The sequence below is a fragment of the Uloborus diversus genome, unplaced genomic scaffold, assembly GCF_026930045.1.
Source record: "Uloborus diversus isolate 005 unplaced genomic scaffold, Udiv.v.3.1 scaffold_705, whole genome shotgun sequence".
NCBI lineage: Eukaryota > Metazoa > Arthropoda > Arachnida > Araneae > Uloboridae > Uloborus > Uloborus diversus.
Genome location: NW_026558907.1, coordinates 52,501 through 105,094, shown reverse-complemented (window position 1 = coordinate 105,094; position 52,594 = coordinate 52,501). Strand labels below are relative to the sequence as shown.

Sequence of the window (52,594 nt, the reverse complement as noted above, 5' to 3'; positions counted from 1 at the left end):
ACAAATATTTGACAAACAGTTTAACGAATAAATGACCCGGAGTAAAAAACATCTTATTGGACAAATGATCGATGTCGAATGATTTTTCGTTGAAAATTTTAAACATGTACGTTTCGTGATCTGTTGCGTAGGGACAAAAATCGAAAAAATGTGCAACATCTTTAGATTCCAAACCATTATTTAAAATAACGACGAGATCGCCTCGTTTATATTTATTCGATTTTTCTCCCGAGAGATATAAAGTCAATTCTTTACCGCGATCGTCGGAATCATAGGTATAAACACGAGCGGTATGGTTCGTCGGCACGAGATGTACGCTAGTGGGATCATTGGAAAAAAATGTCGGTAATTGTTTCAGACACCCATTGATGACGAAAAATGTGAATCCGATATCGGCCGTATGAAAAGGAAATTCCGTGAAAGGGATAAGGGGAGGTTCGGAAAATTCTCTCATATTTTGTTTCCGTACCGCCATATCGAGTTTAGATCCCAACATGATGGGAAAAATATTTTTTAACAGTTTCGGTTTATGATTCGACTTTGGTGCGTATCGAATGGAACACGCGTAAACTAATTTATCGCGTATATTGACGTGAAAATCATCCGGACCATCATAGATGAGCGTACAGTGTATCAGGTTTAATAATCGAATTAAATTTTGAACGTGTTCATCGAAATTAGTCAGAATCGGTGTGATCATCGTTATTACGTCCAACTTTGCTTCCGTAGACATATTTTAATCTCAACTGCTTTACTCGATCGGCAAATGACGTGTCACAACTGGAAGAATTTGTTTTAACGGCAAAAGCAGAAGCTGCTATCACGATAGCTATCACGAAAAGACAATATAAATTAAGGCTGTGGATATATTGTCGATGAATCAAATAATGTGAACCAAACACAGAATGTAGAAACTTTTCGTAATACATTATTTTACACGTTTGAAATCTTGATCTTTATAAATTCTCCAACTAACACAAAAAAAAAAAAAAAAAAAAAAAAAAAAAAAAAAAAAAAAAAAAAAAAAAAAAAAAAATATTTTTTTTTTTTTTTTTTTTTTTTTTTTTTTTTTTTTTTTTTTTTTTTTTTTTTTACGGTGTGTGCAAACCTTGGTCAATGTCGCTGCTGAACGAGTAGTCTTCCGAATCTTCGTCGTCGCTGTTGAACGAATAGTCTTGTGAATATTCGTCGCTGCTCATCGAGTTGCGATAATCTTCGTCCTTGCTGTTTAAACAATCAAATAATCGTCAAAATAGTTTTTCATCCAACTTTTACATTGAGATTCATCGTACTTTCCTTTTAGGAAACATTCTTTTCCAATCTCTATCATTCTTTCAAGTACTTTTTCAAATCGATCCAAGTGCCAAAAATACCGAATTTCCCAGCACACTTTTTCTTTATCGATATATTTGTCGTCAAAATAATTTAGCGGGAAAACAACACGATAATCACGACGTATCGCCGGAACACATTTTGGGTAACGGTAATCTTTTTCTAATAGTTCGGAAACGTATCGAATCAGCTCTTCCCAGTGGATCAAAAACATTTTAAATAGATTCACGTTTTTATAAATGGCTAACGTTTGAAGAAAAACACCGTCCAAATAAATATCAGAGTGTAGACGTTTGACGTTCGACATCAGAGATTTCATCCGTTCTTTGCAATTCGAACATTTTTCGAAACTTAATTTAGACATTCGGATTCTTGAAATGATATCGCTACACGCTTCGGAAACACCTCTAAATATTTTTTTATCGTTGTCGGCGTAACTCGTTATAAAATATTTCGCTATCGTTTTTAATTTCGATAAAAAATTTAAATATTCCATTACATTATTGAAATAAAATTGTTCTTTCTCAAATTGTACGTTGCAGAAAGCACATTTTTCATTATAATTTTTTTCTTCTTTTGCGGGACACCATTCTTCGAGACTCGTTTTATATATAAGGCGTCGACAACACTCGATACGAGTATAATCGTCTTCTATCCATTGTCGTCGTTTTAAATCTCTACCTTCATCAATACCACAGAAATTAAAATAATCCAAAGGCACATTTTGAAAAAAATACTTACCGACCATGCAATCGTCATCACTTTCGTCGTCATTAAAATCATTTACGGTCGAGATTTCCGATCGACAATATTCTATAAACTTATCACAGGTTTCCAATACGCTATGTACCGATCGGTTAAAGTCGGATTTTTCACATCTTTCAGACAATTGGTAAATAATTTGAGAATGGAAACTGGTAATTTTTTTATCATCGCTACATTGATGTATGTTTGTAAAGCGACATGTCCCACATCTCGACTTCCAGTAATATTTTTTAATGGGACTGATAAACTTTTCCTCATTTTTTGATTGAATATCAACGACGGAAGACATATCAAATGATACCTTATACTTTAAAATTAAACACACACACAAACACGCTAAAAAATTCATTTTCCAATTTAATGATATTTAAAAAAAAAAAAAAAAAAAAAAAAAAAAAAAAAAAAAAAAAAAAAAAAAAAAAAAAAAAAAAAATAATATATATATATATATATATATATATTTTTTTTTTTTTTTTTTTTTTTTTTTTTTTTTTTTTTTTTTTTTTTTTTTTTTTTTTTTTTTTTTTTTTTTTTTAAATATCTACCGCTAAATTTTTAACCTGTCTCTAAATGTTTTTATCTTTAACCATAATTTGTTTAAAAAATTATTGCTTCCCCTTTCGTGAGTAAATATGGGATACATAAAAATCCAATCATTGAATCGGACTTGTTTTTTCATCTTTATCTATTAAACAAAGAACTTATCATGAACATACAGAGATACGTTTCAATTTATCAAAAATTTCATTCTTCGTCTAATATACATCTTATCGGGGATCAAATTATCGTTATTCCCTTAGACGAATTGGATTGGGACAATTCGATAATTTTGCGTTTAAGAGAATTTACAGATATCGGTTATGAGACGAAACCTCTTACCACCGCTCTTAAATTCTTATACAATACAGATGCTCCTTGTACGGCATTTCGACATGCAAAGTCATGGACCGTTTTAATTGGAAATAAAACGGTTGTATTTCCTTCGAGTGCCGCAAAACTTTTCTTATATTCGACTCCTTACTTTGTACGAAATCCGGATGTAATTCAATATTCACGACACGTCGTACGTTTGTCCGAAAACGTGTTTCGTTTTCAAAACGCCCTATTGTACTTGGACGAAACGGATATTCCTTATCCCGGAGGAAATTATTTCGACGATCATAATTCGAAACATTTTTCTTCGAACGAAGAACCTTTTTATCGACTCTGTTTTCTTTCTAAGGAACAAATGGCCGTAGATACCATCTTATCGTGGTCAAACCAAACGGGTGTACAGAAATTACAATACATTATGAAACCGTGTCTCGTCGATTTCAAAATATTACCTTCCACGATTCTACCCTACTCGTTTCGTTTCTTTGAATCGCACAAGAAAAGTATCGGTAAGGTACGAAAACGCTTGTGCTACGACAATCCTCAATTCATCTTACAAGATATTCTAATGTCGTACAATGGATCTTTAGACGATATAGGTCTCATAATCGATTATCCCATCAGAATCGACGATGAATTTTCTCTGACGTCTAGCAGCGATCGACACGCGAAACGTTATCTCGCTTTGGCGATCAATGGACACGAACCGAAACGCATATTACACGTGAGCGAACCTTATAATATGTTTACCGAATACGATTACGTACCGCCCGTTCAATGGAATTGGGTTTATTACGATTATCCGCAAGGAATCAAAAAGGTTATTTTGGACAATGCGATCATCGGTTTTTGTTATCGAGACACGTTTTTATGCCTCAGTTATCCGATGATCGTAACTACACCAATCTTTTCCGAACAAAACGCGGATTGTCTTCTCAAAAATAAAATGGCCTCTTTCGATTTGACGCGAGATTCTAATATAACCGTGATCGATACCTATTCCGTGAATCCGACGATTCGACTTCATCGCGTGAAACATAAAATCTTTCGGCACGATCTTTGGTGTATCAGTAATGCAGACGACAAGACCTATGTCAAACGTTCACCTCCTCTACCCTATTTGGTAAAAGAATGGCTGAGACTGATCGAAAATGATACGGGAAATAATTTCGGAGACTTGAATGTTTTAAAATTAGCTTTAGTATTAGCTAACCATAAAGTTTGTTTTTCGTCGCAAATGAGCGATACGCGAGACATTCTTTACGAACGGGGAAAACCAATCGTCTTTTTATTAGACGAACCCGTTATTAAATACATAAACAATCTGAAATTATACACAATTCAAGATAAAAAAGAAGAATCGTGTCGTATCATTTAATGAGTCGATCGGGTGCACTAATTAAATAATCGTGATATTTTGTGCATCGCGCGTGAAAATCGACACAAATCCACGTTAAATGCGGATTTACTAACAAAACAAAAAAATAGAGCAGTTCGATACATGTGATGCGAAACAACGGAGATGTTTTAGGACCGAAATCTAATGCTATTTTATTAATTTCAAAGACAATTTCGTGATAATCTCGCGAATCGACGACGAGTCTCGCATTAAATTCTAAATGAAGGGGAACGAAAAGCGATTTGGAATTTAAAAAATATAAGTAACCAAACTCTTTTTGATTTCGCAGTAAAATAAAAATGTAATCATGGGCTTCCGCAACAAACTGTTTCACGAGTTTCAACGTGACGACATTAACAAAAGGCGCAAAATCGTGTTTTTTAACAAACAAACGATTCGAATTTAATTTATTTCGAAATTGATTTTCGATCAAATCGTCTACGGCAATTTTTTGTTTCGTCAAGGGATCCATCTATCTTTTTTTTATCTTTCTCTGTTTTTTTTACATCATTTTTATAACAAAAATGACAAAAATAACAGCCAAAATACTAATGACGATGTGCTTCAAATATGGAATGGATGAAATGATATTTCCAATCACCGAACCCACTGTATTGGCACCCTTTTGAGCAAAATACGTTAACGCTTCACCGACTGTGGGTTGACGACATTTCAATTCCTGGTTGGGTCCACACGTATGATATTCGCAAGAACAAAATCGGCAACAATTTTTCTCGACATTTTCATCGTATCCGTCACACGACTCGAAAACGGCTGCAGGAAAAAGTTCGCTATCGCAAATAGGAATACCGGACGATTCTTTTTGACAACAACTGAGGTTTGGTATTTTGCATTTAATCGTACCATTTTCGTAAAGAAAACATCCCGAATTCGCTTCGATGTATTGATTAATATATTTAGAAGCGACTCCTATAGACGTAACGACACCAATAGCTAAAACACCCTTTTTACTAAAAATGGTCTTTACTGTTTTTTTCAGTAACGTATTACTCCCTATATAACTGGCCACATTCTTAGTCCCTTTGATAAATTTGTTATACTTTGAATATTTTTTGGCGACTTTTATGGACCTTGTAAAGAATTTCATCGTAATCTTTGTTTTGACGAAAAATAAAGAAGATGACAAAGTATCAATGTTTATTTCAAACGGACCGTTTAAAATGTAAAAATGATTTCTTTCCGACGTTTCGAAACGTTATTTGCACCGAGCATTTAAGGAAGATATTTGGTATCGCTCCGAAATATCATCTTTTTTTTGAAGAAAATAGAGTGGCTGCGGTTGGTCCCATATTTATGGTGGATAAATATTTGAGTTTTGAACCGAATACCGTCCTCATACCCGAAAAAGCGTTTCTCGATAAAAGATATCGCGGTGATATAGCAGATACGACTCCAGAAGACAGAAAATATAAACTAAATAAACGAATGGAACAATTTATCAACAACCTCAAAGATAATTTACGACAGGGGGAATCGGTGTCGGATAGAAGGTACCAATACGAAATTTTAAGAAATATGTGTGAAATCAATGAAGATAATATAAAACTAAATGTCAGTCAAGGAAAAGAAAACAGTTGGTCATCATTTCAAACTAAAATAAGAGAACGTTTATCCATTTTAGCGATCACGATTAAAAATTCTAATATTTATAAACATTTTGATCAAATGAACGTGTTGTTTTCTACCGAAACCAGTAACGTTAGTCTAAACTTACATCAAATGTCACCTCTTTTCGGATTATTTGCAGCAAATATGATAAGTGATGAACATATTTCCGTATACGCCGATGAAGTAAAAGTAGGACGAACGGAATCCAACATTACTTATAAAAAAGGAATTGGCTTTGTGACAACATCATTTATAGTAAATCCAATGGAACTAGTCATTACTGCATCAGAAAATGGAAGTAGTTTCTTTTACAACACGAAAGCAACTGTAAATCATATCAGTACAAAGAACGAATCACGTAAACAAAACATTCAATTACCCGACGATGAATTAATGTCAGATTTAATAAATCATTCAACAGATCATTGTGTACGATCAATTTAAAAAAAAAAAAAAAAAAAAAAAAAAAAAAAAAAAAAAAAAAAAAAAAAAAAAAAAAAAAAAAAAAAAAAAAATATATATATATATATATTTTTTTTTTTTTTTTTTTTTTTTTTTTTTTTTTTTTTTTTTTTTTTTTTTTTTTTTTTTTAAATACACTTTGATTACACACTCAATTTAATTTCGTTTTCTGATAACAATTTATAACCATCAGAATTTTCATCCTTAGGAAACTGCGATGGAATTGCAGGAATAAATTCTTGTCCTTCTGGAATAAAAAAATTATTTTCACCATACTTCATTTTTTTCGCTAAAGTGGTATCGTCGTCAGTATCTCTTTTTTGAAAAAACATTTCGTTTTCTTGATAAAGATCTTCCGATGTTCTTTTAATGGTTTCCATTTTCTGTTCGAGAGATTTATTTTCATTTCCTTCGCTCTCGTTTTCATTTATTTCACTTTCGCTTTTATTTCTTCTCTTTTCATATTCTCTTTCGTAAGGTTCAAATTCAAACTTCATTGAATTATCTTTAAAAAATGATTCGTTAAACAGCAACATGCTTTTACAAACACCTCCTATTTTAAAAAACTTTACATTGTTAGCTTCAAAAAACATGCGATTTTGAATGCGCAAGTGTAAAATTCCGTAAAAATCGTCATCGTTATTACCGAATGTATCGATTAGCCGTTTCTTTGAAACCTTTTTAATTTTTCCAGCTTCAAATAAAAAAGTTTTTTCGGGACACCATTGTGGTTCGGTAGTCGATAAATTAGCGGCGATACAAGATGGACAATTGCGACGACAATCCTGCATATAAAAACGGCTGACACCGTAATATTTGGGAGGAGGTTTCTGATCGGATATCAGGATGGAAGCAATAGCGGTCAATTCGGGACACTCTTTTTCGAGTATTGTTGTTTGAATAGTATTGGGTAATTTAATATCGTGAAATCGCCACGTTCCGAATACGAGTATATCAATATTATCGCAATAACGTAATTTTTGAATTTCGTATTTTTCCTTCACTTCGCGATCTAACCAATGAATTTTATGATTTTCAAAATCTTGTAGCACTCGATCGTTCTTGATAACATCTATCCAATTAGGTAAAACAAGATTTACAACTTTAGGATGATTTTCTTGAAAACAATTTATATATTCCGAAAACACGTCGTTCTCCAAAATATCGCAAAGTAAATTATAATTGTCCATGATTCCTTACTTCTTACAAGAACCATGGAAATTTATACTACTGTATAATAATTCAAAAAAAAAAAAAAAAAAAAAAAAAAAAAAAAAAAAAAAAAAATTTTTTTTTTTTTTTTTTTTTTTTTTTTTTTTTTTTTTTTTTTTTTTTTTTTTTTTTTTTTTTTTTTTTTTTTTTTTTTTTTTTGAAGTGTTACTCGAGCCCTTCAGTACCATAAAATGTACGGTTCACTATCGGTTTTATGGTTTTTCATAGTATAAACTATTGAAGCCCAAATTCATAGGGAAAAAAACAATTTAATAGAAAAAAAATTCACCATTTCAAAAACAAAGACGATAGTGGTAAATGGATAAACAAACGTTACAGTTGTTGAAACGAAAGCTTTATCACGACGAAAATTCTTCAGAATTAACCAAAAGCGTAAAAAAATGTTCTCCGTATGTTCAAAAGAAAATTGATTCAATATTTAATAGTTACAAAGTATTTCCCTTTCTTTCGATGATCGATATCGAAATATTTCGTGCAAAATTCAAAGACGAAGAATCGGCGAAACTGCGAATGGATCAAACAGTTATCACGTATCTCCTTTTCTTAGCAAACATGATCCCTTCTAATATGTTTAATAAAACGATTCTGAGTCCCGGTTTATTCGAAATAGAATACAATTGGATACAACTTTATAAAATGGTAACCTATTCTGTTCTTACGCTTTTATATAATATTCAATGGGAAAACGAATATTTCTTTCACCTAGATCTCGCAATCCACGATTTAATTTTAGGAAAAGGTGAAGCATTACGTTTATTCGGTAATAAAATCGGAATAGATTGGTCGGAAATTTACGACGCCGAAAAAACTTATCCCTATTTAGAATATCACAATTCATATCAATTTGGTCCATACGTATGGCGAACGTTACATTGGATGGCCGAATCGATTCATTTTCGAGAAAATAATGAACGAATGAAATTGGCAATAAGTTTTTGGAAAGATTTTGTTTTAAAATCGATGCATCGTACATTACAATGTGGTATATGTATGGCTCATTATCTTACCACGATAAAAGATTACGAAATTCAAAAGAGGTTACTTGAAGACAAAGATTATCCTCGAGTTTGGTTTGACATTCATAATAAAGTTAACGGTATTTGCAATAAATCTATTTATTCCGAATCAGAATTTGAAAAAGATCGCGAATACATGCGATCAGGTTTAATTTTGTAATAAGAAGATTGTATGGATTTTTGGCCCGTCCAAATTAACCGATCGATCATATCCACCGTTATCAAACATCTTCCATCGCGACAAAAACTCATATCACCTAAATATTTGTCCGAACCGTTCGACCACCAAATGATACAATATTCTTCAATATTTGGTATAAACCCTTCAACCATTGATTTATATCCGTTTTCTCGCAAACTACAAACTACATCTTTTCGAAATATTCCTCCATATTTTCCGTAAAACATTGATTCATCAACATACACGAAATTGGATTTTTCACTCTTGATTGAATTTGTGAAATCGGTTTCCTCAAAAAAATTAAACATTTCACCTATGGAAGAAAATACGGGGCATGTTATGTAGGATGCCATATCGATTGTTGTTTTTTCCAATACACGAAGACTAAAACATTCAATTTATTTAAAAAAAAAAAAAAAAAAAAAAAAAAAAAAAAAAAAAAAAAAAAAAAAAAAAAAAAAAAAAAAAAAAAAAAATATATATATATATATATATATATATTTTTTTTTTTTTTTTTTTTTTTTTTTTTTTTTTTTTTTTTTTTTTTTTTTTTTTTTTTTTTTTTTTTTTTTTTTTTTTTTTTTTTTTTTTTTTTTTTTGTGATCTATCAATTTTTAAATTATCACGCCGCGTTGTTTATCGCTTTGCGATTTTACGGTGGATTACAATCTTACTTGCTTCAATTCAATCATCTAAAACGGATCGACGCGTGACTACGAATGGAGAAAAAAATGAATTACGTGACGGGTCGAAAAGAGTGGATGGTACCGATACTGGATACGTTGTCGTCGTCGTCGATTCGATGCGTCGTTCCGTTACGAAAAACATTGGAACAGAGTTTATGTTTTGTATATTATAAAGATGAAAAAAGTACGCTTTGATAATTGTATTGTCATATTTCATATTCCACGTGAAAATCGTATAAACGAAAGAGAACTTGATAAAATGCGATTTAAGATGAGAATTTTAAACTTTGAAAAAATATGGGTTGTAAAAAAACAGTAACATGTTTTTTTTTTAAATTACGTTTTTTTTTCCTTAAATTTACAAACCTCCTCGTAAACGCAGAACGAGATGAAGAGTCGATTCCTTTTGAATATTATAATCGGATAATGTACGACTATCTTCTAGTTGTTTACCCGCAAAAATGAGTCTTTGTTGATCTGGAGGAATTCCTTCTTTATCTTGAATTTTATTTTTTAAAATTTCAATCGTATCAGTCGGTTCTACCTCCAAAGTAACTGTTTTACCAGTTAAGTTCTTCACAAACACTTGCATGATGATGTCTCTTATTTTTTTAAAACGAAAAGTAAGCTTTTAACTACATTATGTCCACTACTCCAAAAAAAAAAAAAAAAAAAAAAAAAAAAAAAAAAAAAAAAAAAAAAAAAAAAAAAAAAAAAAAAAAAATTATATATATATATATATATATATATATATATATATATATATATATATATATATATATTTTTTTTTTTTTTTTTTTTTTTTTTTTTTTTTTTTCCGCTTTTACATTTTACAGTATGGTGCCAAAGATTATACAACATATGTACAATACAATTACCATCCAAGTAATTGATTTTTCGTTTTTTACAAAATTTTTTGGTACCGATAAATTTGCAGGGAATGGTTTTCCATGTCGGTCTTTTGCAAGCACGTTTTCACCCTGGGCATTTTTTATATAGTATTCTACAAATTGCGTCATATCGCTTTGTTTAGAGTTGCATGGTATTTTCTTCCAACGGATAATACTCGTTCCCGTAACGATCTTTTGCATATACTCCATTTCCGTTTTCCCACATCAGGTAAGTTTCCTTGTTGTCTGCGAAAAGATAATACTCGTCACCCATATCAGTTTTCGGGTAGTATTTTTCTTTTTTGGATTTTTGCGCTTCGTTTTCATTTTCTGTGCTCGCTTTAACAAAACGTTCCGCGAAATAGGGCTCCCCTTTGGCATTCCTAGCCATAATGTCGTATCCGAGTCTATTTTTTGCGTAAATTTCGTTATTTTCGTGATCGAGTGCGTAAATTTCACCATTCATGTCGTCTTTATCGTATATTTCATCCCCATATTCATTTCTTTGATAGATTGGGCGATTTTCGGTAAAATTATACAGATATTTTTTATTTCCATCGACGATAATAAATTGGTTTTCTCCCTTTGCTGTTTGAAAATTATATTCGACCACATCCTGCCCTTCGTTCACCATTTTCGCATAATACGGTTTCGATTTCTCATCTAAAGCAGGGTATTCGTCGCCTTGCTCGTTTTTCGCGTAAATGTTTTTTTGCATGTATGTTGGGTAAATTTGTTTTGCGTTATGTTTTGCATATACCTGCGTACCATCTTCTTTGGTTATGAATATCGGTTTGCCGTTCTCATCCGTCGGGTAAATACCTTTTCCATTTTTTGTTTTTGCATAATAAGGTATCATTTTACCCGACGGTCTTTTTCGATGAGCAAATCTGCGGAAGAGACTACGCGAAACATTTTTCGGTGTAGCAACTAATTCGTGAATTAATATAATTTCATTTCGATTTTTTGTTTTTGGTGATGCCATCTTTATTTAATCAAAATAAAATATTATTATGATTGAAATCAAGATGTATTTATTGTTATTATGGTGCTTATTAATTTGTTTTTGGAATCATCGTCTCGTTCATTTATATAGAAAAAAAACTTTAAAAACATTATATCACGATTTGAATCCGACAAATGAACAAATTGAATATCTTCTTAGGTCAAGAAGTACATGGATACAATAATTTTATCAGTTCTTTGTATTTCTGGTGCTTATAATGCCTTTATTGTAGGAATATCACTTCTCATCACGAAAAGTTTTACGATATTATTTTTGGGAATAATGAGCATCGTTTTAGGTATCGTTTTATTTATGGCTGCGGTTAAAAAAAGTATGGTACTAAACATATTCGGAAGATATTTAGCAGACATTTTTTCGGCGGAAAATATTAGTAATGCATTCTGTAAAATGAAAAACATGATTTCCTTTCAATAATCACGTACGTGGTTCTTTATAACTTATCGAAAGCTGGTATTCTTCGTCGTTTAATTTCTTTTCCTCTTCCTTAGACAATTTTGGAAATTTTACGTATCGTTGTGTGATCGGATCTCTGTATCGACACAATTGTAAAATACCACGACACGTCGACGCCGGAAATGCTCTAAAACTCTCATCCCATCTATCGTCCGGATAAAGAAAAAGATCCGTGCGCCGTTTCATGTCATTATATTTACTTTGTGGATTTACTTTTACCTGATAGTTTATATTTTTTCGTCCTTTGGGTCTACCGAAACGTACAAATACTCTCTGCGAAGCGGCAGAAGAATTGCTACTCAAACTTCCTCTTCGACTCAAACTTCCTCTTCGACTCGAACTCACTCCACTCGAACTCGCTCCACTCGAACTCGCTCCACTCAAACTCGCTCCACTCGAACTCGCTCGACTCGAACTCGCTCGATTCGAATTTTTATTATTTTTAGCGCTATTTATGAAACGTCTCGCATACGCTCTAACGGCAGGTGTTTTATCAATGGCATTTTGCCAATCTTCTCTCGTGATGTTATTTATCAAACTTTCGGTCGTCGTTTCGTAAAAATTACGACTCCTGCGCGGCAAAACATTTCTTAATTTCGCTACCGGAAATAAATCTTTTTCAAATTTTGCCGAATGGTTTTCAAAACGTTTACGATGAAGTTTAAAATCTTTGACATTCCCTTTTAAATATTTATAAACGTAATCGATCGGTAAATTCGTAGGAACGGGAGCGTTGTTTTTCCTTTTAGTTTTCATCTCATCAACTTTGTTTTTCGGTTACAATTTTTACAAATCTGGAAAAGGGAAGGCATTTCGTCGCGACATCGCGTTTGCCGGATATAAAAATCGAATCGAGGATTATCGCAGCAAGTCTTTTTCTCGATCTGATTTCGCCACGCGTCGCACTCTTTTACAGAAAACAAAGGCTTCATGTTGATCGTAGCGGTTTTGATTCTTGTCTTTTATTATTGGTTTATTTACTCTCGCGAGGAATCTGTCGATCCCGTTCCGATGCACGTCCCACACGCGTTTCCGGGTAATTTTACGTTCGAACGAGATCGCCGCCATCCGAATCGAGTGATATTCGACGATCAAAAGGAAACGTGGTCGTTCAATCTCGAAAAAGAATATTTTTTCAATCAATCGCGAATTACGGAAAAAGGTCCTTGTTTCGGTATTTCGGACGATCTCGTTCCTGCCTCGGGTAAATTATTATACGAGTATATTGCGGCAGAAAAAGTGAAGCATTCCAAGGAATTGGTCGATTTTCAACTTCAATTTTCTATACAACAAGGAAATCTTTTCTACTTTAAGTGTTTGAATCAAAATATCGAGTCGCTATACTCGTGTCCCATGGGTACGGTGTTTGATCAAAATCGATGCACGCAAATCAATTCCTGTTTTCAAAACAATCATTTGGTGTTACAAGTGGCAGATGACGTTTATTCGAAATGTGTGAACCACGACCCCGATCATAAACAGTGTCCCGACGGAACGTTTTTTTTCTACGATACGTGTCGACCCGTCGATATTTTTCAAAAATGCGAAAATCCACGCGATATCTTTAAATTTAATTCGACTTCCTACATCGAATGCGACGCGTTTAAAAACCCTATATTAAAACATTGCCCTCCGGGAACAAAACTGTTTGAGGACGGCACAGAATGCGAAATGGATATTTGCGAAGGACAACGGGATAACGTCAAAATTCCTTTACCGGAGATTCGCGATCGCGTGTTTCGATATTCGAAAGGATTTGCCACGTGTAAAAATGGTCGCGTCGAAAAACAAACAATGTGTCCGAATACATGGTATAGTCCCGAAACAGAAGAAGATCTCGATGACGTACCGATGGTATATAACGGGAAATTGCAAATTTGCGAAATTCCGTCACTTTGCGAAAATGTACACGTCGACAATTCGACGGTACACGTACCTTCTCGAAAATATAAAGCGTTTTCGAAAATATTTAAACCTTTGGAATTGATCGACAAACAAATCAGTTTCACATGCGAAGAGAACGACGACGATGATGATGATGGACGATTATCCACGAAACATAAAAACGATCACACTCCGTATTTCCACGTGGAAAATTTCCAATTGGTAGATTCTTGCGAGAATTCGACCGCTAAAGTATTTCATTCGCACGATTTTCTAGATTATTTCGATTGCGATACGGGTACTTTTATGTTGTGTCCTTTCGGTACGTATTTCAACGGGATCGAGTGTAAAGCGCCCGATCCCACCGCGTTTAACGTCGACGGTAAAATATCTCTTTTCAAAATGTCAAATTTAGAAGAAAATGGATGGATAAAACCATTAGATTACAGTCATCACGACCCACCTCATTGCAACGAAATGAATGAAATACTCATCAAAAGTTTTAATGTTTGCGCTCATCACGAATGCGAATCGTATCCGTTTTTAAAACAAATTCCGTTTGCAATCTATTTAAACGGTGGAATGTCTTTTTGTGTATTCGAAGACGGAAAAATCCAAAGACGAAATATTCCCATGAGAAAAGGACAAAAATTCCAATTTTGGTCCCAAACCTTTACAAAAGAAATCGAAGATGACAACGTCGATGTCGATGATGCTAGTCAAGAAGAAACCTGTGAACCGGGAGAACACATCCGTTCGAAAAATCCCTTTTACAATATGATGATTTATAAAACGTGTTTGCATCGTCAACCGTTCGTGTTTTGTCCATCGGCGTTAACGCAATCTATCGAACAGGGTACGTTGAACTATTTTGCTTGCAAACCCAAACCAACGGCATATTTCGACTTTCTAGATCCTAATGTCACGAAAACATTCGGTAAAAATGTACTGAAAACTATTTATCCCAGACAAAATGATAACGTATTAATGAAAGGTCGAAGCGTAAAGTCGTTATGGACACGCGACGGTATAATTGTACCGCCAAACGAAGAGATTGAAATTACGACCGGAAACGCGAGGTTAAAAATCGAATATAACATATTGACTACTTATCCACCTTCCGCGAGATATGAAAATGAACAATTAATAGGTTATTCATTGGGAAGTCAATCCTATATGCTAGGAAAAGGTGGTACTAAATTACCTCAAACTCTTTTGAATCACGACATTATAATGAATTCTGAATATTAAAGATGAACGATCGTTTTTTGAGCGAAGGTGTATTATTATATTCTACGTGTTATATCAGCACTATTTTATTAGCAGTCTCGGTGATAACAAATCGATGGATATTTTTATTGTTTGTCGTTTTAACTTTAGCACTCAGCGCATATATGGCTTATTTAATTTCGACTAAGCCACAACATTTGATAATTGCGGGTCAATTTGTAGAATCATGGTTAAAAAGCGTCTACGGAAAAGTATCGATCGCTTCTTCGAGTAGACCTCAGGCACCCGCAAATAATCCCGTCGTAAATGAAAATCCACAACCTAAAAACGGTAATGAACCACCAAAATAATATTTTCAAACATTTTTTTTAAAAAATAGAAGAACACCTAGAAAAATATAAACTCATGTTACCAGATTTGAAAAAAAAAAAAAAAAAAAAAAAAAAAAAAAAAAAAAAAAAAAAAAAAAAAAAAAAAAAAATATATATATATATATATATATATATTTTTTTTTTTTTTTTTTTTTTTTTTTTTTTTTTTTTTTTTTTTTTTTTTTTTTTTTTTTTTTTTTTTTTTTTAACGTTGTTTGAGTACACATTTTATATTTTTCAAATCTTGCAACATGAGTTTGTATTTTTCTGAATTTCCGTTCCTTTTCAACCAAAGCATGACATTTTTCAACGCTGAATATTTTCTTTGAAGTTGGTATATGTAGACGTAAATTCCCTCCCTCAACCAAACTTCTTTATTTTTAAACAAAGGAATCCAATGTGTACACACTTGCCGACACGTATCTTTAAATAATCGATTTTGAAAGGAACATACCATCGGAGACACGTATCGTACGGGATGCTCTACATTCGTATCATCCACTTGATAGTAAATTCCGGGGATTTTATCTTCGTCGAAAGTGATTTCGCATTTATAAAACTCGGACGGAATAGTATAGAGCGATTCGTGATTCAACGAAGCTTGTAGTATTTTATGCAGTTTTTTCGCAGAGGCTGCATTGGGACGTTCTCCGATTGAATTTTTAAAATGCTTGCATATTTTTTCGTACACGAAATGATACCAAGTGTTCCAAGATTCGAATTTTTTTGAATTTCGTTTAAAAATGCGAAATAGAGCCAATTCTTCCAAACTCATGCGTCTATTTAATGACGCAAAATACAAAATGACCAAATGCTTAAAAACATAATTTTTCGCCAAGAGTTTTATTCCGATTGGATCGTAAATCGATGAAACGTATAAAGTATTGTAACGAAAGTCACTTTTCAATATACAATCTTGTGGAAATAAACGTACCAATAATAAATAAATGGAAATGGGAGTTCCGTTGTGACATTTAAAATGTAAAATGTCAGGAATGTTATCCAAAGTAGAATCGTCGGAAACGATAACGCAGGGTTTAGAAACGTTTTTGGATGAAAAATTTAAAATTTGTGCCGCTATATAAACACAAACTTTAAAACGAACTGCTATAAAATATACACCTTTAGAGTAATTACCATAAGCTTCTACATAATCGGTGAAATTCGCAGTTGTATACATGACTATCTTTTTTTTCGCACAATCATCAGGTATTTAATGGAACTTTCAAAACAACAAAAGATTTAAAAAAAAAAAAAAAAAAAAAAAAAAAAAAAAAAAAAAAAAAAAAAAAAAAAAAAAAAAAAAAAAAAAAAAAATATATATATATATATATATATATATATATATATATATTTTTTTTTTTTTTTTTTTTTTTTTTTTTTTTTTTTTTTTTTTTTTTTTTTTTTTTTTTTTTTTACAACGCATTAATTTTTCGAAATGTAATGCTTATGCGTACACCCTTCATTTTCATTTCGGGTCGTATACAATGAGTAAAAAAATCATTGGTCGGAGGATACATAATGTATAAACTACCATGTTTTAATGGGATACGTGTATTAGTGTAATTCTTGCGATTAAAAATTATAGTCCTCGTATCTCCAAAGCTTAAACATGCTATTGGTGTATGTTTATCTAAACAAGATTCATCATCTTTATGTTCTGCTATTCCAGAACTTCCATCTGGGTAATAATTTAACAAGGCATAATTAAATTTACAACCAGAAGCGTACTCAACGTCTTTTTTTAATTCGAGCATCCACAAAGTCCACGAAGTAGTGGGAACGTTAATTCCTGAATAGGTATAGGATACGCCCTTGTCTCCGAAAGCAAAAATTGACCTCTTTGGCGTATATATTTTCCCATATATTTTAACATTTTTTCTTTGAAAGTTTAACTGAGATAATTTAACAAAAAATCTATCAGATTTTTCCTTTGAATAAAAATTTTCAAAATATTTTAGACAAAGACCATGTTTATCTATATTAACAAAGGAAGTCATTCTTATCAGCTATTTTTTGTTCGCAAAAAATATACAGTTGGAAAAAAAAAAAAAAAAAAAAAAAAAAAAAAAAAAAAAAAAAAAAAAAAAAAAAAAAAAAAAAAAAAAAATTTTTTTTTTTTTTTTTTTTTTTTTTTTTTTTTTTTTTCAATATTCAATTTCATCGTCTCCCTCGTTGCTGTTTGCAGTGACATGTAGTTCGTGTTGTTTTAATTGTTGGATTAATGTTTGATAATTTAACAAGTAATAATTTTCCATTAATTTTATGCAACCTATGTTTGAAGGCATTTTATAATCCACGTTCTTTTTCGACATTTCCATATTTGTTGCTAGAGATTTTCTAAATCGTCGCGGTAATGCTATCGATATTCCAACAACTAAATGTGCATGGTTTCGTAAAACGTCGTACGCATTCAATAATAAAAGGTAAGCTTCGTGAGCATTCTTTGCATCTTCTAAATCTATGCAAACGCGTTGTTCATAATCCGTTTCTGGCAAAGTTTGCCACATTTTCGAATGAAACAAATCCGGACGTAATACGAAATCGGCATCGAGATCTTCCACGATCGATTCGACGACTCGCGGTTCTATTTTTGTCAATAGACGATCGTTGTACAAACTGCCTCCGAAATGTCGAGCGCAAACATAAATATTTTTTCTTCGGAAAGAAATATAAGCGTGACTCGAAAACACCATCATGCGTTTACAATAACTCGGTTTTAAAATAATTTGTCCGAAATCCGGTTCTAACCAAATTAATAAATCGCAGCATGTTTTTTCATCGTCGTCGATGTTTATGTGACAGAAACGAATTTCCGAATCACTTTCGAAATGATGATTTATATAATAATCGATCGCGCTCGGTTGTCTGCCCATATTTCCAAATACGATAACAATGGGTTCCGATCGCGTAAAAATATCCATGACTATCACGTTACTTTTATTTATACTATATAAAGCACCCGTTCATTAAAGCGGACATCTGGAGAATGGATTCGTGTTAATCTTTCCTTTACATTCCTGCAAATACGATTCGAACCATTCTTTAAATTCATCTTCGTCCAAACCGTGAGTATTAGCGATTAACCGTCTAACGCCGTCTTCTCTCAAAAATTTAGCGTCGGCATGAACGTAACCCGGCTCTAATAAATCTTCTTCCGGAATCGTTTTATGAGTTTCGAGTATATCGTCGTATCCGAGACAAAAAATGACATCGTAGCTAAAAAAATAAAGTTGATCGTCTACCGGTAAATGTGTATTTTGTATGACAAACATGTAAAAGGTCGACTTTGGATCATCTCGATATAATCTAAATTTCGGGTATCTGAAATGAACCCAACGGTACTGTCGATTCGGATCGTCTGCGGGATTTTCTATCGGATATTTTTGTTTGTCTGACATTGTTAAACTTTATTTCTTTTAACATGATATCGTGAAAAAATTCTTGCATCGTGTTTAAAGTTCCAGTGATTTTATTTTTTAACGTCATCGGAATGACAAAGGTTACATTTTTTTCTTGTTTTTTACCATATTTTTTTTCTAAAAAACGAAGACAAATTTTATCGGATAAGTGTTTTGCTAGAGGTCCCAAAGTTTTAAAGTCTTTTCTGGTAAATACCGTAAAATACTCTACGTGAACCTTGTGTTGTTTAAATATTTTTATAAAAAGTTCATTTGTAAAACCTTTACATCCTAAATTATTCTTCAAATCTGCAAAAATATCGAAACCGGGAGTCGAAGCGATAAGTATAACATACTTGGGTTTAGGTATCGTATTAAAAATTCTCGTACATTTCCAGTGTTTAAACATGATTATCATTTATTTATATAAATAAAGAGTAAAATATGTCGTACGTAAAAAAATATGAAAAATGGTGCAAAGAGGTACAAATAGATAAAAATGATGAAAAATCTTTGTTGGAACACGTAACCTATTTAGCAAGACATCGTCAATCTTCTTATGTTCGCAATGCTTTTAATAAAATTAAATCCGCTTTATTTCCAAAAGATACTGCATTGAAATGGAAAAAGGTACAAAAGCAATTATCGACGGAACAATCATCCGTACCGACGGAAAAATCAACGACACAGAGTGAGGAATCACGGGTATCAACTAAACGATCGAAACGGAAATTTACAGAGGATCAGTTGAAACGTATTAGAGAAATTAGTGTAAAGAACTACGAAATTGACGAACTCTCACTGTTAACTTTATTGCTTATGGAAACAGATTTAAGACCAAAACATTGTTATTCAAAAAATTTGACATTACCGACAACGTCTAGTGACCCGATACGAGAAGCGTTATTTCTTTTTGTCGCGGGCGTACCTAAACCAGCATTCACACGGCGTCATCAAGCCTATTTGCAAGCGTTTAAAAAGAGGATGAAAAAATTGCTAAACGTTGATGATTGCACGTTTCAAATGCTAAGTCGAACAAAACGTGCAAATGTAATACGCTAAAAAAAAAAAAAAAAAAAAAAAAAAAAAAAAAAAAAAAAAAAAAAAAAAATTTTTTTTTTTTTTTTTTTTTTTTTTTTTTTTTTTTTTTTTTTTTTTTTTTTAAGGTTGTGTTTTTCAAATGGTAAAGAGTTGCGTTAGAAAATTTTGTACCAAAAAAATGTAATACACCTTTTGGTTTAGATTTGACTTTATCGACATTCCATTGTCCGTTTTCGTAAACTATTCAGAGTTTTTGAAAAAAGTTATCCAAAAGTGTAAATTCTTCTAGACTCGCTGAAGTTTTCAACCAAAATTTGTTATTTCCTATACCCATTTCGAAAAAATCTGTATTTGACATTCTATCGGAAACAAACAATACGCCGTGGTCGGCAACAATGCCGTCGATCGAGATTTCGATAGGTTGCTTCGTCATCATCCTTAATTATTACTTCGCGGGAATCGTGAGACGTTACAATAATTCGAAGCAAAACGTTTCATTTAGCAAAAAATTTTTTACCCATTTAGCAATTGTAATAAAAAGAATCGTTTTAGCACGACGCACCATACGTCGATCGTCGTAGTTTTGGCATTTTCTACATTGAATGTACCATTTTCTTCAGCGATACCGACTTTGTCGAAAAATTCTTTCAAAAAATAATAATTTGTCTCCAATATTCGTTTTAAAACAAAATTTTCCGTTACCGAGGAATATGTCTACGAGATCTCCTTCTATCGACGTTTCTTTGACATGTAATACTCGCTCGTCCGTATTTATATTGGATACTAAAATATTGATACAGTGCTCCATGGGTGGGGGAGGAGTCATCCGTCTTTATTGTCACCCGAAATATCGTTCGATTAAAATTTTAAAAGCTTCTTCCGACATTAAATCGGTGTGTTTAAAAATTCGCAACGCATCGCGTTCGACAATCTCTTCGCCATCCATCAGTCGTCCTAAATAATCAATGTAAAGTCCCTGTAAATTATAAACCATTCTCGAATATCCGTATCCCGGTTGCCAAATATTATTTTGTTTTAATAATCCATCGTACGCGATTGTCGTATGGCTGACGGCTTCTTCGGGTGTCATTCCGGAATAATATGAGTTTGTTATTCCGTCACCTATGGATCCAAACATTTGGTACAAGTGTTGAAAAGATCCCTTCGCTCCCGCACGTATTTGCGTCGTCAAACAATAGTCTTTATTTTTAACGAGATTTTCGAATTGCTCGTACGATTTGTCTTTGGCACAGTCGATTAAATCGTGGATTTCGCCCAGAGTGATTGCGAAAGGTTTTCGTTTGGTCATGGCGTCGATATAAAAAAGTCGCATTTTATCGATACAATCGAAAGCAAATTCCGAACCGTACAAATCGTAAATGACGCGAAACGTTTTATTTAAATCGTTTAGCTTAACCGGTAGAAAATCGATCTCGTCGAAAAATATGTGATAGGCCACTTTCATGTCGCTACACGCTGTCAATTTTATTCCCGATGTGAAACTACCGAGATTTTTTTCTGAATTTAAAATTTCTTGACATTCCACCTGCGATTGCATGTTCTGGAAGATATATACATTAGCCTCGTCCCCGTCAAAGTCTGCATGCATAATATCTGCAATTTCGACCGGAATACCAAAACAGGCGTGTTGCCACACCCCTTTAACACGTAGGGTGCAAAAATTTTCCGGTAGCAGCGAAGGCATTCTGTTCAAAATGATCCATTTTCCGACGCAATGATATAATTCTTGCGCTCGTTCGGGTAAAATAATTTCATTGGGGCGTAACGTAGTTTCGGGAACGATCATTGCACGCATGGAATAACAACAACGTTTCCCGAAAGCAATCTGTCGAAAAAATGTATTTTTTCCTTGCGATCGTTTGAGTAAGGAGCCGTGAATCAAAGGAGCTTCTTGTAATTGTTTATAAAAAACGGGTATTTTCGATCTGGGTTGAATTTCCGTCGTGCGTTTCGTGATAGGTTGTCCGGAAACAAATTTCATGACCTTTTCGTAAACGAGCGTCGTGGGAACTTGCCAGTAAATCGAATCGGGTAAAATGAGAAAGTCTTGAGGATACGGGAGTCGTCGACCCGTCAAACCGGGAAGCGTAAATGTAAAATTTTTTGTGTCGACGTATAAAGATTCGACTTTATACCAAGGCGAGGGATTGGTATAAAATGTATTACAACAAATTTCAAAATTAATATCTTTCCCATCACCGTGTTTAAAAGCTAATGTTTTTTCGCAATGTTTACAATTTTTAGCAATAAAATTACCTCTTCGCCACGTTTTTAAAATTTGAATCATTTCTATCGGTTGATAGCGCAAACGACAAGTATCGCCGTTTAAAAGACTCACCGTATAATTCGACGCCGTCATTATTTGTTTGAAAAAAACGTTGTTCTTTTTCGAATAGTCTAATACAAATACATATTTGTATCAAAAAAAAAAAAAAAAAAAAAAAAAAAAAAAAAAAAAAATTTTTTTTTTTTTTTTTTTTTTTTTTTTTTTTTTTTTTTTTTTTTTTTTTTTTTTTTTTTTTTTTTTTTTTTTTTTTTTTTTCATGGTTCTCGTAACGCTCGATATCTCTGAAGCCATGGTGTTTCCGTAAATATTTTTTTATGCACCATATCTACTAAATATTTATTTTCTTGTGTTTTATCTTTCCATGCAATTACATCAATAAAAGATTTAGGTAAAGTATAATAATGAGCTTGATCTTTCAAAGATAATCCAATCAGTTTTTTTTCAATTTCAATGATTGGTAATGATGACTTAGTATCAACTATACTTGCTAATAGTTCATCCCACTCCATTTTCAAACTAGTCTTGGTTTTTTTTAACTTTCAAAATTTTAATTATGTTATCTTTTAGTTCTTTCCATCAATATTATTTATCAAAAAAAAGGAAATGAACAAAAGAGATCGATATTATTTTTATGATGAATATAACCGACCAAAATTTCGAAAAAATGGTGATCAAATGCAAATTTATGAACGAAATCCCAATGGATCGCAAATATATCCTAAAGTTGGATATCCGTTTGCTCATTCAATCGATAATAAACCTTATTACGCAAAAGATTTTTATGGAAACGAATATTATCCGATTCGTAGAAGAATGTCATGTGTGATTAAAAATGAATCAGGGAAAAAACCACAATTTGCATTATATTCTAACGGAGCGGAAAAATATCCACACGATCGTTCAGGTAATGAATATTATTTAACCGTTAATAAATTACCTTATTTATGCCGAGATGTTAACGGTAAAGTCTACTTTTGTAAAGATAGAAGAGGACACGAACTAGTACCCTGGAATTATTGTACAATTTCAGAAAAAATACTCAAACGATACGACTCGGCAAAAAATATTGTCTTTATCAAGGAAAAAGAATGTTGTCCAAAAATTTGTAATTGCGTTATTAAATTACCATCATGCTTGTTATAAATAAATTCAAAGTCATTTTTTTTCGCAGTAAAATTAAAGTAGGATAAATGATGCATTTATAAACAAAGATAACGACAACGTTATTTAAAGTGATCGTATTATGTCACCTAAGGACAAATACTACTCGTATAGTGAATTTGGAGACGCAAGGTTTCCGAAAAACACCGATGGGACTGAAATTTACTTAAAAGATCGTAAAGGAACAGAAATTTATCCTAAATCCGGTTATCCGTTTGCGCATTCACGAGAAAATAAATTTTATTACGCGAAAGATAATCACGGTAACGAATATTAACCGCTTCGTAACAAAATGTCTGTAATGTTAAAATCTAATAATACGAACATGCCGATATTTGCTTTATACGAGGATGGAAATCAAAGATATCCGTCTGATAAAAATGGTAACGAATATTATATTGTTCATGAAAATTGCCCGTTTTATGCAGATTGAAAAATGGAAACGTTTCTTTTTGTCGTGATAAAAACGGACGAAATCTCTTTCCTTGGAATTATAGCCCACGTACCGAAAAAATAATTTGGAAAATTGACTCCGCAAACAACTTTGTATTTACAAGAGAACGAGACATCTCTTTAGCTGTGTTGAAATTAATTTACAACATGTTTAAAAAAAAAAAAAAAAAAAAAAAAAAAAAAAAAAAAAAAAAAAAAAAAAAAAAAAAAAAAAAAAAAAAAAAAATATATATATATATATATATATATATATATATATATTTTTTTTTTTTTTTTTTTTTTTTTTTTTTTTTTTTTTTTTTTTTTTTTTTTTTTTTTTTTTTTTTTTTTTTATTGATCATTTACGAAGTATTGACAATGTTTAACTCCTTGACAAATATAGTCCAGCATGATCCAATTTAAATTTGAATTCAGTAATAAACTATAAAAATATAATACGTATAAAAACGTTACATCGAACTTTAAGTCATTTGTTTGAACAAATTGTTCCACCATAGACTGTATTTCGTCAAAAACTTTTCCTTTTTTGCGAATGAAAGGAAATTTTTTATAATCAATTTCCATAACGTTAGAATTGTCGATTAGTTTATACAAAAAACCCTCATTCGAATTTAAAACATACTTTATGTGTTCTATTCCCAACGATCGATATTTTTTTATAAATTCGAGTGTCACATCGTAAATACCGGGTAAAAATTTGTTTTCAACAAAAAAATCGGTAAATTTTTGAATATTTTCGCTTCTTATCAAAGAAATATGTGTATCGATTTTCAAATTCGTTTTTTTTAACATTTCCAAGTCGTAATACTTGTCAAATAAATTCATCTCTACTTATTAATTTATCCTTGCTTTTTTATGTGGATTTTTTATCATGACATTTTGATAAGATATGAAAACGTTCTCCGCTTTTCTTTTTTTCGCAGTCTTTTTAGGATTCGCCTCATAATTTTTAGATTCATCGGCTTGCGATCCAAATTCACCGACATCATCATCATCACCATTATCTACTACCTCTTCATAGTCATAGTCTTCGTCGTCGTCGTCGTCGTCGTCGAATATCGAAGTTACTTTTGACACAATCGTATCGTTTGTCGTTTGAACACGATATTTTTTGAAAGCTTTATCAAAACGCAGCAAAAGGTAATCTTCTTGAAACTGTGTAATTTTGTACGCCGTGAAAAATTTTCGAATCATCGTTGTAATTTCTTGCGTAGACGTCATTGCTCCGGGAACTACCTGGACATCCGCAAATTGAACAAATTGTTTGAAAATATCTGCATTTTGTAAATAATATTCTTTAAATTCAATTAATTGCTTTGGAACTGGACGATACCGAATTAATCCTTCTTCTTTTACGTTCATGTTATGAACGAGATGTTGATACATGTAGAGAAACAAACCCCGATACGATCCTTCGACAACCGACGTGTCTGCGTGTAACGGATACCTTCCGTGAGTTAATTGAAATTTTAAATATTTAGGATATTTTGTACCGAACGTCGATTCGAATGGAAATGCGACTACCCTGTCTTTAAAAGCGTCGGTCGCGATACATTCCGGAAACGTATTGGTACAAGCGAATATTTTAGAGGTAGGAATTCCTCCTTGATTCGACTCGTACAAATTCCTAAAACTCGTCGAACTATTACCCGTAATCTCTTTCAGAAGGTTCTCGTTTAATTTCCCCCCCATCTCTTCAACGCCGACGAATCGTCCACCAAACAAAGATGTCGCCAATTCCGGTTGGGCATTTAAACCGCTGTTATTGTTTGTGATATTGACGCTTCGAATTAAATGACCGTATCCCCCGAAAATTCTCACCATCAATTCCATCAATTTACTTTTACCGTTTCGCGTTTCGCCTTTAAATATAAAAAGTTTACGTTCGTAATTAGTTGCGATCAAACAACTCGATAAAATATCGGTGAGATACATGAGAACGTCATAGTCGAACGTGGCATAGATGCAAAGATTCGCGAAGCATTTCAACATACTCTCCAACAATTCCGAGGACACCTTTTCGGGAAACACAGATATCAACGCGTTTAATATTGTACTATTTGGTTTTTTGGTCAAAAATATTTTTGTGAGAAATTTGTAAAAAAAAGGTCGACTCGTCAGCGTCGTATACATTCGAACGATATCCGTATTCGTCCGAACCCGTTTCATCGTTTGTCTGTCGAAAGGAACACCGAGTCTTTTTTCGGATAAAAAAAATTCCGGTACCGTACCTCCAACGTGACCCGTCAATAAATCCAAAATACCTTTCTCGCACCGCAACATGTACTTGTGATGATCCATTTCGATGGACGTGCGTTCGACGTTCGTTTCCGAATGAATATTTGCTATTAAAAGAGAAATGTTGACATTTTGAAACAAATCCATATTTTGAGCGCCTTGTTGCCTAGAGAACATTTGAATTTTACTCCAGATGGAATTGACAATATTAACAATTTCCATCTTATCCCTCACTTCGTACCAACACTCGTGTAAAAAGTTCCACATGTACGTTTGTGTTTTTTTGGAAGAATTTTTCATGGTGGCCGTAATGAACGGGAAATGTCGTTTTTGTAGATGATGAATGATGTCGACGATTTGATCTGCCGTGGACGCGTAAAGAATCGACGCTTTCCTTTCGCGAACGATCGAATCCAATTTTTTTTCTAAACTCGTTACTTTTTTAGACATGTTGGATGTGCAATATAGAATGGTATTCATGGAAAATTGACTCGATACCATTTTTAATATTTCCGGATTAACATCCTCTAAACGATTTAACAATTCTTGTAAATCGGAACAACCGGCTAAAAGAGATCGTAATAATTGAACGAGGTACCTGGAATCCTTTTTGAGATGTACACATAGGGTATAAAAAATGGGTAAAAAATAATATCCTTCGTCGAATAAAAGTAACGATTTTAAAGGATGCGGGTTATCGATAAATTGAGCGTTATCGGAACGAATAGCCGTATTGACGGTTTTAAACACATCTTCCGGAATCTGAAGAGGTGATTTTAATCGATTCGTCCAAACCTTATAAACGGGATTAATCGTTTGTATATTTGTAATATAATGGGCATTTTCCGAAAAGTAATGAAACGTCAAAAGCCAATTTTGAGATTCTTTAAAATGTGGCTTGGGACCTTTTAAAATGTACATGGTATCGGTTTCCTGATACGTGAAAGCTGCGACAACATCATATTTTTCTTTTTCGTCGACATTTTTAGATATGATGGTGGGATAAGACATTTTGTGAACCGGATCGAACGGTGTGGGTACGGGCATCATCATTTCTAAAACGTGCGAGTATACATCCGAAGCTTTCATGTATACGAGTTTTCTGAAAAACGAAGTCTCGTTTTCTTTTTTCCGTTTGAATGATTTCTTTACGATATCGAAATTTATTTCGAAAGTTGTCGCGTTTCGAAAATCGAGACACGTGGTTTCTTTTTCATCGTAATAATACACCAAAACGGGAAAATATTTTTCAGTGTTTGGTTTAGACGTGTTTGCGAGTGTAAAATTTTTCGGAATATCTAATTTGATAACGGATCCGCACGTGTAATTAGAAAACAATAACGGTTGAAGTTGAGCACAAAAACGAACGTAGTCATCGTTAGAAATGGTAATTTCGGGTAAATGAACATGAATTCCCGAATACGAATTGCGACGAGAGACGATAACGGTAAAATTTTTTAAATTCATAAAATGATTTTTTAGTAAAGGTTCCACAATTTCCAAGTAATATTTTATCCCAATATCCGAGTGTTGAATCGTTTGTTCGGGAATTCGGATATCGATATCAAATACGAGTGCATGGTGAACTGCGAGTGTTAGATCCAAAGTGAAAAAATAATTTTTGTCAATGCTTTTTCGAGTAAAATATCGAGAAAAATGATTAAATTGTCGTTTTTCGATCGAATAAATGCCACCGCTCATATCATATATGATATAACAATTTTGATACGTTTTTGGATCAATCGATTTAATGTTAGCTTTGCGAACTAAAGAAGGATGCATTTTCAATCGCACTTTGTTTTTTCCCCATTAGTTTAAAAAGCAAAAATGTCACTCTTTTCGAGTGAGATTGCATATGTTGTAAAAAAAAAAAAAAAAAAAAAAAAAAAAAAAAAAAAAAAAAAAAAAAAAAAAAAAAAATATATATATATATATATTTTTTTTTTTTTTTTTTTTTTTTTTTTTTTTTTTTTTTTTTTTTTTTTTTTTTTTTTTTTTTTTTTTTTTTTTTTTTTAATAATGAACTAAACGTTTTGTGTTTTTTTAAATTTCCACTTTTAGATATTACATGTTATCCTAAATTCTAACATTCAAACTCGTTTTTTTTTTCAGGTTACTGTGACTTACCTTCTGTTCGACATGGTGCTCGATAAAAAGCTTAAAATAACAACTACCGCCAATACAATTGAAACCACGAGTGCAAAATTCGTTTCGGGAATGGGTTGGCAATCTAAAGATCTTGTTGACCATCCATTCTCACGACACACCGCAAAGTATGTCGAATCTTTACATTTAAACTGGACCTTTTCTCCTTCTGCGTAGAAAGGCTTATCCGGAACTGTAATCGCGTTTCTCACATCGTTTGTGCAAAATATTTCTTCGCAAGTGGGTTCTTCGCCATTCCACACGCCATTAAATTCACATTTTCTTAATTTAGGACCCGACAATCGAAAACCCTTGTTGCACGAGTACCTGGCAACGTCATTGTCGTTTGCATCGTATTCGACACTCCCGTTCATAATATCCGGTAATTTATCGCATGGAATTTTGGGTGCACAAACACCGTTTATCCATTCGGCGACACCGTTAGTGACTTTACACGTCACTTTGTCGAATAATGCTACATGTACATCGTCACATTTATATTTGAAAGTCGTACCGGGTCCAAATGGACCTTGTAATAACGCATATGCCTCCGGTTCGAGATCCAAATAACCGTGTTGTATCATAGGAATATCTGCACAAGCCATTTTCTTTTAAATTTGGATCGTTTTCCTTTTTTATTCGTTAATTAAAATTCATACCGAATCTCTCAACCGGTAACGTTTTCACCCGTAAACTGGAAAATAGTTTTTTTTAATTCATGAAACGATTGGAAAATTATCGTTATTATTTTCGTAGAAATCGATATGATTTCGAGCGCTCGTGATGATTTTTTGAAATGACGTTATAAATCGACTATCCAATTTAACGCCGGCAATCATTACCTGATCATCGAATTTGCTTTCGATCGTCGTACAGGGCGGTGGCGCTCCGTATCGTACGCTCGAGTGTAAAAAAGGTCCACAATCACATTTTTTTGTTTTCGAGTTCCAACCGAGAGTTGGTTGATTCGGAATATCGTTTAAACAATAATCGACGGAACACGTGAATTGGGTCGTCTGAACCATCCTATTATTGTTTTTATCGAGAGAGCCGCAATGACATTGATATCGAAACGTTTCTCCGTCCGGTAATAATTCGTAGTAATCCTCGATTACAGAGTCGATTATGGAATTTCCCGTTTTTTTATCGATCAATATGTTTAAATCGTTATCTTTCGCATCGACATTTTTACACGCAATCATGTTATTGCCGGCCCAAACCGCTTCGTTTCGAGCGACACACAACCATCCCGTCATTGAAAAAATTGGAATGTTAGATTTTTGATTGCATTCCGAAAATCCGGTAGGCAAGCAATAAACACCCGGTTCGATTTTTTTATCGAACATGATGATATGGTCTTTTTTCGTAACGATCACTTTTTGGAAATGATCATTCTGACATATCAATTCACAATCGCACGATTCTTCATTTTTACATCGATATCCACGCATCAAACATTGATTCGTTTCGATAGAATCGAATGTAGTGAACGGTTTCGAAGAATGTTCGCGTCGATGAACACGTAAATCTATATTTTGACGGTAAAACAAATTAAAAATTGTAATTGCGATAACTAATAAGAAAATCAAAGCAATGAAATTAATATTCATCGGATTATGCTTACTATTACTCTTATTTTCGCCTTTATTTATACCGTGGACCGATTATTACGTGTGCGTATGGACGATCGTCAAAAAAGAAACCTATCTCATTCGAATTTTTCCGCAAGACGAATTTCTAATTATCGATAAAAAGATTCCCTATCTGTACGTAAAACATTCGAAGAAAAACGCTATACGTTTAGATACGATGAGAAAACATCAATTTATTCATTACAAATATCTTTTGCCGAAAATGAATCATTTGCCTCGCATTATCTGCTACCCGAACACGATCAAAACGATTCGTGGTGTTTTACAATTTATCAATGACGGTAGTCACTGATGTGGGTGAATTTGGTACGTATAACATGAGTGGATCCGAAGCAATATAAATATTCGAGTATTTAAGAAATTTTTCTTCATTTTTTAAATTGAGTGATTTTAAAAATCGATCATACATGAATTTAAGCTCTTTTTTTGATGCAATATTCTGAATCGGGTGATAGAAAAACGCGTCGTTACCGTTTGAATTAAAGAAAATAACTGGTACATTTTCCCAATTACCAGAATTTAAAAGATAATATTTAAAAAGTCTCTGACTGTTTCGAATCGAGTGTCGGACTTTGAAATAATATTCTGCACATTCTTCCATGTTATACTTTACTTTTTAAACTGGACTCGATTTGTATTGAAGGGAATCCATTTCGGATTGCTTTTATCGTTACAAGCCGATAGAAAAAAGCGGTACAATTTCGGAGGATAACAATGAATTTTTGGATATTTTTCTTTAATGAGTTGCGTTAATTTTCGATGATGGGGGATTCCATAAAAACCAACGCATTTTATTTTAGCAAATTTCAAAAACATTAAGAATAATTCAAATCCCTCTTTGCAAGCGATACTTTTATAATTTAGACTTATACGAAAAGGATATAATGGAAAGATTGAAAACCATGGTTCATCTAGACGAATATCGACATCGGGAAACATGACGAGTAAAACAGATGTGCTTTGATTCATTAATGTATTTAGCATTGGTGGGTCGGGATCAAAGTAAGAAAATGTCGGCATGGAACTATAGATATGCACTAGCTCTATCCATTTTTGAATAAACTCCTTAACGAGTTTTTTATTATAACAAACAAATTGCTTCAAATAATATTCTCGAATAAATATTTCGGTTTTCCAAAGATCGAACATGTCTTTATCAAGCATTAAAAAGCAAGATCGATTTAAAAAAATATATCTTGCGAGATAATAACTATATTATCAACTCTGAATTAAAAAAAAAAAAAAAAAAAAAAAAAAAAAAAAAAAAAAAAAAAAAAAAAAAAAAAAAAAAAAAAAAAAAAAAAAAAAAAAAAAAATATATATATATATATATATATATATATATATATATATATATATATATATATATATATATATTTTTTTTTTTTTTTTTTTTTTTTTTTTTTTTTTTTTTTTTTTTTTTTTTTTTTTTTTTTTTTTTTTTTTTTTTTTTTAATGTTTTGTGTCAAATAATGTAAATATACTTAACATCATAATTGCTACGATAATCACAACAATCATGTGTATAAAATTAAATGATTTCCTAAAAGGTAAACAAGTTTTAGGTAATTCGGACCATTTTCCATTCGAGCATTTCGAATCTGTCATAGAATCTCGACATTTAAATGTAGCCTTTTCACCGTCTCGAAAAAAACTTTTATCTGGGATCATAACCGCATTTTTTATAATGTTTGTACAAAAATTTTCTTGACAATACGGTTCATTTTCACTCCATTTACCATCGGTTTGACAGATTCTTATTTTAGGACCGATTAAAATATGATTATAAGTACAAACATATTTCGCTTCGTCATTTACAAATCTATCCTCATAATTGACCACTCCATTATCGGGATGAGGAAGGTCCGAGCAAACCACGGCACATATTCCACCAGTCCAGACATATTCGTTATCTCTCAAAACACAGGTGATAACATCGGAATATTTTTGTGAGTATCCTTGATCGCAATCGAAATGAACTTGTTCATCTTTTGAAAATATTTTTTTATAAGATTGATTGTGTTTTAAAGTTAGAAAACCATTAGGAACGATTGGAAGTCCGACACATCCTTTTATTTCTCTTTCTTGACTCATTTTTTCTTTTTTTTCTTCCAGTCTTTACATTGAAAATCAAATATAAACTTTTAATCGTTGTCATAATTTCCAATGATAATCCACATTATATTTAACCGGAAATGTGACAGGTTAACCAGTTACGTGGTATGGTTCTCGTTTCCGAATGCACGAATACCTCGTTCACTCGATGAAAGTTTAGCAACATTCTTCAATTTGCAATCGTAATATTTTTCAAAAATGATTTGACATACCGGATCACCTGCCGAGATAAACAGTTTGCTCGGCCCATCATTTTTTAAAAGAACATGTACACTTCCTCGATAATCAGAATCGATCACACCAGCTTTCACTTCCAAGTTAAAAATCAGAGCTAATCTCGATTTTTCCGCTAATCGACCGTAATACGATTTTGGAATTTGAAAACATATTCCCGTGTCCACCAATTTTCTTTCCCCGGCATCTATCATAAAATCTTCCACAGTATATAAATCATATCCAGCAGCTTCTTTCGTTTGTTTCGTCGGTGTTTTTGCTTTATCGTGAGTTTTGATAAACGCAATATATTCCATAATGAATTTTTTTAAATTTGAAGACACTCTCAGGCTCTTTATTTTTAAAACACCATCATACAAAAAAAAAAAAAAAAAAAAAAAAAAAAAAAAAAAAAAAAAAAAAAAAAAAAATATATATATATATATATATATTTTTTTTTTTTTTTTTTTTTTTTTTTTTTTTTTTTTTTTTTTTTTTTTTTTTTTTTTTTTTTTTTTTTTTTTTTTGTATGATGGTGTTTTATCCACCTGTCATAGGATTGCAATTAATACATAAATTAAAAACAACGTTTGGAATATTACAATTTGCCATATTAGAACAATCGATTCTTTCTAACCGATTGCATTTTTTACACGCATAAATAGTACACATTTTTCACCATATATAAGAACTTTATCCACCTGTATATGGACTACATCCTGCACAAGTATTAAAAAAGGCTTGTTTTTTACAATTATTTACCGTTTCGTGACACTGAATCCTTTCCAATTGGTTACATTTTTTACATATGACGATAAAACACATTTTTAAATCGCGCGATTGACTAATTCTTCTTTATACACCAACTAAACCTTTTTTTAACGTTTCTTTCGCTTTTTCATGCTTCCGGGTGGAGGTGGAAATGCTTTGCGATTAATGTAAAGATAGATTTTACTTTTATCTTCTCTGCATTTTGCACATTGTCTCCATAAAGTTTGATCGTCGACATATTTTATACATTTATTGTACACGCATTCATCGCCGCAAGTTACGCATAAGAGTCCTTTGCACGCAAATTCACGAAAATAATCAACGAATCCATCACACCAAGGTTGATGATTTTCCTTTGTCGTAGATTCCTTTTCCCACATAATTTCCCAACTATCAAATTTTTTCGCGAGAGTTTCCGGTTCGAATCGAAGTTTCATTGATACGATTCCAAATTTACGTTCCACATCCATCGGAATTGAAATAATAGTATACATATTAGGAATATCGATATCGCTTAACGAAATTCGATAGATACAATTATAGTATCCATTCTTAATCCCGGTTTCGATTCGTAACACTTTCCAACCCCATTTTCGACACATTTGTAAAATTTGACAAGGCGATAAATGATAGAAGATATCGATGAGATCGTATTTGGAAACCGATTTAATAATTTCAATATAAACAAACATACCATCCGACTTTATTTATTAATTAACGAAAAACAATTACCGGCTCCTTCGTTAAATTGCTGTCCGAAAAATATTTTATCCGTCGATGTTTTTACGGGATGCTTGATTTTATCTTGTAAGCAATAGCGAACGTAATTCTTTTTAGGAGCTTCGAAACTCAATACCTCTAAAGGCGATTTTGTTTCGTTTTTTGCCAATCCATCTCGGGTCAACGCTAATGGTTCACCCGATCTGCATTGATACTTGACGATATTTATGATATCCGTGCAATCGGATTCCAATTGATACTTTATCAAACGCATCATATTGTAAAAGTAACAAACGATTCCACATTTTGTAAATATGGTTTTGAAATTGCTGAAAGCTACAATGTTTCTTTCGTCCAAGTTTTTCATTAAAAATACAAAATCTTTCACGGAATGATACGTAATTTTCAAAATTTGGAATCGTGTCTTTTCGGTGACGATGAAACGAAACGACTCAATGTACCGTAAATTGCCGTGTTCGTCACATGCTTTATTGAACGGGTATCCGGGATTTAAAAATCCGACATCGCGTGGAAACAACTGCGCTATATCTCGAGGAGAATAATGTTTTACGAAAATTGTGAAATAACGATTGCTGCAAGACATGTCGAAAATCTTGGTTTGAGTATCGAGCGTTTCCAGTTCATATTTCAATTCATGTTCGACGTTGTAGGATTCCACGTTTTCGAACGATAAATGTTTACTATCGAGCGTTTGCTGTGTATTATTTCTCGTCAATCTGCACGTTAAACTGATCCCGATGGGATCTCCGGGTATCGGGAAATTTTTGACAATGCATCTTATGAAAGTTTCTATAAATTCCGGAACAGCGGTTCGCTTTTCGTTGAAAATTTCTAAATTTATATCTGCGTCCTTTAGATGTTTGTATAAAATGTCCGACACCGTCTCGATTGAGTATGGCTTGATCAATCGTGATATAGTTTTCGCCTTCTCTGGAACAGAAAGAGCGTCTCGAAGTAGTATTTCCGCTGGATCCATCGACGAGTAATAATAAATGTTTTTTATCTTTTTTTAACGCTTGTAAAGCTAAAAGACGAGCAAAAACGTCTCGTGTGGGTAAATATTTTCCCTCGTATATGTATTTATCGTCGAGAGCGTAACCTTGCACTTTAGTCGGTTTCCAAGTCAATTTTTTCGGATTTTCCACAATGAAATAAAATTGCGTGTAAAGATATCCGTCGAAACCTTCAAATTCCAATTTAACTAAAGGATAGCGGTAAAAATTTCCGCGTTGAAATTTATACCCCGTTTCTTGTCTAAACTCTAGATAGGCAACGTCGAATGCCGATTTTATAAAATTGGATTTGTCGAATTTTTTTTTCGTGGGTTGACCGTGAGGAAAATCGATGCAATCTTCGAACAACTTTTTTGCTGAATAATCATCAAAATCTTGTTTTTCCTTTTCGTTAAGATTCGGATAAACCGTTTTTTGAAATTTTTGCAAATCTATTCCGTTATAGCGATTATTTGCCGTTTTAAACTCGGAAACCATAAAATTATTGACACTGTACGGTATCTTTCGCTCGATCACGATAACACGACCATCCAATCCTTTATCGGTTTTCACGACAAGACCGTAAGACACTCGCCAACGATTTGTTTTTGCTGCCATAAACGCATGGACTCTTGATTTTTACAACAAAGAAAGATTTTGGGGACGACGCACTAGTCTCTCAGTTATGTATTTATTGTATTTAAAAAAAAAAAAAAAAAAAAAAAAAAAAAAAAAAAAAAAAAAAAAAAAAAAAAAAAAAAAAAAAAAATTTTTTTTTTTTTTTTTTTTTTTTTTTTTTTTTTTTTTTTTTTTTTTTTTTTTTTTTTTTTAAATAATATAATTGTGTAACCTTTGGCTTTTTAATAATCAACGCTTTTCTTCTGATTTCTAAAGAAATTAAGTAAACGTGAATCATGCTATCGTTATTACATCTTTTACGTTTCCAACGAACAAAATTCGGTCAACAATTAAAATCTTGTAGTAATTTGTGTAAAATTCATCACACCTATTTAAGAAATTTCTTTTTGTTTGCCTTTGCCGTCAGCATGTCTCGTCAATTTTTTGGTGATTCGATCATTTGTCATACGGATCGTCAATCAATTTCTCAAAATTTATTAGAGACGCATTGTTTGATAAACGGAACATTTACCGAATACAAGAGTACCGAAAATAAAATAGAGTACTATTTTCACAATTATTATCAGTGGCTTTCCCTCATATTGTTGCTGGAAGCATTTTTATTTTTCTTACCATTTCAAATATATAAAACCATCGTCGAACGTGATGTGGTGGGTTTTCTGATAAATGACGATAAAAATTCAATCGAAACGATTTTGAATGAAATTAGCAATAGCGGTCGTCATTTATATTGGAAAAATTTATCTCTAGAAATTTTTTATTTTGTTCACACGATTGTACAATTTTGTGTTTTACGTTTGATCCTTTTCAAAAATTATGCTACGGATAAATTATTTCCCCTCTACGGAAAATGCTTTATGGATTACTACTCCGGAGGGTCCATTACACATGGAAAATTTACGTGTTTACTATCGTTGAATGTATATTATGAAAAATTTTTTACAATTTTATATTTTACGTTTTTTATTATAATTTTTCTACATGTAGCTTTTCTTTTATTGCGAATAGCTCAGTGCTCGTCGTCAAAATTTCGTCCTGGACCGTTCGATTACGATTTATCTCGATGGTATAGTTACAAATTAGTTGAAAGTAATAATCAAGGAGTAAAGTTGTGGCAAATTGGGAAGAAAGCAAATTTAGATTACAATACAATAATTTAAAAAAAAAAAAAAAAAAAAAAAAAAAAAAAAAAAAAAAAAAAAAAAAAAAAAAAAAAAAAAAAAAAAAAAATTTTTTTTTTTTTTTTTTTTTTTTTTTTTTTTTTTTTTTTTTTTTTTTTTCAAGTTGTTAAAACGTATCTGATAAATTTTTCAAGCGTTGATCCTTTTAATTTAACAATCATATCTTTTAAAACATTGTCGTGTTTTTTTCTGTACAATTCAAACAATATGATATATTTTAAAGAAAGTGGTTTGTCATACATTGGGTACAAATAAACAGAATTGTTTGTTTCTATTTCATGTCCAAATTTACTACGACGTACATATTCACACTTCTTGTTCATTCTTAAAATGTCGCAACCGTATTCCTCTAAAACCTTTCTAGTTTTTGAAGAGCGTGAGTAATGAAACGGGGTATTTCCTTCAAAATCTCGTTCGTTGATCACACTCGAATCTAAAAAATTTCCATATGAATTATTTATAAAATTACGATTCAAACAACACTCATTGCGTATCACCCACCAATGCCACAACGTGTAATTGTGATGATCTCTAGCGTACTTGGAAATTAATTTCAAATAACTTGGGTCAAACATGTAGAAATATTCATTTATTTCTTTTAAATTAAGACACGTAAAATTTTCAAAATGCGTTTCAGTCAACGATAAATTTTCAAATAGTTCCGGAAACGTTTTGTAGATGAATACAAAAGACGAATCCCAAAAAACATCATTTACTTTTAAATTTCCAAAAAAAACCTTATTTTGTAAAGGTAAAATTTTTTCAAACTGATCATCGATCTTCAGTATATTCAAACATTCTACACTCTGACAGTAATTCACAGGTAAATTACCCTCGTCATTCGATATGGTCATCAATTCTTTTTTTTCGTTGCATATAAACTTCACTAAAGCTTTGTTGTCACATTTTGCCGCGATATGTAGCAAAGTGTTTCCGAACGAATCTCTTTCCAATAACAATACAGATTTAGTATCTTTATACCGAACGTAACTTTTTGGATGCGAAACGGAATGATTCATGCATGTCAGAGTAAACTGTACTTGGATATTATTTTTAAAGAATGATGAAATTTTAATTTTTTTCATTTTAATATCTCCCGGTGACTGATCAAAACAGTTTCGGATATTTTTACATTCGGGATATTTTTCCAAATAATCAAGTTTCGCTTTAACGTATCCCATGTCTTCGTAAAACATCCAATGCAGAAAGGTATTGCCATAACCATCTCTAACAGCGATAAATTTTTTCCTTTGCCAATCTTCTTCAAAAAAATCGTCTCTATACGCGAGCATTTTATCGACGACTCTTAACATCACTTCGGAAGAAAACATATTTTGAAGATTGTCCTTATTCGTGAATAAATAATCGTATAACTCTACGCTTATCGTTCGAATATCCATCTTCCATTTCATCTGTTTAGATGTCGGCACAGTTTTGTTGTACGCAAATGGAGCGAATCCGAATTTATCCAATTTCTCGAAATTTAACATTCGTAAATGTTCACTTTTGAAATATTGTGTGATCGATCCTTGCAGATACTGGGCCAGGAAATGAATTAGCGTTCTTCCCGTTTGAGGATCCTCTTGGTTAATGTCGAGGTCAAACTTTGTTGCCAAAAAGATGCAAGTCTTTACACATCGCAATGCATAGATTTCGTAATTATGCATAAGAACAAATTTCGCATACAAAGCAATATTGAAACGATTCTTGAAATAGTCCACCATCTCCATTTCGTCTGTAGTATCATCTACAAAATCTAAATTACTGACGTAGAGTCGTATACTATCGAAAACATAACGCGGTATTTTTACTTCCATGCTGATATCTCGAAGAATGAATGAGAAAGGATTGATTCGGGAAACGGAGGTGCAGATCCTTTTATACACCCGACGGATCATGACGAGATAAAAAACGCACGTATCTCGTGGCTCATCACGCGCTAACCTCGTGGCTCATCACGCGCTGACCTCGCGGTCTGCATCGAGGTCTAATTCGATTCGCTTTGAGAGATAAAAAAAAAGCACAGGTGCATCGAGGATGATGATGATTAATCGAGGTCATTTTTTTTTTTTTTTTTTTTTTTTTTTTTTTTTTTTTTTTTTTTTTTTTTTTTTTTTTTTTACATCATGTTTTCGCTTGTGTCGATGAAAACCTCTTCCTCATCCGACATTTCATTTACGTCTATTTCATTTTCATTTTTGTTTCCCTCATTAATTGTTTCTCGTTTTCGTTTTCCGTCAGTACATACTTTCTTTCTTGGAATTTCTTCCCATGTGTTTGGCATATTTTTGATCAACGATTCGAGATATCTTTTTGTTTCTTCCATAATTTGTTCCAAATAACGATTTACGTCAAACGATAAATTGAGTTCCGATTTTCCTTGAAATGCTCCAAGGTTAAAATTGAAATATTCGTTTACAAGGTCTTGTATTTCATCTCGCTCTTTTGATTTCAAAACGTTCTCGATGCGCTGTATATTTTCCACTGCCCACGTAACAGCAGACTTTCGACTGCTTAGCTTTAAAATATTTAACGTCAATTCAAAATGATGTCGATAAAACTGATGAAATAAATTTCGCATTTCTTTTAACATTTTTTCGCAAATTTTATTTTGTTGTTTCATTTTTTTAAATTCTTTTGTCTGTACGTATTTTCTGAGGTGTTTGGTGGGTTTATGAATTCTTTTGAGTTCGGCTATTCGATTATCCTTTTTCTGGATCCACTCTATAAAATTGGAATCCCAATTTTCCATGCTCTCGTTATAATCCGAATAAAAATTTTTACACTTATCATAAAACGCTTTAAAATTTTCCTCAGTTTGTTTTAAATCCACGCGCATCGTGTTTAAAATACTGTTTAAATATTCATATAATAACATATAAATATCGTCATTCATAATACGATACTTTTCAAAAGAAATATTTACCGTTTCCATAATCATTTTATCGATCATTCGTTTCACGTAACCCAAACGTTTTATGAGATACATTTGAACATTTTTCTTATTTGCTTCATCTATAGAGTTTAAAATTTTTTCGAACATGTCTTTTAATATCTCCATTTGAAACAGAGAAGCATCATTCATATCCTCGTAGGTTATTTTTTCTTCCATGTCGTCGGGATTAGTTTTCGGGTCAAAAAATTTTCTTTTTTCTTCCAATTGAACGTTTTGCTGTTGTCTCACCTCTTCTAATAATTTTATTTGTTGCTTTAAATCTTCCATTTCGGATTTTAAAAATTTTTCCTGTTTCTCATATTCCTTTTCTAATTTATACGCGTAACGTTTTACGTCTCTCTGTATTACTTTATCGTGATCAATTTTCAATGTTTCGAGCTTAGATTTCAAATTTTCTATGAAAATATCTTTTTTTCCGGACAATATTTCCAACTCGCTATGTACGTTTTGTAATTCTAAAAGCTCTTGTTTTTGTTTTTGTGTTTTTGAATTCTCGTCCTTAATAATTTCTTCGTAATCTTGATGTAATTTTCTGTACTCGAGTTGGATCCGTTCGTAGTCTGCTTTTAAATTTTGAAATGTTTTTTCTGCAATGAGCGTTTCCCTTTCGCGAATCTCGGTAAATTGGTCAATTTTCTCTTTAGAATCTAATAATTTTTGGTTCAAAGAATTAATTTCTTCAATTTGATTATTAATTTGACAAAGATATGTATTTATTTGACTTTCGTGATCTTTCTGCACAGTTTCTAAATGTTGAATTTTTAAATTCAATTGCTTTACTTTGGATTCGTGTGTAAAATTAGTGTACGTCATTTGTTCATTTTCTTTGATTTGATCCATTAATTTTTGTTTGAACGATTCACTCGCTCCAAGTTCATCGGTTAATTGTTTTATATCTCGTTCTAATTGGGAAATTTGATTGTTTTTACTTTTTTCCAAATTATTATATTTTTCCAGATTCTCGTTGGCGTTAGATTTTTGTTGTTCCAATTCGATTTCTTTCGACTGAAATTCCAAACTTTTATTCTTCAACTGTTCTTCTAATTCCGATATAATTTTGTTTTGTTTTTCCGTAACGGTCCGATGCTGCTCCAAGCACGACTTTGATTCATTTTGTAAACTAGTTATTTGTTTCTTCCATATTTTTCCCTCGTCTTTGATTCGTTTTATTTCCGATTTCATCCCAGACAATTTATTCTCGCAATCGTTCAAATTTGTATCACAGTATCGCTTATCTTCGGAAAGTTTGGAAATTTCTTTCTTCAATTCTCGGTTTTCATTTTCCAACTCGTCGTGCGTTTTCTCCGCATTACATGTTATTTCTGTTATTTGGTTCCTCGTCGATAACTCGGCATCGCGGGTTTTTTTAATTTCGTCGTTTTTTGCATTGATTTCAGCATTTAAACGCTCGACATTTTTCTGTAACGAAATACAATTATCGGTTTTAATCTTTACTCTGTTTTCCAATTCTGAAACATCCTCTCGGCAATGTAAAAATTTAGCTTCCCAATTTTCGATTTCCGCTTTCAAACGCTCGACATCCTCCTGCAACGAATTCGATTCGTCGGTCTTAATGTTTAGTTCATTTTTTAATTTTGAAATATCCTCTCGACACCGCATTAATTCGGTTTTGCATTTTGAAATTGCCGCTTTCGAAAACTCGGAATCAGTTTCCCATTTTGAAATTTTAGCTTTTAAATGTTCGGCGACCTTCTTCAACGAAATTAATTCGTCGGTTTTAGTCTTTAATTCTTCTCTTAAATTTAAAACTTCATCTCGACGTCGTAGCGATTCAGTTTCCCATTTTGAAATTTCAACTTTCGAAAGCTCGGCATCCTTCTTCAACGAATCGATTTCGTTGGTTTTAATCTCTACCTCGTCGCTTAAATTCGAAACTTCATCTCGACGCTGTAGCAATTCGGTTTCACATTTTTCAATTTCAACTTTCGAAAGCTCAAAATCCTTCTTCAACAAAATCACTTCGTCGGTTTTAATCTTTACCTCGTTTCGTAAATTGGAAACGTCTTCTCGACATTGCATTAATTCGGTTTTATATTTTTTTTCAATCTCAGACTTTGAAATCTCGACATTCTTCTGCGATGAAATTAACGCATCGGTTCCAATCTTTAATTCCTTTTCCAATTTTGAAATTTCTGCCTTCAAACTCTCGACATCCGTCTGCAACGAAATAGATTCGTCCGTTTTAGTTTTTAATTTGTTTTTTAAATTTAAAACTTGTTTTTGGCACTGCAGCAAATTGATGTTCGATTCTTTGGCAATCGATTCGTGACGGTCATTTTTCAAATTTGAAATTTCGGCTTCCAATTGTTTCACGTTTTTCAAACAATCTCGCTTTTCTTTCTCCGTACGCGCCAATTCCTCTTTGAGTATCGCGATTTTTTTACCGTCGGCAAGCGATTCTCGAGACATCTCATCGATTTTTTCGTTCAGGGAAGCAATCGTTTCCTTATCGTCGTCGAGTTCCTGAGCGGGATATTCGATCGATGGTTTCACAAAATACGGTAACGATTCTTGTTTCGAAATCATGGTTAACGTCGGATTCGTGTTTTTTAATCTATCCATTTGTTCCCGATAATTTTCATTTTCCGTGGTCAAATTTTCTATTTGGTGCTGCAGATCGATCATTTGTAGTTGAACATTATGACTCGATTGCAATAACGCTCGAATAGTCGAAACAATTTCTGTATTTTCCGGACTCATTTTATGTACGATCCCTTGCAATTCGGAGATTTGTTTTTCAAATTCTTCGTTTTTCACCACTATATTCGACAACACGCCTCGCGATTGAGATAAAAACGGTTCGACGACCTGTGACTGATTATTAGCTTTCGATTGATTTTCGAGATCGATCATTTGTTTTTTGAGTCGTTCGTTTTCGTTTTGCAAATTCATTTTTTCGGTTTCGCAAACAATGTTTAACTTTTTGATTTGAATGTCGTGATCCGATTTCAAAACGTCGTTTTCACGCTGAAATTCATCTCTCAATTGTTTTTTCGTCTCATCCATTTCTTTTTTATGTTTTTCGTGCAACCGCTTAACTGCCTCGTCTTTCGAATCGATCCATTTTTTTCGCTCGTCTTCATATCCGCGTTTCAATTCTTTTATATCATTCTCATATTGAGAAATTTTCGTTTGCAAAATATTCGTTTCTTTCGCCCAATCATCTTTTAAAGCCATATTTTCTTCTCTCCATTTATCGCCGGCACGTTTCACATCCGCGATTTTTCGACGACACGGTGACCAATCGCAACACGACGTTAGAAAATCGAAAAAACTAGTACTTTGACTATACAATTCGGAATATTTATCGAGGAGAGGTTCGGCCATCTCAAAAGCGTTTATTAAATCGTTATGAATTTCTCGTTTCAACGTATCAATCATTTTTAAAGTAGTCACGTTATCGTCTTTATGATAACTGACGATAAATTTTACGAGATCTTGAAACATATCACTTGCTATTCATTCTTTGTTGTTCTGGATCAATACGTGCATCATTATTATTATTATTAGTATGAATATGAAGAAAAAAGAGAAAGATGAATACGGAATTGAATAACCTCGAAAAGCGTTTAAACACGTTCGAAAAAATACTTTTGTCCGATAAAGAAAAAAATTTATTCGGTGTACCCATCGATACGATATACCCGGTAAATGATTTAAATTATATCGATTGGTCTATAGCTGCAATCAAAAAATTGATTGGTGATTATTACGCCATCGGTGCTTCTTGGCAAGACAAAATAGATCAACTCACGGACATTCACGAAAAAATGCATCATTTGTTAAAAATAATTTTCAAACCGATTGTTAAAAAATATCACCGTGGAATGTATCATAACGAAGAGTATTTCGATAAAGAAAGGGAATAAATAAATAAAGAACAAGTATGATGGACCGCGAAATAGAAAATATAAATCAATCGCTTTACATATTCGATAGATATTTCCTTTCGGAAGACAACAACATTTATGGTCAACCGATAAAAACAAAATTTTCAGCACAACAACTCAAGTATTTCGACGATAAAATTGATAAAATACATTATCTCATGGAACATTATTACGACTACTGTTTTACGAATTTAGACAAATGTCTCACACTGAAGAAAATACTCGTAGATTTTTTTAATTTGGAAATGCATTTACTACAACCATTGGTAGCAGAAGTCGATAACAGATATACTATTCGTCAAATTAAAACAACGTGAAAAAAAAAAAAAAAAAAAAAAAAAAAAAAAAAAAAAAAAAAAAAAAAAAAAAAAAAATATATATATATATATATATATATATATATATATATATATTTTTTTTTTTTTTTTTTTTTTTTTTTTTTTTTTTTTTTTTTTTTTTTTTTTTTTTTTTTTTTTTTTTTTTTTTTTTTTTTTTTACTTTGGGTTTCAAATGTGTTTTTTTTTCGTGTTCAATATTTTGTCCATGCACCTTGATTTTCAATCACTTTTTCTAACCTTCTGGGCATGGAACCAATTAGTTCGGCCATATAATCGACATCAGCGATAATTTCTTGGAACGTATCTCGTATCATATCCCAGAGATGATTTCGATCGGCAGGAATTCTTCGATTCAATCTTCTTTCGATTTCTGCCCATAAATTTTCAATGGGATTCAAGTCAGCTCCTTTCGGTGGCCAATCTCTCATGTAATTGGCGTGATTACCTTCTAACCATTCCATGACATCGTTACTGGTATGAATCGGCGATAAATCTTGCATGAAAATAATATCCTGAGGAAAAGGTTCCACGTAAATTTCTAAAATCGGATTTATATAATAATGTCTGTTTAAATGTTGAATACAAATACGATGAACGTGATTGTAATCCGACAAAGAAATACAAGCCCAAACTGGAAGGGAAAATCGACCCGATCGCCGTCTTTCCGACCAAACGTATTTTTCTTGGAATCTCGCCGATTTACTTCTCCAAACACGCGGAGGACCATTTCCCGTCGAAAGAAACACTTTTTCGTCAGAAAAAACTACTTTTCCCCAATCTAATGGTGTCCAATCTCTATGAGAATAGGCAAATTGTAATCGTTTTTGTTTATGTTCCGGTTTTAAAAAATCTTTGCGCACTGCCACACGGTTCACTAACCCGTTTTCGCGCAATCGATTTCGAATCGTTTGGGCACTCACGTTTAAATTGACTCCGATTCTCGTGGCCGGTAAGAATGGATCTCGATCCGACTCTCGAACAATTTCTTCGTCTTGGTCGCGAGTCGTTGCGCGTGGTCGTCCTGACATTTTCGGTGCATACGCGTTTCCCGCAATATATTTTTGGATCCAATAATGAACAGTCGAAGGAGCCATATTTACAATTTGAGAAATTTCTCTTTCGCTCATACCCGTATTATATAAACGAATAATTTCTTCACGGTTCATCACGAATTTATTTCTTTCTTTTATTTATATTAATAAATTCATTTATTTTTTTTTATTAGAAAAAAAAGAGAGAGAGTAATAAAGACCATGTTTTTGAATCACCACCACGCCAATGTTTTGTTCAATACAAATGGAATAGTCACATGTAACGATTGTGGATGGACATGTAACGCTTTCGAATTTATTTGTAATACTTCATTCGAAAACGCATTCGATTCCGTAGATTACGCAGAAAAATATCTCCGACTAGCCCCGCAATGCGAAGATATTCCGTGCGTCATATCTCTTTCGAAAATGGAAGGTATTTTGGGACAAAAAATTCCCACGACATTAAAACATTTAAAAAAAACTGTCACGTTACTCGAAAAAATAAACGAACCGTTTGTCTTACGAGATTACAAATGTATCACAGAAAATTTCTCGCTGTTTAAAGATTTTATCGCCGAATACTTAAATACCATCAAAACATTGGTACCCGCTAAGGGAAGTGTCGAAGAAACGGCCGTACATGCACTTTTGCAAAACATGTATTCGTTCGGTGAAGCCGATATTTTCGGATATTATTTCAATACTTGCGTACCTTACGTTAAAATGCACGATATCACCCACATATTTCCGTTCGATTTCGAAAGTTATGCTACGATACAAAATCTCGCTTTCAAATTACACATACAAACTATTCTCGCAAACGAAATTCGTTCCCATTTTTCAAAGTATTGTATTCCCTTCGACGTGATTTATGTCATGATTTATTGTTTTCTTTGCGGAAATAATGCAAATGCTGCAGCCAATTTTGCTTTAGATCTAGTCGCTCGAACGTGTAGAGGTTATTTCATCGAATCTCCAAAATTCGGACCACATATTCGACAATTGATCGATGCGCATATAAATTACAAATGTAGAAACACGCCGTTTTACTACATGATACGAGAAATGAAAAGAGGAGACGCCACCGATTATTTTTCAACCGAATTTGTCGAAAATTATTCTCGTTTGGATACATTTTTAACCGAAAAATGGGATTATATTTTTAATAAATACCTAAAACATTTACAAAAGGATAACCAATTTTATAAAAATATTCCTACCGACGAACAGTTTAAAAAATTCATTTTAATGCAATCTTTTCCCTACGTACTCATTTGTCATAACGACGATGATAATAACAAAACCAATCGACAAGACCATTATTACGCATTCATCGTCGCATTAGCTCATTACGTACACAATAGAAAAACAAAAGGTACTGTAAAAGGCGAGTTGGCAATTTGTAAAAAAATGTACAAATTTGTCACAACTTTTATAGAACGTATACGCGAAGAGTCGAAAAACGACATCGCGTGGACACTGGAAAATTTTAAAATATTTTTGTGTTCCGATGAAAATGTAAAATTGGCCGAAGAATTTAAATATATGCTCCAATATATGGTTATCTCACCAACCGATGAAGAATAAACATTAAAAAAAAAAAAAAAAAAAAAAAAAAAAAAAAAAAAAAAAAAAAAAAAAATATATATATATATATATATATATATATATATATATATATATATTTATTTTTTTTTTTTTTTTTTTTTTTTTTTTTTTTTTTTTTTTTTTTTTTTTTTTTTTTTACACTTGTTCATAATCTTCGTCTGAATTTTCAAGAGCGTTTTTTACATTCTTTTGATTTTTATCCGGTTTTTGAAATACCATTTTTTTAACTTTTTTATTTCCCTCAATTTTGGGTACTGTTTTTTCACTTTTATTTTTCTCGGCAGATGCATCTTTTTTCATTTTCTTTGCTGGGTTTTCATTTTCTTTGCTGCTGGGTTTTTTACGTTTTCTATCATCTTCTTTATCGACATTTTCAACAATTGGTTTCGATTCATCATCACTCGTTTGCGTTTTTGTCGACGTCAACGGTTTTGGTAATTCGAGGTTATATTTAATGCTTTTTCTTTTCCACTCCCTAATTTGACACATGATCGCATCCTGTATGTATTTTTGCATGTTATCTTGAACAATAAACTTTTTATAACACGTTAAAACTTCCGGATAGCTGGAAGCTTGATCATCATCGCTTTCGTTTTCGAAATATATAAAAGATTTTATCGCACTTGCCGTTTGCGACCAACCGTATTGAGCAATACATTTTCTCACACCTGCCACATGCGCACGTTTAAAATCTTCGTAATCTTCAATTTTCGGACAATCGCATAATCCATATTGGAGGTTATCTATGTACGGTTTCAAGTCTACCGTGCCATGTAATCCGTCTACGGCAAATATTAAAAATAAAACATTACGAATGTTTTCATCGACGGTGGGAGACGTCAATCGTTTATTAAACACGTTAACTATTTTATATAAATCGGAAACTTTAGAATAATCGCAACTCAAAATTTTTTCCACGGCATTCGTTTCTTCGGTCGAATGAGAATTGTATTGTTTCAAAAGTGGAAACAAATGCGTTAAAAACATCCTGGAAATATCTGTGTGGATATGACTATTTTTAAATTCTTGAAGAATCGTGGATACAGGAACGCGAAGAAAATCCATCACATGTTTGACGACACGTAAAGCCAAAACTCCTCGCGAAGTACCTTGAGTCGCAGTCAATGCTTCGAATTTCATCATATCTTCCACAGCTTCCTTTAAATTATACATATCTGCCATTTCGAAAATTGTAACGTTAATATCCCTTTATTACACCACAAATCCCGAGATTGTTGCAAATAGGAATCGAACACGGAAAAAAAATCTAACACAATTTTAAAACCAAATTATATTTATATTTAAAAAAAAAAAAAAAAAAAAAAAAAAAAAAAAAAAAAAAAAAAAATATATATATATATATTTTTTTTTTTTTTTTTTTTTTTTTTTTTTTTTTTTTTTTTTTTTTTTCACTGATGTGTTAGTTTTTCGTAGGGCGATGATAAATTTCTATAACGTAATTTTCGTTATTGGGATGATTTTTGATGTATCGTTTGGTGTTTGGATCTTTATAAGGGCAAAGTTGACGAATTCCTCTACAAGACACTTCTGGAATGGGTTCCGTTTCTTTACGAAATATATATTTTAAATTATTTTTCGTTCTACGTTTTTTTCGAGGAGCATCGTCGTCTATAATCAAACTATTGGTCGAAGATATCGAAGAATCGTCGTCGGAATATATATTTCGAACCTTTTTGGTTATTTTTTTAGGACGACCTCTTTTATATTTTCTTTTCTTTTCAAAAGTCTCGACATTTCGTGCATCTGGTTCCGATATCGAAGCGTCCGAAAGGTTCACGAAATGCGATTGCGATGGTTCGAATCGTATATGAGCATCGGGTAATAAATCATCGTAACCAGTTCCGGGTTCGATTGATCTTTCGGGACCGTCGACGTGAGAATCGAATTGAATAGCGTATTCGAGTACTGCTGGATCTTGCGATACGGCATGACGCCAATAATCCGTCGGTATAGATCCTCTCAATACCCCTTCGTAATATTTATAAAGCGAACCAAATATGCGTTTAACATGACTGATGTGAACTAAAGCTTTCGGATACTTTGTCTTTGATAAATTTTGAAATTGTTTTATTTCGGGGGCGTTTTTATTCGAAATTTTTTCAAATGCCTTCGAACCGATTACTACCGCGTGTATAATCGGTATCTGGTCAGGAAGTTTCGTTTGCGAGTCACACATGATCTTTATCTCTTTTCCATGTACCTTTATCGAACAAATCCACGAGATTGTTGATACCGTCACCTTTTCTCAGGGAGTAATTATCAAAATATCCAATTTTTTGAATCATTTTCATTTCGAGTTTATTATGAAGGTCTTTTTTATCATCTCGCGACGATATTATACAAATTTGAATTTTTTTATTCACGTCATCTAAAGTACACGTCGAATATTTTGCATCCATCGCTTTAATCATAGCGCATATATCATCAAAATTCAATAACCAAATTGGATCAGTTACGGTAGAATATTTCTGCACAAATAATTGCGTTGCCATGCAATTAATATCGGGATCGAATGAAAACATGGTTTTTTTCTTTTGAAAAGTAGCGTAAATCGGTTCTTGTTCGAAAGTACCACTGATTACCATAAACATATCGGTAGGACAGGTAAACACGTACTTGTCTAAGAAAATGAAAAATGTCGTAGGATGAACGTAGACATCGTAAATAATACCATTTTGGCTGTTTTCGTTACAATAAATAGGAATCATATTTGTATCGTGTCAAATTGCAAGCAATATTTCGGAAAACAACTCTCGACAAACCATATAATCTAGATATTAAAAAAAAAAAAAAAAAAAAAAAAAAAAAAAAAATATATATATATATATATATATATATATATATATATATTTTTTTTTTTTTTTTTTTTTTTTTTTTTTTTTTTTTTTTTTTTTTTTTTCAACCTGGTGGTGATGCTAAACAATTATAGTTACAAAGTATATACTTTATTTCCACATAACATTCATTTTTTCCACAAAATGTCCAATATCTTCGATTACATCGAGTACAAGTACTTTGAACACACATTTTTATTTTTTAATTGTCGGAATCTTCGTCACTCCCTTTAATTTTCTCTTCGTTTTCGTTTATTTTAATAAACTGATGTTTTTTACAACCACAGTCAGCACACGTCGCATTTGCCATAGGACGATTATTCTTTGACCAAGTTTTGACAATATTTACAGATTTTGTTCGCATCTTGCATTTATTGCAATGTATATCCATAATGTATTTGCTTCTTTATTATAAATGGAAAAAAATAGCAAGACGATCGGTTTTTTTTTTATTCACTCATCACGACATCTCCATCATTATCCACAATTATCGTGTCATGGTTGCGATCAAAAGGAATAACAGCAGCACCGTTTGACGAAGGATCATCTTTGATATCAGTAATCGTTAGTTGATTTTCCTTTGGTTTTACGAGTAAAGCAGAAAATGTGTAACCACCATTATTTTTTATAAGAAATTCATTCTTGTAACCATCGACAACGTTTGGAAATTTCATAGCACTCATCGCAAAAAATTCATTTCTTTTTACTTGATCCGTCATGTCTATATGCATCATTTTTCTTTCACCAATCATCATCACCATTGAACTTTTTCCGGGCGAACACATTTTTTTCTGTTCATAGTAACGTTCCATACAAGAAACATTCGGATGAACCTCACGACTGAAAAATTGAAACGTACCAAAACGACCAAAAGTATCCATTATGATAGCGTTTGTAACAAAGAGCGTTCAAACTTTGCTTTTATAATATCCTACAATCAACAACAAACATCAAACCTTAAACATCAAACCTTAATTTAAAAAAAAAAAAAAAAAAAAAAAAAAAAAAAAAAAAAAAAAATTTTTTTTTGAAATCTAATTTTTGTTTTAAAATGTCGTAGGTCGATATTGGATATCAACAACATAATCGTCTTCGCTAGGATGTTTATTTGTCCATCGTTTCGTATTTGGATCTCGGTATGGACAAATTTGACGAATACCTCTACAAGAAGATTCTGGAATGGGTTCGCTTTCCTTTCTGTGCGTATAAGACGATATTTTTTTCTTTCGTCCTTGTTTATTTCTTAAAAGGTTTCTTAACGGCGGTAACGAACTATCCGAATCAGAGACGTCAGAATATATCACTCTCGATTTTTTCATTCGTCGCGAAATATTTATCCGATCATCATCTTCGCTATCCTCGTCTTCGGAAGATGAAACGATTCGATTTGATTTCGACTTCCATTTTCGAGGTCGACCTCGTTTTTTCCCCGCGGTTAGATTCGTTGCAATATTTTCCGAATGATCATTAGCCGCCGTTGAAATTTCCCGACTAGTATTCAACAAATTACCGATATTCATCAAAACGGTATCCTTTTTTTGTTTGCGTTTTCTCCTCACGGGTTCTTTTTCCGTAACGGTATTCAAAATTTCTACGACTTGTTGTGGACCGACCGTATCAGAATCCGAAACGTCAGAATATATCACTCTCGATTTTTTCTTTCGTCGCGAAATATTTATCCGATCATCATCTTCGCTCTCCTCGTCTTCGGAAGATGAAACGATTCGATTTGATTTCGACTTCCATTTTCGAGGTCGACCTCGTTTTTTCCCCGTGGTTAGATTCGTTGCAATATTTTTCGAATGATCATTAGCCGCCGTTGAAATTTCCCGACTAGTATTCAACAAATTACCGATATTCATTGAAACGATGTTCTTTTTTTGTTTGCTCCTCACGGGTTCTTTTTCCGTAACGGTATTCAAAATTTCTACGACTTGTCGTGGACCGACCGAATCGGCATCCGAAATATCAGAATATATTATTCCCGATTTTCGTAAAACTTTGAACGGTTCTCCATTTTCAATAACTTCCGGTGAACCTTGATCCGTTTCCCATGCCGATAACGTATCTTCGTTGTAGAAAACCGTATTCCTCTCGGGAATGTCTTTTACTGACCCAGGCGTCGAAAAATTGCCATCCGAAACGAAAAACAAATTTCGATCGGGTGCAGTTTTCGAAGCCTTCACGATAACCGTTTCTCTTTCGGGTGAGAGTTCAATTTCTTGTCTTAACGATAAATTATCCCCAATTTGCACGACCTGACTCGGTGTTTGATCCCCACCACCGGAAAACCGCGTCATCGATTTTTCTGTCATCTCGTTTTCGTCATCGGTAACGTCGTACGTGTCTAGATCTGGATACCTTATTCTCCAAGTAGGATATTGTCCTTCGGGAAAATTTAACGAATACAACCACGTTTTCGGATCTTTTTCAACTGCCCATCCCCAATCCCTTGAAGTTATCGTTTTTCTCATAAAATCTACTACCTCTGGTTCGAATAACGTTTCTAAATATTTATAATGAACACAGACTTTAGGAAAAAAAGCATTTGGTTTATTTTGAAAATCTTGCATTTTGAATATTTGTTTATATTTCTCTGGTTGAAAACCCCTATATTGATCGAGCACATTTAGAACACGACAAATAGGTATATGTTCCGGTAAAGAATCAGTCATACTTTATTTTTTTTGTATAAACTCCATTAGATTAGATTTCTTTCCATACAATATTTAATTCGTAATTTAATTTACCAATAAAAAGAAAAACAAATGATATTTTAACGAAACACATTAATCCATCCCACAAAGACCATTTTCGAGAATCGTGTATAATCACGTCTTTACTATCATGTACGATAATTTCCTCCCATCCGGTATGATTTTCGATCCACGGCATAAGTTTAATTAATATATACGAATGTAACGTACTAATGATCGTTTCGATGCATGTTGAATCGTGTTTTCTTTTTTTACATTCTCGAGCTAAATTACTACAAAATACAAAAAGAGCGATGATTTTAGACCAATTGATATCATCCTCGAACAACTGATTTGCTACTCCTTCTACGATATGTTGGAGAGAATGATTATCGTGTACATTTAAATAATCGTCGTAAAAATGAACTGTTTGAAATTTATTTAAAAATTGATCACTCAAGGAATGTAACGCCGATTCGACATCGGTCTGTTCAAAATTTTCATGTTCTGTTTTATTACATCTGCGATTCAGATAATTTGAAATCAAAAAATACATTTGACGATCCGTTAATGTATCCATCATGTTTATGATAGTCTATAAAATAGTCTAAAATAGTCTAAAATACTAAGTTACATCTCAAAAAAAAAAAAAAAAAAAAAAAAAAAAAAAAAAAAAAAATATATATATATATATATATATATATATATATATAT

The 52,594-nt window shown here is 32.5% G+C and overlaps 1 protein-coding gene across 1 annotated transcript; it reads right to left on the bottom strand.

The window, feature by feature from the left end:
- Positions 1-1,108: 1,108 nt before the first annotated feature.
- On the bottom strand, positions 1,109-41,985 carry LOC129233766 (synaptonemal complex protein 1-like; the record flags this gene model as incomplete). Its single annotated transcript, XM_054867744.1, has 4 exons — positions 40,662-41,985; positions 39,409-39,998; positions 24,763-24,950; positions 1,109-1,224 (listed from the first exon to the last, which is right to left on the bottom strand). Coding segments are annotated over exons 1-4 (2,218 nt in total), but the record flags the coding sequence as incomplete, so codon positions are not given.
- Between the last annotated feature and the right edge of the window lie 10,609 nt (positions 41,986-52,594).